Source organism: Salvelinus fontinalis, chromosome 37 (genome assembly GCF_029448725.1).
Source record: "Salvelinus fontinalis isolate EN_2023a chromosome 37, ASM2944872v1, whole genome shotgun sequence".
In the NCBI taxonomy this organism is placed as follows: Eukaryota; Metazoa; Chordata; class Actinopteri; order Salmoniformes; family Salmonidae; genus Salvelinus; species Salvelinus fontinalis.
In genome coordinates, this window is record NC_074701.1 from 7,330,407 (window position 1) to 7,402,495 (window position 72,089).

Sequence of the window (72,089 nt, forward strand, 5' to 3'; positions counted from 1 at the left end):
AATTAAAAAACTGAAAAGTGGTGCATGCATTTGTATTCACCACCTTTGCTATGAAGCCCCTAAATAAGATCTGGTGCAACCAGTTACCTTCAGAACTCACATAATTAGTTAAATAAAGTCCACCTGTGTGCAATCTAAGTGTTACATGATCTGTCACATGATCTCAGTATATATACACCTGTTCTGAAAGGCCTAAGAGTCTGCAACACCACTAAGCAAGGGGCACCACCGAGCAAGCAGCACCATGAAGACCAAGGAGCTCTCCAAACAGGTCAGGGACAAAGTTGTGGAGAAGTACAGATCAGGGTTGGGTTATAAAAAAATATCTGGAACTTTGAACATCCCACGAAGCACCATTAAATCCATTATTTTAAAAAATGTAAAGAATATGGCACCACAACAACCTGCAAAGGGAGGGCTGCCCACCAAAACTCATGGACCAGGCAAGGAGAGCATTAATCAGAGAGGCAACAAAGACACTTAAGATAACCCTGAAGGAGCTGCAAAGCTCCACAGCGGAGATTGGAGAGGACCACTTTAAGCCGTACACTCCACAGAGCTGGGCTTTACGGAAGAGTGGCCAGAAAAAAGACATTGCTGAAAGAAAAAAATAAGTAAACACGTTTGGTGTTCGCCAAAAGGCATGTGGGAGACTCCACAAACATATGGAAGAAGGTACTCTGGTCAGATGAGACTAAAATTGAGCTTTTTGGCCATCAAGGAAAACGCTATGTCGCTGACACCTGTCATCACCCCGAGAAGTCCATCCCCACAGTGAAGCATGGTGGTGGCAGCATCATGCTGTGGGGATCTTTCATCGGCAGGGACTGGGAAACTGGTCAGAATTGAAGGAATGATGGATGTCACTAAATACAGGGAAATTCTTGAGAAAACCTGTGTCAGTCTTCAAGATATTTGAGACTGGGACGGAGGTTCACCTTCCAGCAGGACAATAACCCTAAGCATACTGCTAAAGCAACACTTGAGTGGTTTAAGGGGAAAATGTAAATGTCTTGGAATGGCCTAGTCAAACCCCAGACCTCAATCCAATTGAGAATCTGTGGTATGACTTAAAGATTCCTGCAGTTTTGCCTTGAAGAATGGACAAAACTCCCAGTGGCTAGATGTGCCAAGCTTATAGAGACATACTCCAAGAGACTTGCAGCTGTAATTGCTGCCAAAGGTGGCTCTACAAATAATTGACTTAGGGGGGGTGAATAGTTATGCATGCTCAAGTTCTGTTTTTTTGTCTTATTTCTTGTTTCACAATCAAAAATATTTTGCATCTTCAAAGTGGTAGGCATGTTGTGTAAATCAAATGATACAACCCCCCCAAAATCAATTTTAATTCCAGGTTGTAAGGCAACAAAATAGGAAAATTGCCAAGGGGGGTGAAAACTTACGCAAGCCACTGCGCTATGACCTAATCATGAGATAATTAATTCCATCAAGTCAGTGCCGTCCGGCCACTTATATTCTTACAATCTACTCCGACAATATTACAACAATAATAATGCTAAATTATAATATCTGTCACACATCAACAATCATACAGGGTTGCTGCAATTGTTGATATAATCCACAACACGTTATCAATATCTGCCAATCTATTATTGTCTTATCAGTTTTACTGTAGTTAAATACCAGAAAACAAATCATTCAGTCACCGTTCATTCGGACTTTAGACTACGGTGATATCGTCTATATGAATGCAGCTGCCACTGTATTGAAGCCATTGGACGCCGTTTATCATAGCGCACTGGGCTTTATGACGGGCAATAGGTTCAGTACACATCACTGCATTCTGTACCAAAAAGTACTCTGGCCTTCTCTTAAATCTCATAGATCAATGCACTGCTCTCTTTTTGTTTGTAAAGACCTCTTGTGCAAACTTCGTTAATACCTTACTTCGTTGTTAAATTACCGACATACGAGTCACCATACCCAATCACATGCATGGTTAACTGTAGAGGTCCAGTTGATCTCCACAGAATTAGGTCAATCTGCATTCAGTTTTTTTGCGCCCCGTTTGTGGAATGATCTGCAGAGCTCTCTGCACCTTGATGATCTGGGGCCTCCAGGGCAGTTCAACTTGTTAATGAAGGAGCTCATTGTTGATGAATGTGTTTGCTTGTAGTATTGAATATATGAACATTTTTATAAATTGTGTCCATGCAGGGCTCCCTTGAAAAATAGGCCTTTGTCTCAATGGGACTCCCTGCTGAAATGAAGGTGGGGAAAACCATCTAGATTGACCCGTTTGATCGTTTTGGTCTGTGGGGAGAACAGTGCAGATGGTGACAGTAGTCAATTTCCCCTGTGATCATCACATATTGATATGACCATCACATGATCACATGGATTCTTGTTTAATGTCTCCCTGAAATGGGAGACATGTTGATTTGTTCATAGTGGAAGTCATACCAGACAAATGCTGTAAAATGCTCATCCAAATTATAATGTTTCCACCTGCTTCAGCATGAAAGAAAACGTACCAACACAAATCCACAAAACATTGTCTGATTGAGGCTTTCCTCGACTAATACCCTGCTATCTGTGGTATTGATGTGAATGTCTGGACAGTGGCATATGTCCATAGGTTTCAGCAAAGCTGCATGGTCAGTGGGCTGAATGATGTGTGTGTATGACCCCCACCTCCTCTAATTAGAGAGGAAATGGCTCCTAAATCTATTAGTACTTTGTTTGTCCACCCAATATGGTGACACAACAGAATCTGTTGCATGTTTAGAACACTGAGGAAACACCTAACTGTGACCATCCATGTGATACATCCAAGTGAACGGTTGTGGCCACCAGTCCACTCACTAAGTCGCAGTGCTTTGAATGCGAATGAATGAGCATTGAATGAGAATTGGATTCATTTTGATGCTATGGCAGGGCCCCTCTGTGTGTCTGTGTGTGTCAGTGTTACTGATGGAAAGAGACAGACAAGCAGTGCGCCTCTATTCATCACCACCATAGACATTAGCATATCTCACAGAGGGTCACCAAACAACCCACCTGTAGCTGCTGTAGCCTGCCTGACTCAACCACAGGACCCCCACACACACAGACAGAGCGTGGTGGCAGTGAAAGGTTTGTGCGCTACATTGAGTTGGTGGCACCTTCATCGAGGAAGACGGACACGTGGTAATGGCTGGAGTGGAATGAGTGGTATTGTATCAAATAAATCATTTTTGATACCATTCCATTCGCTCCGTTCCAGCTATTATTATAAACCATCCTCCACTCAGCAGCCTCCTGTTGTGTGTGTGTGTGTGTGTGTGTGTGTGTGTGTGTGTGTGTGTGTGTGTGTGTGTGTGTGTGTGTGTGTGTGTGTGTGTGTGTGTGTGTGTGTGTGTGTGTGTGTGTGTGTGTGTGTGTGTGTGTGTGTGTGTGTGTGTGTGTGTGTGTGTGTGTGTGTGTGTGTGTTAGAGAGAGAGAGTTGTGTGACAAAAAGGAGCAGAGAGGTAGAACAAACAGGGAGAAAACACATTGTGCTTTGCCTTCAATTCAATTTAGGGGCTTTATTGACATGGGAAACATATCTTAACATTGCCAAAGCAAGTGAAGTAGATAATAAACAATACAAATGAACAGTAAACATTACTCTCTCTCTCTCTCTCTCTCTCTCTCTCTCTCTCTCTCTCTCTCTCTCTCTCTCTCTCTCTCTCTCTCTCTCTCTCTCTCTCTCTCTCTCTCTCTCTCTCTCTCTCTCTCTCTCTCTCTCTCTCTCTCTCTCTCTCTCACTCTCTCTCTCTCTCTCTCTCTGGAATGTTGTGACATCCCTTCCTTTTAGAAGGTTGTAGAAGTGAACAGTTGTTTTCTGGATGTTGATAATTAGAGGATATAGTCCTAATTCTGCTCTGCCTTGTTTGGGGTTTTGCATTGTACACAAAAAATATTTTTGCAGAATTTTGCATGCAGAGTCTCAATTGGATGTTTGTCCCATTTTGTGAATTATTGGTTGGTGAGTGGACCCCAGGCCTGACAACCATAGAGGGCAATGGGTTCTATAACTGATTGAATTCTTTGCCAGATCCTAATTAAGATGTCCATTCTTATGTTCCTTTTGATGGCATAGAAGGCCCTTCTTGCCTTGCCTCTTAGATCGTTCACAGCCCAGTGGAAGTTACCTGTGGTGTTGAGGTTTAGGAAGTTACCTGTGGTGTTGAGGTTTAGGAAGTTACCTGTGGTGTTGAGGTTTAGGAAGTTACCTGTGGTGTTGAGGTTTAGGAAGTTACCTGTGGTGTTGAGGTTTAGGAAGTTACCTGTGGTGTTGAGGTTTAGGAAGTTACCTGTGGTGTTGAGGTTTAGGAAGTTACCTGTGGTGTTGAGGTTTAGGAAGTTACCTGTGGTGTTGAGGTTTAGGCTGAAGTAGGTATAACTCTTTGTGTGCTCTAGGGCATTACTTTGGTCTTACTGAGATTTACTGTCAGGGCCCAGGTCTGACAGAATCTGTGCAGAAGATCTAGGTGCTGCTGTAGGCCCTCCTTGGTTGGTGACAGAAGCACCAGATCATCAGCAAACAGTAGACATTTGACTTCAGATTCTAGTAGGGTGAGGCCGGGTGCTCCAGACTGTTCTAGTGCCCTCTCAAATGCATTGATATAAATGTTGAAGAGGGTGGGGCTCAAGCAGCATGTCACTCACTCTGCGGCCCTGAGGAAAGAAATTTGGGTGTTTATTGCCAGTGAAGAAATGTTGGAGTCTGCTATTAATGATACTGCAGAGGAATTTAATTTGTACATTTGATCATTTTGTTTATTATACCATCAATACCACAGGCCTTTTGGGTTTGGAGGATATGTCCCTATCTCTCTCTCTCTCTCTCTCTCCTTCTCAGCCTGCCTCTCTCTGCCTCAGGGAGTGTCTACCAGAGAGGGTGAGGTGGAGGGGGGGATCTCTTCCCCCCTCTCAGGACCTCCCCCTGGTCTTGGATTGGCTGAGGTGGAGCTGTGTGGGGCCAGTGGGAGGCAGTCTACTAGGAGGCCTGACAGCAGACAGGGAAAAACTATCCCTCTAGCTGATATACTGTAGCTGCTCCACACACACTGCTAGACACAGACAGAGAGAGCAGGAGAGAGGTGGAGGTAGAGACAGAGGAAGAGACAGCTGTGGAGTGAGATACACAGAACTGCAAGGAGAGAGCAATAGAGAAATAGAGATAGTTTGACAGAGAGTTAGAGAGACGGAAAAGAGGCACACACAGCATTCCACCTCCACTCACCCCTCGTCTTACCCTCGACCCTTGTCTCCCTTCTTACGACCACCTGAGGCAGAGACACACATCTCTACCAGCGCAGGGGGGAGAGGACTGGACACACACTAACACACACTCATTTTCTCTCTGTTGAAAGAAGACAGGAATACACACTTTCTTTTTGTTTTCTGTCTCCGCTTCTACTCTCGTTGTTGGACAGGAAAAAAGGATTCCAGTTTGTTTCTTCAGCACAAAGAGTTTTCCTCCAGAAGCCCTGAGTCACGTTGGGCCTCCTTTCTCCCTCCGAGAGCTCAGAGCAACATGGCACAGGGACAAGAGAACCACAGCCACAGCAGGCAGCAGCGGAGGGGACCACTACTCACTAAGCCCTTCTCCACCGTGGCATTATCCCTCCTCCTCTTGCTCCTCACCTCCCCCGCCTCGGCCGCTGACGAATACGACTACTACAGCTGGCAGTCGGACAACTTCCACAACGGCCGCTTCTACACCAAGGAGCCGCAGTGTGTGGACATCCCCGCCGATTTACGCCTCTGCCACAACGTGGGCTACAAGAAGATGCGCCTGCCCAACCTGCTGGACCACGAGACCATGCCCGAGGTCAAACAGCAGGCGGGAAGCTGGGTGCCGCTCCTCGCCAAGCGATGCCATGCGGATACACAGGTGTTCCTGTGTTCCCTGTTTGCCCCTGTGTGTCTGGACAGGCCCATCTACCCGTGTCGTTCGTTGTGTGAGGCCGTGAGGGACAGCTGTGCCCCCGTTATGGAGACATACGGGTTCCCCTGGCCGGAGATGTTGACCTGCGATAAGTTTCCTATTGATAATGATCTGTGTATCCCCATACAGTTTGCTGGGAACCAGGCCACCCCGGCGCCAGGTAAGACCACACAAACTTATTCACAACCCTATTCAGAGACCGTATACTAACTGTGAAAGAGAGCCACTATATGACATGATAGCGGTCCCTTCCCTGCAACTAATTTAGTTGAGCGTCAGGTTGAATATGGTCGGTGCCTTCACACCACACTGGTTGTAGACGAGAGAGCCCCAGTCCCAATGCAGGACACTCAGTCTTACTCCTACTTCAGAGCTTGGAACAGAAGATATTCTAGAACAAGATTTCCGTAACATTTTTGTTATAGGTGTGTATAACCTTTGGATAGGAAAGAACAAACCACTCAAACTAATTTTGAGAGTTATAGATACAAATATAAACCATTTAAGTCAATGCAACTGCCATAAGATGTATCTGGAGAAGAAAAGATGGGAACGTTCCAGGTTACATATCAGAATGAATTATATTCCCATAGCACAGATAACGTTCCAGGTTAGATATCAGAATGTATTATATTCCCATAGCACAGATAACGTTCCAGGTTAGATATCAGAATGAATTATATTCCTATAGCACAGATAACGTTCCAGGTTAGATATCAGAATGAATTATATTCCCATAGCACAGATAACGTTCCAGGTTAGATATCAGAATGAATTATATTCCCATAGCACAGATAACGTTCCAGGTTAGATATCAGAATGAATTATATTCCCATAGCACAGATAACGTTCCAGGTTAGATATCAGAATGAATTATATTCCCATAGCACAGATAACGTTCCAGGTTACATATCAGAATGTATTATATTCCCATAGCACAGATAACGTTCCAGGTTAGATATCAGAATGTATTATATTCCCATAGCACAGATAACGTTCCAGGTTAGATATCAGAATGTATTATATTCCCATAGCACAGATAACGTTCCAGGTTAGATATCAGAATGAATTATATTCCCATAGCACAGATAACGTTCCAGGTTACATATCAGAATGAATTATATTCCCATAGCACAGACAACATGCTCTCTCGTCAAGTCAGTGTTTCTCCTAGTGTATGAAAGAGCTGGAAATAATACATAGACCATCACAGCGAAATGTCCATGTGTTCAATGTAACGTCTACTATAAAACAGTGTGACATTAAAGAAAGACCAAGGGGACATTTTGATGTCACATATTGCAATGATTTATTCAAATTGCAGAGATGAAAATTAAAGTTACTGTAGACCAGGAAGACATTCTCAGTTCAACTGTCAGACTGTGGAACTGTTAGTGTGCATTAAATAATAGAAATAACAATGACTGTACGATAAGAGGATCTAAGGAACCTCCGCTTTTCAGATAAACCCGTAGGGCTGGTTTCCCAGACACAACGACTATTCCTGGACTACAAAACACTTTTAGAGATTCGGCATTCAGCATGCTTTTAACTCTAGGAGTAGATGTATTCTAGGTCAGGGAAAACAGACCTTAAACTTCTATCTGCTTCCATACAAATCCTCAGATAGAAATAATACAAAGATATAACAAAATCAGATGTATTTTTTTACAGAGCTATTCTATAAGAAATCGGCTGCATGGAGGGCAGCTAGGTCTCCAGTGCAGGACAGAACAATTACACACTTTTCCCAAATAAACTACTATATGACCCCTGGTGTGTGTGTGTGTGTGTGTGTGTGTGTGTGTGTGTGTGTGTGTGTGTGTGTGTGTGTGTGTGTGTGTGTGTGTGTGTGTGTGTGTGTGTGTGTGTGTGTGTGTGTGTGTGTGTGTGTGTGTGTGAGCGTATGTGCGTGCGTACGTGCGTGCATGTGTGTGCATACGTGCGTGTGTGTGCATACGTGCGTGTGTGTGCATACGTGCGTGCGTGTGTGTGCATGGCAACTACCGAGAGAGAGAGACAGTGTTTGAGAGAGTCAATGTGAGTTTAAAGTCTATAGAGTGTGAAGGGCACACTCTGCTGTGTCTCTGCTGTGTCCAGGCCTGCTCTGTCTTTTGTCTGATCAGCCTGTTAGACAGCCAATTAACTAGCTGACTAATTACTGAGGGGGAATTAGTCTAACGAGAGAAAAGGAGAGAGGGAGGGAGGGAGGGGAAAGAGAGAGGGAGGGGGGATGGGGGTCAGTGAGAGAGAGGGGTAAGATAGAGACTGGGGTGTAAGAGGGAACATTAGGGGGAGAGAAAAAGAGGGGGGAGAGAATGGGGGTGAGAAGGAGAGATCGAGTGGGCTTTAGCGAGAGAATGAAAGAGCTGGGACGAGAGGGAGGAGAGAGAGAGGAAAGAGAGTTTAGGGAGAGAGGGACAGAGAGAGGGACAGAGAGAGGGGCAGAGAGAGGGACAGAGAGAGGGACAGAGAGAGGGACAGAGAGAGGGACAGAGAGAGGGACAGAGATAATATGACATTTGTAATGTCTTTATTGTTTTGAAACTTCTGTATGTGTAATGTTTACTGTTAATTTTTATTGTTTATTTCACTTTTGTATATTATCTACCTCACTTGCTTTGGCAATGTTAACACATGTTTCCCATGCCAATAAAGCTCCTTGAATTGAATTGAATTGAATTGAATTGAGAGGGACAGAGAGAGGGGCAGAGAGAGGGACAGAGAGAGGGGCAGAGAGAGGGACAGAGAGAGGGGCAGAGAGAGGCACAGAGAGAGGGGCAGAGAGAGGGACAGAGAGAGGGACAGAGAGAGGGACAGAGAGAGGGGCAGAGAGAGGGGCAGAGAGAGGGGCAGAGAGAGGGACAGAGAGAGGGACAGAGAGAGGGGCAGAGAGAGGGACAGAGAGAGGGGCAGAGAGCGGGACAGAGAGAGGAACAGACAGAGGGACAGAGAGAGGGACAGAAAGAGGGACAGAGAGAGGGGCAGAGAGAGGGACAGAGAGAGGGACAGAGAGAGGGACAGAGAGAGGGGCAGAGAGAGGGACAGAGAGAAGGGCAGAGAGAGGGACAGAGAGAGGGTCAGAGAGAGGGACAGAGAGAGGGACAGAGAGAGGGGCAGAGAGAGGGACAGAGAGAGGGGCAGAGAGAGGGACAGAGAGAAGGGCAGAGAGAGGGGCAGAGAGAGGGACAGAGAGAGGGGCAGAGAGAGGGACAGAGAGAGGGACAGAGAGAGGGGCAGAGAGAGGGACAGAGAGAGGGACAGAGAGAGGGGCAGAGAGAGGAGCAGAGAGAGGGACAGAGAGAGGGGCAGAGAGAGGGACAGAGAGAGGGGCAGAGAGAGGGACAGAGAGAAGGGCAGAGAGAGGGGCAGAGAGAGGGACAGAGAGAGGGGCAGAGAGAGGGACAGAGAGAGGGACAGAGAGAGGGGCAGAGAGAGGGACAGAGAGAGGGACAGAGAGAGGGGCAGAGAGAGGAGCAGAGAGAGGGACAGAGAGAGGAACAGAGAGAGGGGCAGAGAGAGGGACAGAGAGAGGGGCAGAGAGAGGGACAGAGAGAGAGGCAGAGAGAGGGACAGAGAGAGGGACAGAGAGAGGGGCAGAGAGAGGGGCAGAGAGAGGGACAGAGAGAGGGACAGAGAGAGGGGCAGAAAGAGGGACAGAGAGAGAGGCAGAGAGAGAGGCAGAGAGAGGGGAGGTTGTGAGGAAGTAAAGTGAAATAAAGAAATCAAGACAAGAGACTGGTTCCCTTCCAGTTTCAGTTAGAATGGGAAAGAGAATGTTGAATTAATGAATTCCTTAATTTATGTTTTTAACTCTTTGCTAGCCAGGTTAGTCGATTAAGAACCAGTATTTCATCTACAGTGCACCATCTCAGGCAATATGAATAGAATCTGTCTATGTACTGTAGTTCTAGAATCCTTCTGGTTTTATACTTCAGACTGAACATTCTATTTAAAACAAAGTCTAGAAACTGACTGAAGAGACTCACACAAACTTGTCTGAGAAGGACTGGAAGACAATGTAAAGTGTTAAGAGGGGCAACAAGGAAATGTTAAAAGTGACAAAGAAAGAGCAGAAATGTAGGATCTTCATTTGAGCCACTACAGCAGCCACTAATCCTGCAGCAAATGGAAATTTGGATATTTATAATTTTTGTTACCCAATTGGTATTTACAGTCTTGTCCCATCGCTGCAACTCCTGTACGGACTCGGGAGAGGCGAAGGTCGAGAGCCAAGCGCCCTCCAAAACAAAACCCAACCAAGCCGCACCACTTCTTGACACAATGCCCACTTAACCCGAAAGCCAGCCGCACCAATGTGTCAGAGGAAACACCGTACACCTGGCGACCGTGTCAGGATGCATTGTGCCCGGCCCACTACAGGAGTTGCTAGAGCGCGATGGGACAAGGACATTCCTACTGTCCAAACCCTCCCCTAACCCGGACGATGCTGGGCCAAACCCTCCCCTAACCCGGACGATGCTGGGCCAAACCCTCCCCTAACCCGGACGATGCTGGGCCAAACCCTCCCCTAACCCGGACGATGTTGGCCAAACCCTCCCCTAACCCGGGCGATGCTGGGCCAAACCCTCCCCTAACCCGGACGATGCTGGGCCAAACCCTCCCCTAACCCGGACGATGCTGGGCCAAACCCTCCCCTAACCGGGACGATGCTGGCCAAACCCTCTCCTAACCCGGACGATGCTGGGCCAAACCCTCCCCTAACCCGGACGATGCTGGGCCAAACCCTCCCCTAACCCGGACGATGCTGGGCCAAACCCTCCCCTAACCCGGACGATGCTGGGCCAAACCCTCTCCTAACCCGGACGATGCTGGGCCAAACCCTCCCCTAACCCGGACGATGCTGGCCAAACCCTCCCCTAACCCGGACGATGCTGGGCCAAACCCTCCCCTAACCCGGACAATGCTGGGCCAACTGTGCGCCGTCTCATGGGTCTCCCAGTCGCGGCCGGCTGCGACACATCCTGGGATCAAACCAGGATCTGTAGTGACACAGCAAGCACTGAAAGGAGGGCCTTAGACTGCTGCGCCACTCGGGAGGCCCTGGAAATGTCAATTATCATATGGATTATAATCAATGGCTATTTTTGTATTGGTTGATACATTTTCCATAAAATTTCTAAATGGAAATTATAAACTGCAGAAGCGTTTTAAAACCTCAAATGCACTACAAGTTTTGAAGATCCTACTTCTGTATGTTAACTCTGATGTTGTTTATGGATATCACATCATATCACACAAAAATATATGAAACGATTATGTGAAGAAAAAAGCACACTGAATAAAATCACGTGACTTTGAAAGAAGACTTATGAGCGACTTAATCTGTTTTAATCAGACACTGAACGACAACAGTCTGCAAACGCTTCAAGGAAACTCATCAGCAAGTGTCCACGAACACACACACACACACACACCAGACACACTCAGACATACGCACACACACTCAGCTAGCCCATTCAGAAAGTGTCCACGAACACACACACACACACACCAGACACACTCAGACATACGCACACACACTCAGCTAGCCCATTCAGAAAGTGTGCCGGTGTCTACGCTGATGATATAGGAGGATAGAAGCTGTTACACTGAGCTCATGTAGAGCATTCACGTGTCCAAAATGACACCCTATTCCCTATGTAGTGCACTACTTTTGACCAGAGACATGTGGGCCGATGTAGTGCACTACTTTTGACTAGAGACATGTGGGCCGATGTAGTGGACTACTTTTGACTAGAGACAAATGGGCCGATGTAGTGCACTACTTTTGACTAGAGACATATGGGCCGATGTAGTGCACTACTTTTGACCAGAGACATGTGGGCCGATGTAGTGCACTACTTTTGACCAGAGACATGTGGGCCGATGTAGTGCACTACTTTTGACCAGAGACATATGGGCCGATGTAGTGCACTACTTTTGACTAGAGACATATGGGCCGATGTAGTGCACTACTTTTGACCAGAGACATGTGGGCCGATGTAGTGCACTACTTTTGACCAGAGACATGTGGGCCGATGTAGTGCACTACTTTTGACCAGAGACATATGGGCCGATGTAGTGCACTACTTTTGACTAGAGACATATGGGCCGATGTAGTGCACTACTTTTGACCAGAGACATATGGGCCGATGTAGTGCACTACTTTTGACCAGAGACATATGGGCCGATGTAGTGCACTACTTTTGACCAGAGACATGTGGGCCGATGTAGTGCACTACTTTTGACTAGAGACAAATGACAAAATAAAACAGTCAAATATGTACAATATTTACAGAGCTCTCTGCATAGGCTATCTAATGGTGCCATGGAAACCACGGAATTCTGAAATTCCCAAATTGTGGAATTCATATAATTAAAATGAATGTTTCATTTAATTATTTACTCTGTTATGTTAGGATTCATACATTTATTAAAACACTGGTTCCAAATTCAATTTTTAAGGAAAATGTAATTGATAACTTTTTTTCTGGAAACCCTTTTAAAGCTTTTGATTAAACATTGCACCATCCTGTGTGTCTCCATCCTGCTGGAGCTTTTGTGATTTACACTTCTGATCCGTGTAAACGTGCACGTGTCTGAGCGTGTGAGTGTGAGTGTGAGTGTGAGTGTAAACCCGTATCAGTGTAAGCCAGGCAGGTTAGGGGCTGCTGACATTCTGTTATGAACCAGAGCCTCTCTGATGTCCTGAGAGCCTCTTAGTCTGATATAACCCTAACCCTGTAGTGTTCCAGACAGACCATAATACTAACCCTAACCCTGTAGTGTTCCAGACCATAATACTAACCCTAACCCTGTAGTGTTCCAGACCATAATACTAACCCTAACCCTGTAGTGTTCCAGACCATAATACTAACACTAACCCTGTAGTGTTCCAGACAGACCATAATACTAACCCTAACCCTGTAGTGTTCCAGACAGACCATAATACTAACCCTAACCCTGTAGAGTTCCAGACCATAATACTAACCCTAACCCTGTAGTGTTCCAGACCATAATACTAACCTTAACCCTGTAGTGTTCCAGACCATAATACTAACACTAACCCTGTAGTGTTCCAGACAGACCATAATACTAACCCTAACCCTGTAGTGTTCCAGACCATAATACTAACCCTAACCCTGTAGTGTTCCAGACAGACCATAATACTAACCCTAACCCTGTAGTGTTCCAGACAGACCATAATACTAACCCTAACCCTGTAGTGTTCCAGACAGACCATATTACTAACCCTAACCCTGTAGTGTTCCAGACCATAATACTAACCTTAATTAACCCTGTAGTGTTCCAGACAGACCATATTACTAACCCTAACCCTGTAGTGTTCCAGACAGACCATAATACTAACCTTAATTAACCCTGTAGTGTTCCAGACAGACCATATTACTAACCCTAACCCTGTAGTGTTCCAGACAGACCATAATACTAACCTTAATTAACCCTGTAGTGTTCCAGACCATATTACTAACCCTAACCCTGTAGTGTTCCAGACAGACCATAATACTAACCCTAACCCTGTAGTGTTCCAGACCATAATACTAACCCTAACCCTGTAGTGTTCCAGACCATATTACTAACCCTAACCCTGTAGTGTTCCAGACCATATTACTAACCCTAACCCTATAGTGTTCCAGACCATAATACTAACCCTAACCCTGTAGTGTTCCAGACCATATTACTAACCCTAACCCTATAGTGTTCCAGACCATATTACTAACCCTAACCCTGTAGTGTTCCAAACAGACCATAATACTAACCCTAACCCTGTAGTGTTCCAGACCATATTACTAACCCTAACCCTGTAGTGTTCCAAACAGACCATAATACTAACCCTAACCCTGTAGTGTTCCAGACAAACCAAAATACTAACCCTAACCCTGTAGTGTTCCAAACAGACCATAATACTAACCCTAACCCTGTAGTGTTCCAGACCATAATACTAACCTTAGCCTGTAGTGTTCCAGACAGACCATAATACTAACCCTAACCCTGTAGTGTTCCAGACCATAATACTAACCCTAACCCTGTAGTGTTCCAGACAGACCATAATACTAACCTTAACCCTGCAGTGTTCCAGACCATAATACTAACCTTAATTAACCCTGTAGTGTTCAAGACCATAATACTAACCATAACCCTGTAGTGTTCCAGACAGACCATAATACTAACCCTAACCCTGTAGTGTTCCAGACAGACCATAATACTAACCTTAACCCTGCAGTGTTCCAGACCATAATACTAACCTTAATTAACCCTGTAGTGTTCAAGACCATAATACTAACCATAACCCTGTAGTGTTCCAGACAGACCATAATACTAACCCTAACCCTGTAGTGTTCCAGACAGACCATAATACTAACCCTAACCCTGTAGTGTTCCAGACCATAATACTAACCCTAACCCTGTAGTGTTCCAGACCATAATACTAACCCTAACCCTGTAGTGTTCCAGACCATAATACTAACCCTGTAGTGTTCCAGACCATAATACTAACCCTAACCCTGTAGTGTTACAGTCCATTAATACTAACCCTAACCCTGTAGTGTTCCAAACAGACCATAATACTAACCCTAACCCTGTAGTGTTCCAGACCATAATACTAACCTTAACCCTGTAGTGTTCCAGACAGACCATAATACTAACCCTAACCCTGTAGTGTTCCAGACCATAATACTAACCCTAACCCTGTAGTGTTAGTAATACTAACCCTAACACGGAACCCAAACCGGCTGTGCATCGTGCATAAAGGTATTTTGTCCCCCCACACCAAACGTGATCACGACACGCAGTTTACAATATCAAAACAAACTCTGAGCCAATTACATTAATTTGTGGACAGGTCGAAAAGCATTAAACATTTATGGAAATTCAGCTTGCTGGCTTGCTAGCTTATTTGTCCTTTTTTGCTAGCTTGCTGTTGCTAGCTAATTTGTCCTTGTCACGCTTCTACTAAAGTTGAACCCAGAAGCAGACCAGGACAAGGAGAGTAAGACGAAGGTGAGTATTTATTTACAAGTTTGAATGTAGTGATAGAAAAATCCAAGTGACGGAGCGGGCAGCGGAGGTGAGTTGATGGGATTGAATAGGCAGATCCAATGAAGTAACTGAAGTCACCGACGACCAGGTAGGGATGAGATGAGTGTTCCGGGTGAATGACTGTAGACAGAAAAAACAGAGGTGAGTTCAATGCAAGCAAGACGTACAAAACAACAAAACAAACTCTATCAAACTGGAGGCTGATACACTGGCACAACATACTGTTCATGGCTAACGATCCGGCAGGGAATGGATGTCAGGTCAGAGCTTATGAAGTGGAGGGATGATGATCAGGACCAGGTGTGCAGATAGCTGATGGGATACAGGTGCAGGTACTCAGAGATACAGGGTGCGTTCCAGAACACCGGAAAAAACACTCCAGGACAGAACACAGGCAAAAACAAACTCAGGAAGCGGGATTCGTGACAGTACCCCCCTCCGACGAACGCCACCGGGCGTAGTACCCGGAGCGCCAGGGTGGAGGCGGTAGAAGTCACGAAGCAGGTCAGCATTAAGGATCTGACGCCGAGGAATCCAACTCCTCTCCTCTGGACCATATCCTTCCCAATCCACCAGATACTGGAACCCTCGACCCCGCCGTCTGGAATCCATGATGCGGCGCACCGTGTAGGCACCGTGTAGACTCAGGCAGGAACAACCGACCGGGTGGATCGTTACCGGGGCCGGGCTGCGTCCAAAGGGCCGCCATCACATCCTCCTCAATCCTCCATGTAACGGCTCCCACGAAAAAGTTCTGGGGAAGAATCGTCTCAGTCTTGACCCCACTCTCCTCCGTCTTGGAGAACATCTGGGACAAGGCGTCCGCCTTGCCGTTCTTCGACCCAGGTCGGTGGGGAGGAAGTGACAGAGTCTTCTGCTTACTGAACACTTCACCCAAATCGTGATAGGTTTCTGGAACCAGGGACAAATCAGGGGAAGCAGACTCACTGACCTGACTGAGAACAGCATGAGAACAGGCAGACCTAAGGCAGTTAGCATGACACTCAATGCTCCAACTAGTTACCTTTCCAGTCACCCAATCGAACGAGGGATTGTGTTTTCTTAGCCAGGGGTATCCAAGAACCAGAGGAACATGGGGGGGAAGGCAAAATGAAAAAAGAAATAACCTCTGAATGATTCCCCGACAACAACATCTTAACCGGTTCAGTCCTCGTAGTGATCCGTGCCAAACTACTGCCGTTCAGAGTGGTTGCTTCAATGGCTTCCGGTAATTGTTCCTTGGAAAGCCCCAGCTGTTCCACCAAGTCGGCATCAATAAAGCTGCCATCGGCACCTGAATCGATAAAAGCGTTCATCGCTAAACTCTGATTCTTATTCATGAGGGTCGCAGGAAAATGAGGTCTGACAGGGTTCTTGGAAGGTTGAAACTGGCTCGCTAAAAGTCCTCCCACACTTAGCGAGCCGGGCAGTTTAACGGACGCTGAGGACAAGCGGAGATGTAATGTCCCGAGCTACCACAGTAGAGGCAGCTGTTGGTCTCACGTCTACGTTGGCGCTCATCCTTTGTTAACCGGTACCGCCCCACTTGCATGGGTTCAGGATCAGGCGGCAAGATACCTCCACTAATCCCGTGTGGAGAATAATGATCCACACGTTCCGGTCCCCCTCCTGACCTGAATGGTAACCGAGTAGCTGATTGATTGGACGGACCCCACTACTTCTCCCTCCTTCTCGGACTCTATTATCTACCCGAATAGATAATTTGACCAAACTGTCCAGGTCACTGGGCTCAGGATAGGAGATCAGCTCCTCCTTGAGTTGCTCCGACCCCCTGGTAAAAAGCCGCTTGTAGTGACTCCTCATTCCACCCACTCTCCACAGCCAATGTCCGGAACTCAATCACAAAGTCTGCCACGCGACGAGCTCCTTGGCGAAGAGAGAACAAACCTTTATCTGCGTCTTTACCTCGGACTGGATGGTCAAAAAGCTTTCTCATCTCTGCCGTGAACTCCTGGTATGACGCCATGCAGGTGTCCCGTTGTTCCCAAACAGCTGAAGCCCATTCCAGAGCTCTACCACGCAGCAGTTCAATAACAAAAGCTATCCTAGCCTTATCTGTGGCGTAAGAGTAGGGCTGCAGATCAAAAACTAAACACACTGCATAAGAAATGAACGGCATCCTCCCAAATCCCCTTCGTATTTATCGGGCGTCGGAACATTGGGCTCACGGAAGGAAACAGCTCCAGGGGCGGCAGGTGAGAGGGGTGAAGCAGGTGGTGGATGATCCGCCGGCAAACTGAGCCGAACCTGGATACTCGTCAGACTAGCAGAGAAGTTCTGAACCGACAACGCTAACTCCTGTAGCGCCGTACTGTGTTGTCCCAATATCTTCTCCTGAAGGGTAATGGCATGGCAAACGGAGTCCAGGTCCGCTGGGTTCATGTTCGGGCCGGATCGTTCTGTCACGCTTCTACTAAAGTTGAACCCAGAAGCAGACCAGGACAAGGAGAGTAAGACGAAGGTGAGTATTTATTTACAAGTTTGAATGTAGTGATAGAAAAATCCAAGTGACGGAACGGGCAGCGGAGGTGAGTTGATGGGATTGAATAGGCAGATCCAATGAAGTAACTGAAGTCACCGACGACCAGGTAGGGATGAGATGAGTGTTCCGGGTGAATGACTGTAGACAGAAAAAACGGAGGTGAGTTCAATGCAAGCAAGACGTACAAAACAACAAAACAAACTCTATCAAACTGGAGGCTGATACACTGGCACAACATACTGTTCATGGCTAACGATCCGGCAGGGAATGGATGTCAGGTCAGAGCTTATGAAGTGGAGGGATGATGATCAGGACCAGGTGTGCAGATAGCTGATGGGATACAGGTGCAGGTACTCAGAGATACAGGGTGCGTTCCAGGACACCGGAAAACACACTCCAGGACAGAACACAGGCAAAAACAAACTCAGGAAGCCGGATTCGTGACAGTCCTGGGATATAATCATTGGGTTGTTATTTTACCTGAAATACACAAGATCCTCTACGCCGACATTTAATCCACACATAAAACGGTCAAACGAATCGTTTCTAGTCATCTTTACTCCTTCTAGGCTTTTTCTTCTCTTGACTTTATATTGCGATTGTCAACTTTCATAAATTATGTACATTACCGCCACTGACCTCGTTTGTCTTTCAGTCACCCACGTGGGTATAACCAATGAGGAGATGGCACGTGGGTACCTGCTTCTATAAACCAATGAGGAGATGGGAGAGGCAGGACTTGCAGCGTGATCTCAGTCACAAATAGAACTGACTTCTATTTTAGCCCTTGGCAACGCAGACGCTCGTTGGCGCGCGCAAGCAGTGTGGGTGCAATAATTGAATAATATAGATTTCTACATTTATTTTTCTGACACTACATGAGCGTTCCAAACAGACCATAATACTCCTTCTAACACACAACTGCTGTCAAACTCCTCTAAAAGATGCAATCTGTAATAGTGTAGTCTGGAAGTACCAGTACCAGCCTGGAAGTCTCCCACTCCTACCCTGCTTGGTCTGGTCTATAGACGCCCCCCCCCCCCCCCCCCCCCCCCCCCCCCCCCATAATAGTTGGAGAGTTCAACATCAAAGCGGATGAACACGTGGCCTAAATGGAACAAACCAAAGCACGTGTTTATTTTTAGGTTTTTCTTCATTAAGTGCTCTAAGATCGCATCGAAGTCGATTAAATCGTTGATTTTTTAGAAACTACTAGATCAAAAAATTCCTCTCCCTGCAGTGTCTGTCTGAGGACTGTATCTCCTTTCTGTCTGGAAGAACCAGATACCAGCTATTCTGCTATTACATGATATAGCAAAGCTATCACACACACACACACACACACACACACACACACACACACACACACACACACACACACACACACACACACACACACACACACACACACACACACACACACACACACACACACACACACACACACACACACACACACAAGAGAGAAAGGAGTGAGAGAGAGAGTGCCAAATATGTATTTGCCTGCCATAGCCTGAGGGACACTAAATAATAACATCTGCATAGTAGGCAGTAACTTACTTATTTTGACTGTTATTGTTATTACTGTTATTGTTATTACTATTATTATTGTTGTTTATCATTCCAAATAGTAGTGGTATGGGTGGTAATGGTAATGATAGCAGTTTAGTGATGGTGGTAGTAGTGGTAATGATAGTAGTTGTAGTACCGATGTAATGGTGACCCCTCCTTGGTGGCCTCAACTCACAGTGCAGAGAGAGAGAGAGAGAGAGAGAGAGAGAGAGAGAGAGAGAGAGAGAGAGAGAGAGAGAGAGAGAGAGAGAGAGAGAGAGAGAGAGAGAGAGAGAGAGAGAGAGACAGAGAGAGAGAGAGAAGAGAGACAGAGAGAGAGAGAGAGAGAGAGACAGAGAGAGAGAGAGAGAGAGAGAGAGAGAGAGAGAGAGAGAGAGAGAGAGAGAGAGAGAGAGAGAGAGAGAGAGAGAGAGAGAGAGAGAGAGAGAGAGAGAGAGAGAGAGAGAGAGGCTTTGAATTGAAGTCTGAAAAGATGTATCAGCAGAGTGTAGATGACTGGCTGCTGTCTACTGTCAGATTGAATAATACTGATCCGTACAGTATTACACACACACGACCACACACACACACACACATACACACATGCTTGCACAAATACACGCACACTCCCGAGTATCACAGAGGCTTTTATGTGTAGAATGTCTTGTTGAAACTATGCACAGGTCATAAACTCACGGTTCATTTAGGCCCTTTAATTTACGAGCAGCGACACTTCTGACATAAACCGCTGCTGTGGACGGGGATGAAATACACACACACACAGACATGAAATACAGCGTGTGATTTATGTCAGCGAGGCTAACATCTGTTAAAATGCAGCATGCTCACTGACAGAAGAGCGCTTAAACATCGCCCTGCGTGCCGACCCTCGGGACCACTAAAACACAACACGATTCTCACATCTGTAGGATTTCTATACCCACTTTGTGTGTGTCTACGTGTCTGTGTGTGTGTGTGTGTCTGTCTGTCTGTCTGTGTGTCCTCTACAGAACAGAAATCATATCCTCCAGTCATGGCTCTATCCAGGATGACTACAGGGTACAGATATATCTGCATGCAAGCATGTACTCATAGCGACAGAAATAAAGAGAGAGCGAGAGAGAGAGAGAGAGAGAGAGAGAGAGAGAGAGAGAGAGAGAGAGAGAGAGAGAGAGAGAGAGAGAGAGAGAGAAAGAGAGAAAGAGAGAGAGAGGGGGGGGGGGCTTTGAATTGAAGCCCATTGAGTGGGGTAGAGAGAGCTGGAGAGAGGGTCGGCTCCAAGCCCATTCTCCTCTCAGGGTTAAAAGGTTATCACCTGGTCCTAACTAGCCGTCTGGCCTGATAATGACAGGGGTCAGAGTTCAACATGCCTCAATGCACTGGGTCGCATTGAGGTGAACCCCTTAGTCACACAGAAACCTTCAGTGTGTGTGTGTGTGTGTGTGTGTGTGTGTGTGTGTGTGTGTGTGTGTGTGTGTGTGTGTGTGTGTGTGTGTGTGTGTGTGTGTGTGTGTGTGTGTGTGTGTGTGTGTGTGTGTGTGTGTGTGTGTGTGTCCAGCTCATGCCTTATTGTCAGCACCACACAATTAAAGCCCTGACCCTCTCTGTCTAGCAGGTTTCACTGTGTTAATGCATGGGAACTCTCACAGTGGAAAGACTCAACCGTTAATATCTCTCTCTCTCTCTCTCTCTCTCTCTCTCGATCTCTTACACACACACACACACTCTCTCTCTCTGTCTCCCTCTTCGCTGCCTGTTTTGAATGATTCACTTGAAGGCTGTTATGTCTTATTCAGCCTGTAGGTAATAGTTTCACTGGGTGGTGTTGTACTGTTATGTCTTATTCAGCCTGTAGGTAATAGTTTCACTGGGTGGTGTTGTGCTGTTATGTCTTATTCAGCCTGTAGGTAATAGTTTTACTGGGTGGTGTTGTGCTGTTGTGTCTTATTCAGTGACAGGGGTATGTGTCAAGAAAATGTATTCCTTCTATACAGCACAACCAACACTCTGCTCTGCTCTGTCCTGTTTAGTCATTAACAGGGGAAATCATTAGACTAGGCTGCAGTAAGTGAATACGTCCCCAACGGCACCCTATTCCCTATATAGTGCACTACTGTATGTAGGGAATAGGGTGCCATTTGGGAGTCACAGTATCTATGGGGGATCACAGTATACCATGGCCGGTTTTTACTGTGATGTAAGTGAAGTAAAGTAGTTTACTTTTACTTAGATTTTCCCGTAGCAATCATGAATTTGAAGATTTTATAATTTTGATTTGTGATGCTTTCTTAGAGTTGTATTTAAATGAACAATTAGGTCATACAATATACCAAACTCATAGGTTTATCTTTAAAAATGTAAGACTCTTGTCTAAACTCAACATTACCAAATGAGGGATGTTGTGTGGGGAGAGGATGACAGAGTATTTACCACAACTTTAAGCAAAACTCCAGCAGAGCTAACCATGAGCTAACTATATCTAACCATAAGCTAATTATATCTAACCATGAGCTAACTATATCTAACCATGAGCTAACTATATCTAACCATGAGCTAGCTATATCTAACCATGAGCTAATTATATCTAACCATGAACTAACTATATCTAACCATGAGCTAACTATATCTAACCATGAGCTAACTATATCTAACCATGAGCTAACTATATCTAACCATGAGATAACTATATCTAACCATGAGCTAACTATATCTAACCATGAGCTAACTATATCTAACCATGAGATAACTATATCTAACCATGAGCTAACTATATCTAACCATGAGCTAACTATATCTAACCATGAGATAACTATATCTAACCATGAGCTAACTATATCTAACCATGCGCTAACTATATCTAACCATGAGCTAATTATATCTAACCATGAGCTAACTATATCTAACCATGAGCTAATTATATCTAACCATAAGCTAATTATATCTAACCATGAGCTAACTATATCTAACCATGAGCTAACTATATCTAACCATGAGCTAATTATATCTAACCATGAGCTAACTATATCTAACCATGAGCTAACTATATCTAACCATGAGCTAACTATATCTAACCATGAGCTAACTATATCTAACCATGAGATAACTATATCTAACCATGAGCTAACTATATCTAACCATGCGCTAATTATATCTAACCATGAGCTAACTATATCTAACCATGAGCTAACTATATCTAACCATGAGCTAACTATATCTAACCATGAGCTAATTATATCTAACCATGAGCTAACTATATCTAACCATGAGCTAACTATATCTAACCATGAGCTAACTATATCTAACCATGAGCTAACTATATCTAACAATGAGCTAATTATATCTAACCATGAGCTAACTATATCTAACCATGAGCTAACTATATCTAACCATGAGCTAATTATATCTAACCATGAGCTAACTATATCTAACCATGAGCTAACTATATCTAACCATGAGCTAATTATATCTAACCATGAGCTAACTATATCTAACCATGAGCTAATTATATCTAACCATGAGCTAATTATATCTAACCATAAGCTAATTATATCTAACCATGAGCTAACTATATCTAACCATGAGCTAACTATATCTAACCATGAGCTAACTATATCTAACCATGAGCTAACTATATCTAACCATAAGCTAATTATATCTAACCATGAGCTAACTATATCTAACCATCAGCTAACTATATCTAACCATGAGCTAACTATATCTAACCATGAGCTAACTATATCTAACCATGAGCTAACTATATCTAACCATGAGCTAACTATATCTAACCATGAGCTAATTATATCTAACCATGAGCTAACTATATCTAACCATGAGCTAACTATATCTAACCATGAGCTAACTATATCTAACCATGAGCTAACTATATCTAACCATGAGCTAACTATATCTAACCATGAGCTAACTATATCTAACTATGAGCTAACTATATCTAACCATGAGCTAACTATATCTAACCATGCCAAGCTTACTCCCACTCCCCCATAAGAACATACTATATGTTACACTGGTAGACATACCTACAACCACATCCTTACCCCCTGCTGTCTCCTTTCCTGCTCTCTTTCTCTCTTTCCCAAACCTTTGTTCTGTGGATCAATGAACTGACACACACCCACACATGCATATGCACACAAACATGCTCATAGGCAGAGACACACACTGACACGCACAAACAGACACACCATGCCTCAAAACCAAAATATACAACTTCTCAAATTAAAACATTTTCTCCAGAGTAATTGCAGTGCAAACATTAATCAGGATCATGCACTATATATTCCCTCTACAGCAAATAACTTCTGACAGTCTGCTTCTAAACAAACTCTACAGACTAGACCAGGGTCTAAAACAGCACAGTGCTACAGACTAGACCAGGGTCTAAAACAGCACAGTGCTACGGACTAGACCCGGGTCTAAAACAGCACAGTGCTACAGACTAGACCAGGGTCTAAAACAGCACAGTGCTACGGACTAGACCAGGGTCTAAAACAGCACAGTGCTACGGACTAGACCAGGGTCTAAAACAGCACAGTGCTACAGACTAGACCAGGGTCTAAAACAGCACAGTGCTACGGACTAGACCAGGGTCTAAAACAGCACAGTGCTACAGACTAGACCAGGGTCTAAAACAGCACAGTGCTACGGACTAGACCAGGGTCTAAAACAGCACAGTGCTACGGACTAGACCAGGGTCTAAAACAGCACAGTGCTACGGACTAGACCAGGGTCTAAAACAGCACAGTGCTACAGACTAGACCAGGGTCTAAACAGGCTGTTCTATATACTGAATGAACTGATTCTCTACTCTAGTACCCTACTCTGCTCTGCTCTACCCTACCCTACTACACACCCTACTCTACTCTGGTCTATACTCTACTCTACTACCCTACTCTACTCTATACTCTACTCTACTACCCTACTCTGCTCTATATACTATTCTAATCTACTACCCTACTCTGCTCTATATACTATTCTAATCTACTACCCTACTCTGCTCTATACTATATTCTACTTTGCTACCCTACTCTGCTCAATACTCTACTCTACCACTCTACCCCCGCTCTATACTCTACTATCCTGTTCTGCTCTCTACCCTACTCTACTATATTACCCTTCGCTGCTCTCCACTCTGTGCTATGCTATGCTCTACTCTGGTCCACTCTCCACTCCTCTCCTCTCCTCTCCTCTCCTCTCCTCTCCTCTCCTCTCCTCTCCTCTCCTCTCCTCTCCTCTCCTCTACTCTACTCTACTCTACTCTACTCTGCACTATACTCTGCTCTGCTCTCCTCTACTATAGTCTACTCTACTCTACTCTCCTCTACTCTATTTACTCTACTCTACTCTACTCTCCTCTACTCTCCTCTACTCTACTCTACTCTACTCTACTCTACTCTCCTCTACTCTACTCTACTCTACTCTACTCTGCACTATACTCTGCTCTGCGCTCCTCTACTATAGTCTACTCTACTCTACTCTACTCTGCACTATACTCTGCTCTGCTCTCATCTACTATACTCTACTCTACTACCCTAGATTGATCTATACTGTACTCTACTCTACTGTCCTACTCTGGTCTATACTCTACTGCACTATATTACCCCATTCTGCTCTCCTATACTCTACTCTACGCTGCTCTATATTATACTCTACTCTACTATCCGAATCTGCTCTCTACTCTGTGCTATACTCTACTACCCTAGTTTGCTCTATACTGTTCGCTACTCTACTATCCTACTCTGCTGTATACACTACTCTACTCAACTCTACTCTCACATTCTGCTCTATACTCTGCTCCCCTCTAATATGCTGCTCTGCTCTACCCTACCCTACCCTACCCTACCATACCCTACATCCTACTCTACTCCACTCTGCTCTATGCTCTACTCAACTCTACTCTGCTCTATACTCTATTCTGCTCTGCTCCACTCTACTGTTGTATGCTCTATACTCTGCTCGAATTAGCCCTATACTGTGTTCTACTCTGTTCTATACTCTGTTTTACTCTGCTCTACACTCTGCTCTATTCTGCTCTGTTGTGCTCTACACTCTACTCTACTCTGCTCTATGATCTACTCTGCTCTGCTCCACTCTACCGTTGTCTGCCCTATACTCTGCTCTAGTCTTCTCTATACTCTGCTTTAATCTGCTCTATACTCTGCTATATACTCTGCTCTGCACTTTGCTATACTCCACTCTATACTCTACTCTGCTCTTATCTGCTCTATATTCTACTCTGCTCTGCTCCACGCTCTTCTAGTATGCACTGTACTCCGCTCTCCGCTGCTCTATACTCTGCTTTACTCTGCTTTACTCTGCTCTATACTCCAATATACTCTGCCCTACTCGACTCGACTCTGCTCTATTATCTGCTCTATTATCTGCTCTACTCTAATCTGTTCTCTCTGTTCTACATAATACTCTTCTCTACTCTGCCCTATACTCTGCTCTACTCTACTCTGCTATATACTCTGCGCTACTCTACTCTGCTCTGCTCCACTCTACTGTTGTCTGCACTATACTCTGCCTTAATCTTCAAAATACCCTGCTTTACTCTGCTCCAGACTCTGCTATATACTCTGTTCTGCACTATACTATACTCCGCTCTATACTCTACTATACTATGCTCTGCTCTAATCTGCTTTATACTCTACTCTTCTCTGCTCCACTCTACTCTAATACGCCCTATACTCCGCTTTCCTCAGCTCTATACTCTGCTTTACTCTGATCTATACGATGGTCTATTCTGCTCTGCTCTACACTCTACTATACAGCTCTATGCTCCAATATACTCTGCTCTAATCCACTCTACTCTACTCTATTATCTGCTCTATTATCTGCTCTACTTTACTCTGCTCTACTCTGTTCTGCATAATACTCTTCTCTACTCTGCTCTATATTCTGCTCTACACTACTCTCCTTTACTCTTCTCTGCTCTATAATCTACTCTACACTGCTATTTAATCTACAATATACTCTTATCTGCTCCACTCTACTATATACTCTGCTCTAATCTACCCTGCTCTACTCTACTCTGCTCTAATCTACCCTGCTCTACTCTACTCTGCTCGACTCTACTCTAAACTCTACTCTACTCTGCTCTGCTCTATACTCTGCTCTGCTCTACCTGACTCTACTCTGCTCTATACTATGCTGTACTCTGTTTCTATACTCTGCTCTACTCTACTCTGCTCTGTTCTATACTGTACTTTACTCTGCTCTACTCTACACCCCTCTACTCTACTATAATCTATAATCTGCTCTACTCTGCTCTATACTCTGTAATATATTCTGCTCGTATCTACTCTGATCTATACTCTGCTCTATACTTTGCTCTCCTCTCCTCTGTAATCTGCTCTACTCTGCTCTACTCTGCTTTATACTCTCTAATATTCTGCTCTATACTCCACTCTGTTCTTCTTTGCTCTATACTCTACTCTCTACACTACTCTGTTCTCTACTCTATTCTGCTCTACTCTGCTCTACTCTACTCTATGATTTACTCTACTCTGCTCCATACACTACTCTGCTCTATACTATACTCTATATTCTATACTCTACTCCACTCTATACTCTACTCTATATTCTATACTCTACTCCACTCCATACTCTACTCCGCGCTATACTATACTCTATAATCCACTCTACTCTGCTATATACTATACTCTATATTCCGTACTCTACGCTATGCCGCGCTATACTCTACTCTGATCCATACTATACTCTAGATTCTATACTCTACTCTACTCTGCTCGATACTCTACTATGTTCTATACTCCACTCTATATTCTATACTCTACTCAACTATGCTCTATACTCTACTCCATCCTGCTCTATTCTACTCTATACTCTACTCTACTCCGCTCTATATTCTACTTTGCTCTACTCTGCTTTACACTCTACTCTACTCCATTCTATACTCTACTCTGCTCTATACTATACTCTATATTCTATACTCTACTCTGCCCTATACTCTACTATACGCTGCTCATTGCTCCTCTCTGCTTTGCTATGCTCTATACTCTGATCTGTACTATACTCTACAAACGACACTCTGCTCTGCTCTACTCTGCTCTACTCCACTATACTATACTATATTATATACTCTTGTCTACTCCGCTCTATACTCTGTTCTACTCTGCTCATTACTCTACTCTGCTCATTACTCTTCTCTACTCTGCTCATTACTCTTCTCTACTCTACTCTGCTCTATACTCCACTTTACACTCTACTATACTATGCTCTATACTCTGCTCTTCTCTATACTACACTCTGCTCTGTACTTTACTATACTCGGCTCTATGCTTTACTCTACTCTGCTCTATACGCTGCTCTACTTTGTTCTATGCTCTACTCTGCTCTGCTCTATACCCTACTTTTCTCTGCTCTATACTCGACTATACTCTGCTATATTCTCTGTTCTACTTTGCTGTATACTCTGCTCTACTCCATTCTATGCTCTACTCCGCTATATACACTACAATTCCATGCTCTATAACCTACTCTACTCTGCTCTATACTCTACTCTGCTCTATACTCTACTCCATTCTTGCTGCTGTTTATATGAACCATCTAATTATCCTCTACTGTACCTGTAGTCTAACCTAGCTACAATTATGACATGTATTGTAGGCTCCTAAACCCAACACCTACCATCATTGTCAAGAGCTTTGGATCTGTTGGTGTAACAGCTGAGGTGGTGGGTTGACGGTCCGTAGGTCCAAGGCTCAAACCCCAGGTGGGACTGCACTCTGACTTTTCTACAATATCAATCATTCTCCTCTCTCTCTCTTTTTCTCCCCAGCATCTAAAGTCTGTCCTCCGTGTGATAACCAACTGAAAGCTGACAACATCATGGAGCATTACTGTGCCAGCGACTTTGGTAAGTGCTATAAACACACAAGCACGCATGCACGCACACGCACACGCCCACACACACACACAAACATGTGACAGAGCCAGTCAGTTTCTGGGAGCAGCCTTGTGATGTGTGTAGTTAAATGAGACCATGGTTCTAGTTTGACTCCATACAGTAGATTGTCTTCTCACACACTAACAGACACACACACACACACACACACACACACACACACACACACACACACACACACACACACACACACACACACACACACACACACACACACACACACACACACACACACACACACACACACACACACACACACACACACACACACACACACAAATCTCACTCCAGAGACAATGACAGTAATGAGAAACACAATGTTGAGGGCTCACAGCCACAATACAACAGTACTCCTCACACACACACACACAAACTTTCCATCACACTCTCTCACACACACACACACACAAACTCTCACACGCATGCATGCAAGCATGCACAGGGACACAAACACACACAGATATATAGACTCCCTCACACATAGACAAGCAGAAATTGTTGAGGACTACATCGGCTAACCGCCACATCACCACCACATGTAACTGGTGAGGAGAACCATGATAATGATTCCATTACAATATGGGAAACATACAATAACTCTGATAGAATGACAACAATATGTCCTGTGTCAGGAAGTCCAGTTAGCAGGCTGTGTTCAAGCTCAGTTTAAGTGCATTTTGGAACAATTCAATGTAAGTATTTACTCATTTTGTGCCATGTCGTGTTTTGAATGGTACAGTTCATGTTTTGAATGGTACAGTTCAGGCAATGTCCCGATAATAACGTCCATACAACATTAAGGTAACGTCTCCGTCTCTTGTCTCCTGAATGTAATTATGGTCCCAGCAGGACACATTGAGTTTAATGTCCTCTGTTCGCCAAGTTTTTTAGCTGGTCCCTGTAAGACTATAACTCTGAAAAGCGTCTACATTTAACACTCCCTCGAACGTTGCCAGAGTCTTCAGAGTTTATCATGTTCTGGATTGGCTGTAGTGTGTAGAAATTATGTTGTGTGGGTGTAAGTTTAGAGAAAAGACTCAGCCAGTCTTTGGAGGATTGTGTAAAACTATCCATTGAATTATTATGAAAATCATGGATATTGACCAAGCTGTCCACATCCCTAGTGGCAATCCTTTTTCATAATAGCATAGTGTAGCAACACAATTCTACCAGTCTTTCCTTTTTTTGTACATTTGATCACGTAGAATACTGTTATCTGTTAGAGGTTCAAACACAGTCAAACTTACCCCCAAATGTAAGATATTATACAATATATAACCAATATATATTTGATTACCTTTTGTCACCAGTTAACATGATACCAGCCAGAACTTACATTAAGTTAACATGACACCAACCAGAACTTATAGACGCATAGAATAAAAAAAGTTTTGTCAGATATTATTCATCCTAATCAGACAGGTTTTTTACATGGACGATACATTGGAGATAATATAAGGCAAGTACTGGAAACAATGGAACACTATGAAATATCGGGGACACCAGGCCTGGTTTTCATAGCTGATTTTGAAAAGGCTTTTGATAAAGTACGACTGGAGTTTATATATAAATGCCTAGAATATTTCAATTTTGGGGAATCTCATAAAATGGGTAAAAATTATGTATAGTAACCCTAGGTGTAAAATAGTAAATAATGGCTACATCTCAGAAAGTTTTAAACTATCTAGAGGAGTAAAACAAGGTTGTCCACTATCGGCATATCTATTTATTATTGCCATCGAAATGTTAGCTGTTAAAATTAGATCAAACATTAATATTAAGGGATTAGAAATCCAGGGCCTAAAAACTAAGGTGTCATTGTACGCTGATGATTCATGTTTTCTTTTAAAACCACAACTAGAAACTCTCCACGGCCTCTTAGAGGATCTAGATACATTTGCTATCCTCTCTGGATTAAAACCAAATTATGATAAATGTACCATATTACCTATTGGATCACTAAAAAATACACATTTTACATTGCCATGTAGTTTACCAATTAAATGGTCTGACGGTGATGTGGACATACTCGGTATACAAATCCCAAAAGAAAGAAATGATCTCACTCCAATAAATTTTTATAGAAAGTTAGCAAAAATAGATAAGATCTTGCTACCATGGAAAGGAAAATACCTGTCTATTTGTGGGAAAATCACCCTGATTAACTCTTTAATCATATAACAGTTTACCTATTTGCTTATGGTTTTGCCTACACCTAGTGACCTGCTTTTTAAATGATATGAACAAAAAATATTCCATTTTATTTGGAACGGCAAGCCAGATAAAATTAAAAGGGCCTATTTATATAACGAATATGAATTCGGAGGGCAGAAATTATTAAATATTAAAGCATTAGACCTCTCACTAAAGGCATCAGTCATACAAAAGTTATACTTAAATCCAAACTGGTTCTCTAGTAGATTGGTACGAATGTCTCATCCTATGTTCAAGAAGGGCCTTTTTCCCTTCATTCAGATTACACTTGCTCACTTTCGGTTGCTTGAAAAGGAAATAATTTCCAAAATATCTTTATTTTTTAAACAAGCCTTAGAAAGTTGGTTGCAATTTCAGTTTAATCCACCTGAAAGGACGGAACAAATAGTACAACAAATCTTGTGGTTAAATTCAAATATAGTAATTGATAAAAAAACTGTATTTATCGAAGAAATGTTTAAAAAAGGTATAATTTTTGTGAATGATATCATAAATAGGACTGGTGGAGTAATGTCACACATGCAGCTAACACAGACATATGGAAATGTCTGCTCTACCCAAAATTACAACCAATTAATTGCGGCATTACCACAAAAATGGAAGAGGCAGGTGGAAGGGGATAAAAGTAAGGAACTTGCATGTCGGCCTTATATTAAAGAACATAAATGGTTAAAGAAAAGTGTGATAAATAAAAACATATACCAATTTCATTTAAGGACCAAAAAACTTACAGCTGTGCCATATAAATTGCAAAATAGTTGGGAAGAGATTTTCGATGTACCCATTCCATGGCACATGGTTTATGAATTGATACGCAAAACAACGCCGGATTCAAAACTTCGAATTTTTCAATTTAAATTATTGTACAAAATTCTTGCAACTAATAGAATGTTATATATATGGGGGATACAATCTTCCCAGCTCTGTAGATTCTGCTGTGAGGAGGCAGAGTCATTAGACCATTTATTTTGGTATTGTCCGCATGTAGCTCGTTTTTGGTCACAGGTCCAGGAATGGTTGAAGAATTGCAACATTTGCGTAGAACTAACGCTACAGATAGCAATACTGGGGGATTTGAAAAGCCATAGTCAATCAATCAATAATATAATAATTATTTTAGCAAAAATGTTTATTTTTAATTTACAATCCGTGGAAGCTATGAGAATAGGAAGATTCAAATCTTTTGTGAAGCATCACAGCACAGTTGAAAAATATATGGCAAATAAAAATCCGAAATGGATGATGTTGGAAGATAGATGGGAAAGGTTGAGTGGAGCTGAAGGGTGGATAAACAATGTAGGGCATACGGGATCTGTGAAATGTGTATAGGTGCGGAGCTATTGTGAAATAGCACAGTTACAAGTGGAAATCAAACTGGATGGACAACAGAAATAGAGGAAGGACTAAGAACAAACAAGAGAGAACTATTATAAAGTAGACTGTGTCTGTAAAATGTGTATAAGATGTATAAATTGAAGGTAAAAACAGAAATGTTTATCAGTTTACTCCAATTGGGGGATCGGTGGTAGGGTTTGCGGGGAATAATAATAAAGGTATACTCTTTAAAAAAAGTATGTATGTCTATGTAGGTATGTGTATGTATATATGTGTATATGTATGCATACGTGAATGGATATATATATTTAACCCAAAAAATATGGGGGATTGGAAATGATGCAGACAATTACATTGGAAGCAACATTCTTTCCGCAATACTAAGCTGATCCACCCCCCAAGAAAGAAAAAAAAGAAAAAAAAAGAAAAGAAAAAAAAACATGATACAAGCCAGAACTTACATTAAGTTAACATGATACCAGCCAGAACTTACATTAAGTTAACATGATACCAGCCAGAACTTACATTAAGTTAACATGATACCAGCCAGAACTTACATTACGTTAACATGATACCAGCCAGAACTTACATTAAGTTAACATGATACCAGCCAGAACTTACATTACGTTAACATGATACCAGCCAGAACTTACATTAAGTTAACATGATACCAGCCAGAACTTACATTAAGTTAACATGATACCAGCCATAACGTACATAAAGTAACAGGATACCAGCCAGAACTTACATTACGTTAACATGATACCAGCCAGAACTTACATTAAGTTAACATGATACTAGCCAGAACGTACACTACTGAGAAGGTACTTCTGGTTGAAGAATGGTGGAACTGGCATTATTGAAATCCAAGAGCAATACAATATAAGTCACGTGGCCCAAATGGAACCCTATTCCCTACATAGTGCACTACGTTTGACCAGAGCCTCATGGGTCCTGGTCAAAACGAGTGTATCATATTGTTAATAGGGTGCAATTTGTGACACATCCAGTGTCTTTATTCTCTTTCACACTCAGAGTAGCAGCCAACACTCACAGCCAGCCACACAGTTCTTTGTCATATAGCATGAGGTCACACTCACACACACACACACACACACACACACACACACACACACACACACACACACACACACACACACACACACACACACACACACACACACACACACACACACACACACACACACACACACACACACACACACGCGCGCGCGCACACACACACACGCACGCACGTACACGCACACGCACATGCACACACACACACACGCACGCACACGCACACACACACTCCCTTGTCATCTAGCATGAGGTAAGACAATAGTAATCTAGATAGTTATCCATATGTTTAATTGGGAGATTGAATAATAGTCCGCTGTATAGTCCAAGGAGAATAAAAGAGAAAAGTTGAGTAAAACAGCATGTAATAACATGACACAATAACTATCTCAGAATGCAATTTGATTGCGTATGAAGGCAGATAGCCAATCAAAAACACACACACCGCAAGCATAGGAGAGCATCGTTCACTTCAAAGCATGAACTCTTTTAGCTGAGTGTCTAGTGGTTAGTTGAGTGAAATTCAGAGATGAATACAGAGGTAAAGATTTTAGAGACTTGGATTGTTTGATTGAGCCAAGAATGATGCAAATATTCAGCAGAAATGACAGCATTATTATACAAGATTTTCACACTTGGTGTCAACTTCTGGTAACGCCTCAACATTTCAATTCATTTGTACCTATTTATAAATGACTTGGCTTGAATATATAATCTGAACATCTATGAGATTAATATCCTTATCCTTGCCTGAGACTTGCTTGCAGAGGCCTGGCTGTAAACCTACTGGGTGTAGATCTGTATACCCAACACCTGCATGTTAGTGAGGCTTACAAGCTCTCACCCCAGGAAGGACTGTTTCTGCTCAAAATGACAGGCTCTCTCTCTCTCTCTCTCTCTCTCTCTCTCTCTCTCTCTCTCTCTCTCTCTCTCTCTCTCTCTCTCTCTCTCTCTCTCTCTCTCTCTCTCTCTCTCTCTCTCTCTCTCTCTCTCTATCTCTCTTGCTCTCTCTATCTCTCTCTCTCTCTCTCTCCCTGAGGGTATACTGTATGTCTCTCTCTCTCTCTCTCTCTCTCTCTCTCTCTCTCTCTCTCTCTCTCTCTCTCTCTCTCTCTCTCTCTTTTTATTGGCCTCTGTCTGTCTGTGTGTCCCCCTCTTTTCCTCTCCTTTCATTTCCATTCACTCCCTGAACATTACTTATGACATGTCTCTGCGTGGGCACACAGGGCAAATCATTTTACCTACAGCTGAGACCTTTTAGCTTTGATCAATGTGTGTGTGTGTGTGTGTGTGTGTGTGTGTGTGTGTGTGTGTGTGTGTGTGTGTGTGTGTGTGTGTGTGTGTGTGTGTGTGTGTGTGTGTGTGTGTGTGTGTGTGTGTGTGTGTGTGTGTGTGTGTGTGTGTGTGTGTGTACTAGGTCCACCTAGTCATCCAAACTGCTGTTTCCTTTCTGAAAGCTGTCAGACAACTCTTTCAATTCCAATTTTATTTTCTGTCACTTACATTATTTTGTACAATGTCTCAGGTCAAATCCTGGCTGGTGGGACCCAGACACACACCACACAAATACCCCCCTGAACATATTAAGACCCTGTGTGTGTCTGTGTGTAAGAAACATTAGAAAACAGGAGGAAAGGAGGCCAGAAGTAACATGTCAATAATCCAGGTGGTTGGGAACATAACGACGTTTGATACCAACGTTGGTCCTTCATCCTCAACATGATTCATTTGGTCTGTCAGGGTTACATGGAGAATTCCTCTCTGAAACAAACACACACACACACACACACAGACACAGAGGATGTAGTCTTGTGGCAGTCCCAAGGTAATAGTGATTAGTTGTGTAGGGGTAAATGATGACCCTCTGGGGAGGTGTAAAGTACCCCTGTGCTTGGGGCGGGGTCTACCCGTGTTTGTGTGTATGTGTATGTTTGCGTGTGTCCGTGTGTGCGCGTGTGTGCGTATGTGTGTGTGTGTCCGTGTGTGTGCGTGCGTGTGTACGTATGTGTGTGTGTGTATGTATGTGTGCCCTCCTCTTTCTCTCTCCTTTAATTTCCATTCACTCCCAGAACATGACTTATGTCTCTGCATGGGCACACAGGGCAAGGGTAAATCATTCAACCTACAGCTGAGTCCTTTAGGCCTTGATCAATGTGTGTGTGTGTGTGCGTGGGCGTGGGCTTGGGCGTCTGTGTGTGTGTCTGTGTGTGTGTGGGCCAACTCTTTTCTCTGTATACATCGATAATGCTAGCTGCTGGTGATGCTCTGATCCACCTCTACGCAGACGACACCATGCTGTATACATCTGGCCCTTCTCTGGACACTGCCTGAACAAACCTCCAAACAAGCTTCAGTGCCATACAACACTCCTTCCATGGCATCCAACTGCTCTTAAATGCTAGTAAAGCGAATTGCATGCTCTTCAACTAATCGCTGCCCGCACCCACCTGCCCGACCAGCATCACTACTCTGGACGGGTCTGACTTAGAATATGTGGACAACTTTAAATACCTAGATGTCTGTTTATACTGTAAACCTTCCTTCCAGACTCACATCAAACATCTCCAATCCAAAATCAAATCTAGAATCGGCTTCCTTTTTCGCAACAAAGCCTCCTTCATTCATGCTGCCAAACATACCCTCAGAAAACTGACTATCCTACCGATCCTTGACTTCGGCGATGTCATTTACAAAATAGCCTCCATCACTCTAAGCAAATTGGATGCAATCTATCACAGTGCCATCCGTTTTGTCACCAAAGCCCCATATACTATCCACCACTGCGACCTGTATGCTCTCGTTGGCTGGTCCTCGCTACATATTCGTCGCTAAACCCACTCGCTCCAGGTCATCTATAAGTCTTTGCTAGGTAAAGCTCCGCCTTATCTCAGCTCATTGGTCACCTTAGCAACACCCACCCGTAGCACGCGCTCCAGCAGGTATATTTCACTGGTCATCCCCAAAGCCAACACCTCCTTTGGCCACTTTTCCTTCCAGTTCTCTGCTGCCAATGACTGGAACGAATTGCAAAAATCACTGAAGTTGGAGACTTATATCTCCCTCACTAACTTTAAGCATCGGCTGTCAGAGCAGCTTACCGATCGCTGCAGCTGTACACAGCCCATCTGTAAATAGCCCATCCATCCAACTACCTACCTCATCCCCATATTTGTTTTTGTTTTTCTGCTCTTTTGCACACCAGTATTTCTACTTGCACATCCTCATCTGCACATCTATCACTCCAGTGTTAATTGCTAAATTGTAAATACTTTGCCACTATTGGCCTATTTTTTGCCTTACCTCCTTACTTCCTTTGCACACACTGTATATAGATTTTTCTATTGTGTTATTGACTGTATGTTTCTTTATCCCATGTGTAACTCTGTGTTGTTGTTTTTGTCGCACTGCTTTGCTTTATCTTGGCCAGGTCGCAGTTGTAAATGAGAACTTGTTCTCAACTAGCCTACCTGGTTGAATAAAGGTGAAATAAAAAATAACATAAAAAGTATGTGTGTGCGTTCGTGTGTGTGTGTGTGTGTGTGTGTGTGTGTGTGTGTGTGTGTGTGTGTGTGTGTGTGTGTGTGTGTGTGTGTGTGTGTGTGTGTTTGTGTGTGTGTGTGTGTGTGTGTGTGTGTGTGTGTGTGTGTGTGTGTGTGTGTGTGTGTGTGTGTGTGTGTGTGTGTGTTTGTGTGTGTGTGTGTGTGTGTGTGTGTGTGTGTGTGTGTGTGTGTGTGTGTGTGTGTGTGTGTGTGCGCGTGCGCGTGCGTGTGCGTGTGCGTGCGCGCATGTGCCGTCAAGGCAATGTCCAGGTCCCAACACAAAACACATGAGTAGCTATCATATAGTTTTGAATGATTTAGTCCAATGTTGGGCTGATTCCATTTGCTAAAGGGATGTGTTGCATGTTTTTCTTGTTGTTGTTTAGGGCATGGATTTATGTTGTGTTTGTTTACTCTGCCATAGATTCCATCTTAAAGGCTAAACTACCATCAGGAGGTTTATTTGAAATAAAAATGCAAGTCACTGATCCCAATTTTTATCTAAATCTGTCTCTCCATCTCTCTCTCTCTCTTAATTACTTTCTCCTCCCACTCTCTCCTCTTCTCACTTCTCTCACTCTCTCATTCCTCTCTCTCTCCCTTCTCCCCTAGCTATCAAGATGAAGATCAAAGAAGTGAAGAAAGAGAATGGCGACCGTAAACTCATCGCCGCTCAGAAGAAGAAGAAGGTGCTCAAGATGGGTGTTCTGCGTAAAAAGGACTTGAAGAAGTTGACGCTGTACATAAAGAATGGAGCCAACTGCCCGTGTGCTCAGCTGGACAACCTTGGTAGTAACTTCCTCATCATGGGCCGGAAAGTGGACCAGCAGCTGCTGCTCATGTCCATCCACAAATGGGAGAAGAAGAGTACGGAGTTGAAGTTCGCCATCAAGTACATGAAGAGTCAGCAGTGTCCCACCTATCATACCGTCTTCCAGTGACCTTAATGAACCACCTATCACAACACCAGTTTTCCCCAAATGTCTCCCCTCTATCCCTCCAGTCAGTTGTCTTCCTCTCCCCTCTATCCCTCCAGTCAGTTGTCTTCCTCTCCCCTCTATCCCTCCAGTCAGTTGTCCCCCTCTCCCCTCTATCCCTCCAGTTAGTTGTCCCCCTCTCCCCTCTATCCCTCCAGTCAGTTGTCTCCCCCCTCTCCCCTCTATCCCTCCAGTCAGTTGTCTCCCCCTCTCCCCTCTATCCCTCCAGTCAGTTGTCTCCCCCTCTCCCCTCTATCCCTCCAGTCAGTTGTCCCCCTCTCCCCTCTATCCTTCCAGTCAGTTGTCCCCCTCTCCCCTCTATCCCTCCAGTCAGTTGTCTCCCCCTCTCCCCTCTATCCCTCCAGTCAGTTGTCTCCCCCCTCTCCCCTCTATCCCTCCAGTCAGTTGTCTTCCTCTCCCCTCTATCCCTCCAGTCAGTTGTCTCCCCCTCTCCCCTCTATCCCTCCAGTCAGTTGTCTCCCCCTCTCCCCTCTATCCCTCCAGTCAGTTGTCTTCCTCTCCCCTCTATCCCTCCAGTCAGTTGTCTCCCCCTCTCCCCTCTATCCCTCCAGTCAGTTGTCTCCCCCTCTCCCCTCTATCCCTCCAGTCAGTTGTCTTCCTCTCCCCTCTATCCCTCCAATCAGTTGTCTCCCCTTCTCCCCTCTATCCCTCCAGTCAGTTGTCCCCCTCTCCCCTCTATCCCTCCAGTCAGTTGTCTCCCCTTCTCCCCTCTATCCCTCCAGTCAGTTGTCTCCCTCTCCCCTCTATCCCTCCAGTGAGTTGTCTCCCCCTCTCCCCTCTATCCCTCCAGTCAGTTGTCTTCCTCTCCCCTCTATCCCTCCAGTCAGTTGTCTCCCCTTCTCCCCTCTATCCCTCCAGTCAGTTGTCTTCCTCTCCCCTCTATCCCTCCAGTCAGTTGTCTCCCCTTCTCCCCTCTATCCCTCCAGTCAGTTGTCTCCCTCTCCCCTCTATCCCTCCAGTCAGTTGTCTTCCTCTCCCCTCTATCCCTCCAGTCAGTTGTCCCCCTCTCCCCTCTATCCCTCCAGTTAGTTGTCCCCCTCTCCCCTCTATCCCTCCAGTCAGTTGTCTCCCCCCTCTCCCCTCTATCCCTCCAGTCAGTTGTCTCCCCCTCTCCCCTCTATCCCTCCAGTCAGTTGTCTCCCCCTCTCCCCTCTATCCCTCCAGTCAGTTGTCCCCCTCTCCCCTCTATCCTTCCAGTCAGTTGTCCCCCTCTCCCCTCTATCCCTCCAGTCAGTTGTCTCCCCCTCTCCCCTCTATCCCTCCAGTCAGTTGTCCCCCTCTCCCCTCTATCCCTCCAGTCAGTTGTCTCCCCCCTCTCCCCTCTATCCCTCCAGTCAGTTGTCCCCCTCTCCCCTCTATCCCTCCAGTCAGTTGTCTCCCCTTCTCCCCTCTATCCCTCCAGTCAGTTGTCCCTCCCTCTCCCCTCTATCCCTCCAGTCAGTTGTCTCCCTCTCCCCTCTATCCCTCCAGTCAGTTGTCTCCCCCTCTCCCCTCTATCCCTCCAGTCAGTTGTCTCCCCCTCTCCCCTCTATCCCTCCAGTCAGTTGTCTCCCCTTCTCCCCTCTATCCCTCCAGTCAGTTGTCTCCCTCTCCCCTCTATCCCTCCAGTCAGTTGTCTCCCCCTCTCCCCTCTATCCCTCCAGTCAGTTGTCTCCCCCTCTCCCCTCTATCCCTCCAGTCAGTTGTCTCCCCCTCTCCCCTCTATCCCTCCAGTCAGTTGTCTCCCCCTCTCCCCTCTATCCCTCCAGTCAGTTGTCTCCCCCTCTCCCCTCTATCCCTCCAGTCAGTTGTCTCCCCCTCTCCCCTCTATCCCTCCAGTCAGTTGTCTCCCCCTCTCCCCTCTATCCCTCCAGTCAGTTGTCTCCCCCTCTCCCCTCTATCCCTCCAGTCAGTTGTCTTCCTCTCCCCTCTATCCCTCCAGTCAGTTGTCTCCCCCCTCTCCCCTCTATCCCTCCAGTCAGTTGTCTTCCTCTCCCCTCTATCCCTCCAGTCAGTTGTCTCCCCCTCTCCCCTCTATCCCTCCAGTCAGTTGTCTTCCTCTCCCCTCTATCCCTCCAGTCAGTTGTCTCCCCCTCTCCCCTCTATCCCTCCAGTCAGTTGTCTCCCCCCTCTCCCCTCTATCCCTCCAGTCAGTTGTCTTCCTCTCCCCTCTATCCCTCCAGTCAGTTGTCTCCCCCTCTCCCCTCTATCCCTCCAGTCAGTTGTCTCCCCCTCTCCCCTCTATCCCTCCAGTCAGTTGTCTTCCTCTCCCCTCTATCCCTCCAGTCAGTTGTCTCCCCCTCTCCCCTCTATCCCTCCAGTCAGTTGTCTCCCCCTCTCCCCTCTATCCCTCCAGTCAGTTGTCTTCCTCTCCCCTCTATCCCTCCAATCAGTTGTCTCCCCTTCTCCCCTCTATCCCTCCAGTCAGTTGTCCCCCTCTCCCCTCTATCCCTCCAGTCAGTTGTCTCCCCTTCTCCCCTCTATCCCTCCAGTCAGTTGTCTCCCTCTCCCCTCTATCCCTCCAGTGAGTTGTCTCCCCCTCTCCCCTCTATCCCTCCAGTCAGTTGTCTTCCTCTCCCCTCTATCCCTCCAGTCAGTTGTCTCCCCTTCTCCCCTCTATCCCTCCAGTCAGTTGTCTTCCTCTCCCCTCTATCCCTCCAGTCAGTTGTCTCCCCTTCTCCCCTCTATCCCTCCAGTCAGTTGTCTCCCTCTCCCCTCTATCCCTCCAGTCAGTTGTCTCCCCCTCTCCCCTCTATCCCTCCAGTCAGTTGTCTCCCCCTCTCCCCTCTATCCCTCCAGTCAGTTGTCTCCCCCTCTCCCCTCTATCCCTCCAGTCAGTTGTCTCCCCTTCTCCCCTCTATCCCTCCAGTCAGTTGTCTCCCCCTCTCCCCTCTATCCCTCCAGTCAGTTGTCTCCCCCTCTCCCCTCTATCCCTCCAGTCAGTTGTCTCCCCCTCTCCCCTCTATCCCTCCAGTCAGTTGTCTCCCCCTCTCCCCTCTATCCTTCCAGTCAGTTGTCTCCCCCTCTCCCCTCTATTCTTCAAATCAGTTGTCTCCCCCTCCCCTCTATCCCTCCAGTCAGTTGTCTCCCCCTCTCCCCTCTATCCTTCAAATCAGTTGTCTCTCCCTCTCCCCTCTATCCTTCCCGTCTTCCCCAGATGCTTCCCTCTCTCCCCTATGTCCTTCCAGTTTCCTACCTATCATACTGTTTTCCAGTGACATCGTGGAGATGTATCCTTCATATCTCACAAATGTCACTTGTATCCTATTTGTATCAGATTAGCCTTCCCATATAGCCTGGTCCCAGATATGTTTGTGCTTTTCCCAACTCCATTGCTGTTCAAGCCAAAATGTCAATGAGACACAGGGAGCTGGGCATGATAACACAAACAGCCTGGCAGTCAGGCTACTTCCCACCTGTCTATCTATCCCAGTCTCGCCCAAGTCTCCACAAGTCTATCTCCCAAGTCTCCCCCACTCTCTCTCCCAAGTCTCCCCCAGTCTCTCTCCCAAGTCTCCCCCAGTCTCTCTCCCAAGTCTCCCCTAGTCTCTCTCCCAAGTCTCCCCCAGTCTCTCGCCCAAGTCTCCACTAGTCTATCTCCCAAGTCTCCCCTAGTCTCTCTCCCAAGTCTCCCCCACTCTCTCTCCCAAGTCTCCCCCAGTCTCTCTCCCAAGTCTCCCCTAGTCTCTCTCCCAAGTCTCCCCCAGTCTCTCTCCCAAGTCTCCCCCAGTCTCTCTCCCAAGTCTCCCCTAGTCTCTCTCCCAAGTCTCCCACACTCTCTCTCCCAAGTCTCCCCCAGTCTCTCTCCCAAATCTCCCCCAGTCTTTCTCTCAACTCTCCCCCAGTCTCTCTCCCAAGTCTCCCCCAGTCTCTTTCCCAAGTCTCCCCCAGTCTCTCTCCCAAGTCTCCCCCAGTCTCTCTCCCAAATCTCCCCCAGTCTCTCTCTCAAGTCTCCCCCAGTCTCTCTCCCAAGTCTCCCCCAGTCTCTTTCCCAAGTCTCCCCCAGTCTCTCTCCCAAGTCTCCCCCAGTCTCTCTCCCAAGTCTCCCCTAGTCTCTCTCCCAAGTCTCCCCCACTCTCTCACCCAAGTCTCCCCCAGTCTCTCTCCCAAGTCTCCCCTAGTCTCTCTCCCAAGTCTCCCCCAGTCTCTCTCCCAAGTCTCCCCTAGTCTCTCTCCCAAGTCTCCCCCACTCTCTCTCCCAAGTCTCCCCCAGTCTCTCTCCCAAATCTCCCCCAGTCTTTCTCTCAACTCTCCCCCAGTCTCTCTCCCAAGTCTCCCCCAGTCTCTTTCCCAAGTCTCCCCCAGTCTCTCTCCCAAGTCTCCCCCAGTCTCTCTCCCAAATCTCCCCCAGTCTCTCTCTCAAGTCTCCCCCAGTCTCTCTCCCAAGTCTCCCCCAGTCTCTCTCCCAAGTCTCCCCCAGTCTCTCTCCCAAGTCTCCCCCAGTCTCTCTCCCAAGTCTCCCCTAGTCTCTCTCCCAAGTCTCCCCCAGTCTCTCTCCCAAGTCTCCCCTAGTCTCTCTCCCAAGTCTCCCCCAGTCTCTCTCCCAAGTCCCCCAGTCTCTCTCCCAAGTCTTCCCCAGTCTCTACCAAGTCTCCCCCAGTCTCTCTCCCAAGTCTCCCTCAGTCTCTCCCAAGTCTCCCCCAGTCTCTCTCCCAAGTCTCCCCCTGTCTCTCTCCCAAGTCTCCCCCAGTCTCTCTCCCAAGTCTCCCCCAGTCTCTCTCCCAAGTCTCCCCCAGTCTCTCTCCGAAGTCTCCCCCAGTCTCTCTCCAAAGTCTCCCCTAGTCTCTCTCCCAAGTTTCCCCCAGTCTCTCTCCCAAGTCTCCCCCAGTTTCTCTCCCAAGTCTTTCCCAGTCTCTCTCCCAAATCTTCCCCAGTCTCTACCAAGTCTACCCCAGTCTCTTTCTCAAGTCTCCCTCAGTCTCTCCCAAGTCTCCCCCAGTCTCTCTCCCAAGTCTTCCCCAGTCTCTACCAAGTCTCCCCCAGTCTCTCTCCCAAGTCTTCCCCAGTCTCTCTCCCAAGTCTTCCCCAGTCTCTCTCCCAAGTCTTCCCCAGTCTCTACCAAGTCTCCCCCAGTCTCTCTCCCAAGTCTCCCTCAGTCTCTCCCAAGTCTCCCCCAGTCTCTCTCCCAAGTCTTCCCCAGTCTCTACCAAGTCTCCCCCAGTCTCTCTCCCAAGTCTCCCCCAGTCTCTCTCCCAAGTCTTCCCCAGTCTCTCTCCCAAGTCTTCCCCAGTCTCTACCAAGTCTCCCCCAGTCTCTCTCCCAAGTCTCCCTCAGTCTCTCCCAAGTCTCCCCCTGTCTCTCTCCCAAGTCTCCCCCATTCTCTCTCCCAAGTCTCCCCCAGTCTCTCTCCCAAGTCTCCCCCAGTCTCTCTCCCAAGTCTTCCCCAGTCTCTCTCCAAAGTCTCCCCTAGTCTCTCTCCCAAGTTTCCCCCAGTCTCTCTCCCAAGTCTCCCCCAGTCTCTCTCCCAAGTCTTCCCCAGTCTCTCTCCCAAGTCTTCCCCAGTCTCTACCAAGTCTCCCCCAGTCTCTCTCCCAAGTCTCCCTCAGTCTCTCCCAAGTCTCCCCCAGTCTCTCTCCCAAGTCTTCCCCAGTCTCTACCAAGTCTCCCCCAGTCTCTCTCCCAAGTCTTCCCCAGTCTCTCTCCCAAGTCTTTCCCCAGTTTTCCACATATCACACCATGTTCTAGCAAACACCCTCCAGACCCCTCAGCTTGCTTCCTAGCACAAACATTGAACCTTTCTTTGGCCCAATATCTTTCCTGCTAACCACCCACCCCCCCCCGCCCCCCCCCCCCCCCGTAGCCTATTCTGATAACTCACTAACTCACTAGCTAGCCCTACCCTACAGTAGCACCTTCTCTGTCTGTTATACCTGCCCTGAGAGCCCCAAAGAATCTCCGAATTACTAACAGATAGCTCGCGGATATTTTTCTACTCATTTTCTTTCCTGTTTTTGAGATGGTTACTACAGATTTTTGATACAGGGGTGCTGGTGTTACTGACCTGCCATATTGTGCTCAGCGTTTATCACACACAATGCTACAGGATCCTCCAAGACACTATTCAATTCTTATATCCTATAAATAAAACAATCACATGTATATTTTACAGCAATCAATTTATCATTATGATGATAGCAGAGGAACATAGTAAAAATAATGGCATGACTTCGTACAGATGGCAGTAGTGCTTGCAGTGTGGTGCTTTGAATAGTTTTGTAAATCTTCGAGAGGATGCGGCCATTAGAGAAGAGCAAGCTTCAAGATGTGATGAATGAATGATTGTGAGAAAAAGGGGTAAGAGAACATTTGCCACACAGCATGTGTAAAAAGGTTGTAAGTTCAGGAGTCACTGAAATAGACAACTCCGTCTGTCCAGAGTGTATATAGTACCCAGTTAGCCATTCTGCTCATAATCCTGACTGAGCTAGATCAGGTATTTTCTGAAAACACAGAGGTTGCAAAATTATTTTAGCTTTCCCAATAATCCCAGGTTTTCTAGAAATACTGATCGGAGGATTCACAAATTTCTTCTGATTCCAGGAATTTAGGGAGTTACTGGGAGATTTCACGCCAGGATAGAATATCTTGGGCTTCTCAGACTGTTCTTGCAATTCTTAAATAAAAACTGAATTGGAGGAAGGCTGTTTGACATGCTTTTATCATTTGAATCACTTTTTAGACCTTCATGCCTCCTGTAAGACCCTATGACCTGTGACCTGTGAAACACACACGATACAGACAACACCTTGGTGTCATCATACTCCTCATAGTGTGCTATCTATAGCATATAGAGATTGTCTAGATTCTGAAATACAAGTTGTCACATTCATTTATTCAACATTAAACATTTGAATATCCTTCTAGATTTTGTTTATTTTAAGACATATTGTTTGGAACAATATACTCTACAAGTACATCACATTTCCAGAGTGGGCTCTCTGCAAATGTTTAAGTTCTGATATATTTTATGAGCACCAACAACACAGGGAATGGGAAAATGTATTCTGCTGCTGATTTGCTGAATGTGCAATTCAAAAGGAGGGCTGCGATTGGTTAATGACCTATGATGTCAAATTCTATATATAAAATGGGTCATATCTTCAAAAGTACCAGAGAGCCACTCTGGAAATGTCACGTGTTTGAAAAGTATATTGTTCCAGATATGAACATGTCTTTTTTTATGCTTTAGAGCACACAAGGAGTATAATGACATAAAGACCATGTACGGTTCACAGATTACAGGCATGTATATTTTTTTTAAATGGCCTACAATGGCCCCTTTCATCACTGTTTAAAAATAAATTATGATACAAATGTAAAAAGCATGTGAAACATCCATTCTCCCAATGATGTTTCTATGTGAGAATTGGCAGAAGAATCTGAGATAACAAAAATCTTGGCATGGAATCGCTCTAGTGGAACTTTGCAAGCCTACACAGGAACATTATGGAATATTCAAATAACACCTTACCATGGTCTTTTCATGCTTCTTATTTTGTGTAGATTAAAGGGGAACATTTTAAATAATTGTGGGAAAAAATTGGTTGTTGATATGAAAATATAAAAAAAGAAGACATGGATGGATGAATTCATTGAAAGAAGAAGATGTGTATGGATGGATTGATGCTGCCACTGACTGTCGTACAGCGCAGCCTGCATTGGGACAATAAGCCTTCTGCTCAAAACCAGAAACAGAGAGAGAAGGAAACTACATCTTAGAAAAGCAAGAAGAAAAGGGACTTTGAGGACGCAACAACAGCCAGAGAGAGAGACTCACACTTTGGACTAAACTACCCGTCGGATGGTAAAATCTCTGGTTCTCACTATCACTTAGAAATATGTCTCTTTTTAGTACGGTTCCCTAGTTACCAGGTATTTACTGATGTATTCAAATCTAACATAATTAACAAAATAATGGTGGTAAAATGGCTGTAATGAAGAAAAACATTTTTTTAAAGGAAAATGTTTTATTTGTTATAATTTGCTTCAATTATACTTTATGGTATGATATGGTACACCAGGAATCGTATATACAGAAATAGCACCTGAATTCACTTTTTACTTAAATCAGAAAAATATATTTTTTTTTTACTTCTGCAGTTATGTTTTTAACCAATACAACTATAAGTAGTTCTGTTACTGAAACACTTTTTATTGTTTTGCAAAAAATAAATAAATAAAATATACTAGAAATGTATATAAAGATAACTATCTTATTGGTGCCACTTATTTTCAAACCAAAATATACATGGGATTTTGGCATTCACTATCTAACATTGTTAACTCTATGGAACTCCAAGGCATTTTTGTCTGTTTCTCTTTGTAAAACACTTACTGTCATGATAAGATATTGTACAATATGTATATACAATAATACAAACACAGCTTCTTCACTTTACACATTTATAATACTAACTCAAATCTAAGGGATAAGATAGCAAAACAAGACACACACATACAGACAACCACACACACAAGCATCTGTCTCAGGGGGCTAAGTCACCTTGTGCCATCCCTCCAGGCAGCATTAGTGTTTGTGTGGCTGTCCTCCTTCCTTCTCCGGTAATTGTGTGTGTTTCCTCCCACATTCCAGCCTGTCTCTTCAGCAGCAGGTCTGACTGTATGTCTGGAGGAGTTCCAGACAGTCCAACACAGCACACAGCTCTCCCCAGCCCACACTGCCTCTAATCAGACTACACACAAAGACCAGTCTCCCTGGACTGAAGCTACTACCCAGGGAAAAGGGAGAGAGAGAGGGAGATAAAAAGTGAGAGAGAGAGGGAGAGGAAGTGTGAGAGAGAGAGAGAGAGGGAGAGAGAGAGAGAGAGAGAGAGAGAGAGAGAGAGAGAGAGAGAGAGAGAGAGAGAGAGAGAGAGAGAGAGAGAGAGAGAGAGAGAGAGAGAGAGAGAGAGGAGAGAGAGAGGAGAGAGAGAGAGAGAGAGAGAGAGAGAGAGAGAGAGAGAGAGAGAGTAGTTGAGAGATGATTTAAACAGACAACGTCTGCATATCTGACACACTGAAAGGGACACACACCCATTCAATAACACACACTCTACTGTGGGATCTGGGATTTTTATAACAGGGTTGCCAAAACCCGTTAAAAGGAAGCAAAACACATCGACAGTTCTGATATAGTGCACACACTTTCTCTAAATATATTCTTAGACAATGCTGTACTGTAGTGTATGATATATAAAAACCTGTGGAACAGTATGGGCTCACCCACTGAACCACCCAGGAGGGTGAGAGGGTGATGGAGGAGAGAGAGAGGGAGATATAGATAGATAGAAAGTGATGGAGGAGAGAGAGAAGGGGAGAGAGATAGAGAGAATGACAGGACAGAGAAAAGAGAGAGAGGGAAAAGAGGGAGATGGAGAAGGAGAGTGAGATATGCTTTCTGGCTGTGTCCCATCCCCCATCTATCTTCACCTCCTCAAAGGTCACTTAGCGTGGCTAATGAGGTTCTGAGGAGGGACCCTGGATACAGACAGGAGTCAGCTCTGTCCTCTAGTCCCCTTTACAAACACACACACACACACACACACACACTGTTGAGTCTAGCTTTTGTCCTTCCCCTGTTTCCATGAATCTCCCCCTACTCTCCCCCTAATCTCCCCCTGCTCTCCACCTGCTCTCCCCGTCTCCCCCTGCTCTCCCACTGCTCTCCGCCCATTCTACCTCTGCTCTCCCGCTGTTTCCATTGATCTCCCCCTGCTCTCCATGTGCTCTCCCCCTGCTCTCCCCATGTTCTACCTCTGCTTGCCCCCTCTTTCCATCAATCTCCCCCTGCTCTCCCACTGCAATCCCCCTGTTTCTTTCAATCTTCCCTGTTCTCCCCCTGGTCTCCCCCTGGTCTCCCCCCGGTTCTCCCCCTGCTCTCCCCCTGCTCTCCCCTGTTCTCCGACTGTTCTCCCACTGTTCTCCCCCTGCTCTCCCCCTGTTCTCCCCCTGCTCTCAACCTGTTTCCATTTCCCCCCCCCTGCTCTCCCCCTTTTCTCCCCTGCTCTCCCCCTGTTCTCCCCCTTGTTCTCCCCCTGCTCTCAACCTGTTTCCATTTTCCTCCCCCTGTTCTCCCCCTGTTCTCCCCCTGCTCTCAACCTGTTTCCATTTTCCTCCCCCTGCTCTCCCCTGTTCTCCCCTGTTCTCCCCCTGCTCTCCCCCTGCTCTCCCCTGTTCTCTCCCTGTTCTCCCCTGCTCTCCCCCTGTTCTCCCCCTTGTTCTCCCCCTGCTCTCCCCTGTTCTCCCCTGTTCTCCCCCTGCTCTCCCCCTGTTCTCCCCCTGCTCTCCCCCTGTTCTCCCCTGTACTCCCCCTGTTCTCCCCCTGCTCTCCCCTGTTCTCCCTGTTCTCCCCTGCTCTCCCCTGTTCTCCCCCTGTTCTCCCCTGTTCTCCCCCTGCTCTCCCCCTGTACTCCCCCTGTTCTCCCCCTGGCGTACCTCTGCTCTCCCCCTGTTCTCCCCCTGCTCTCCCCCTTTTCTCCCCTGCTCTCCCCCTGTTCTCCCCCTTGTTCTCCCCTGTTCTCCCCTGTTCTACCCCTGCTCTCCCCCTGTTCTCCCCCTGCTCTCCCCCTGCTCTCCCCCTGTTCTCCCCCTGCTCTCCCCCTGTTCTCCCCCTGCTCTCCCCTGTTCTCCCCTGCTCTCGCACTGTTTCCATTTTTCTCCCCCTGTTCTCCCCTGTTCTCCCCCTGTTCTCCCTGCTCTCCCCTGTTCTCCCCTGTTCTCCCCCTGCTCTCCCCCTGTTCTCCCCCTGTTCTCCCCTGTTCTCCCCCTGCTCTCCCCCTGTACTCCCCCTGTTCTCCCCCTGGCGTACCTCTGCTCTCCCCCTGTTCTCCCCCTGCTCTCCCCCTTTTCTCCCCTGCTCTCCCCCTGTTCTCCCCCTTGTTCTCCCCTGTTCTCCCCTGTTCTACCCCTGCTCTCCCCCTGTTCTCCCCCTGCTCTCCCCATGCGCTCCCCCTGTTCTCCCCCTGCTCTCCCCCTGTTCTCCCCTGTTCTCCCCTGTTCTCCCCCTGCTCTCCCCCTGTACTCCCCCTGTTCTCCCCCTGGCGTACCTCTGCTCTCCCCCTGTTCTCCCCCTGCTCTCCCCCTTTTCTCCCCTGCTCTCCCCCTGTTCTCCCCCTTGTTCTCCCCTGTTCTCCCCTGTTCTACCCCTGCTCTCCCCCTGTTCTCCCCCTGCTCTCCCCCTGCTCTCCCCCTGTTCTCCCCCTGCTCTCCCCCTGTTCTCCCCCTGCTCTCCCCCTTTTCTCCCCTGCTCTCCCCCTGTTCTCCCCCTTGTTCTCCCCTGTTCTCCCCTGTTCTACCCCTGCTCTCCCCCTGTTCTCCCCCTGCTCTCCCCATGCGCTCCCCCTGTTCTCCCCCTGCTCTCCCCCTGTTCTCCCCCTGTTCTCCCCTGTTCTCCCCCTGCTCTCCCCCTGTACTCCCCCTGTTCTCCCCCTGGCGTACCTCTGCTCTCCCCCTGTTCTCCCCCTGCTCTCCCCCTTTTCTCCCCTGCTCTCCCCCTGTTGTCCCCCTTGTTCTCCCCTGTTCTCCCCTGTTCTACCCCTGCTCTCCCCCTGTTCTCCCCCTGCTCTCCCCCTGCTCTCCCCCTGTTCTCCCCCTGCTCTCCCCCTGTTCTCCCCCTGCTCTCCCCCTGTTCTCCCCCTGCTCTCACCCTGTTTCCATTTTTCTCCCCCTGTTCTCCCCTGTTCTCCCCCTGTTCTCCCCCTGCTCTCCCCTGTTCTCCCCTGTTCTCCCCCTGCTCTCCCCCTGTTCTCCCCCTGTTCTCCCCTGTTCTCCCCCTGCTCTCCCCCTGTACTCCCCCTGTTCTCCCCCTGGCGTACCTCTGCTCTCCCCCTGTTCTCCCCCTGCTGTCCCCCTTTTCTCCCCTGCTCTCCCCCTGTTCTCCCCCTTGTTCTCCCCTGTTCTCCCCTGTTCTACCCCTGCTCTCCCCCTGTTCTCCCCCTTGTTCTCCCCCTCTTCTCCCCCTGCTCTCCCCCTGCTCTCCCCCTGTTCTCCCCCTGCTCTCCCCCTGCTCTCCCCCTGCTCTCCCCCTGCTCTCCCCTGCTCTCCCCCTGTTCTCCCCTGCTCTCCCCCTGTTCTCCCCCTGCTCTCCCATTGTTCTCCCCCTTTTCTCCCCCTGCACACACACACTGCAGGAGAATGGGTTCTTTGTGTGCCTTTATTGCAGTGCGGTGATAAGGGGAAGCTTTTTCACAGTTGATTAGAGCCTGTCTGTCTGCTTGTCACCTCTGTCTACAAACACATACACACATAAACTTACACACACACACGCATGCACAAACACACACACGCAAAAACAGACACACGCATGCATGCACAAACACACACACAGAACACGAAGAACACAGTTGTTTAACAACTACAGAGAGATGACACCATTTGTATTTAGTCCTGCAGACCATGTAGAACCAAGAAAATCTAAAGCTGTGCCTTCCAAAATGAGACAGGCTCAGTGTGTATGTCAAAGTGAAGAAGAGCTAAGGTATTGTACGACTAGCGGTGTAAAGTACTTAAATAGTTTTTGGGGTATCTGTACTTTATTATTAACATTTTTGACAACTTGTACTTTTTACCCCATATATTTTTCCTGACACCCAAAAGTACTTGTTACATTTTGCTGCTTGGTTACTGTCTGGTTACTGCTTGGTTGCTGCTGTGATGTTGTTTGGTTACTGCTGTGATGCTGTTTGGTTACTGCTGTGATGCTGTTTGGTTACTGCTTGGTTACTCCTGTGATACTGCTTGGTTACTCCTGTGATAATGTTTGGATACTGCTTGGTTACTCCTGTGATACTGCTTGGTTACTCCTGTGATACTGCTTGGTTACTGCTTGGTTACTCTAGTGATACTGTTTGGCTACTGCTTGGTTACTCATGTGATACTGCTTGGTTACTCCTGTGATACTGCTTGGTTACTCCTGTGATACTGTTTGGTTACTGCTTGCTTACTGCTGTGATACTGTTTGGATACTGCTTGGTTACTCCTGTGATACTGCTTGGTTACTGCTTGGGTACTCTAGTGATACTGTTTGGCTACTGCTTGGTTACTCATGTGATACAGCTTGGTTACTCCTGTGATACTGCTTGGTTACTCCTGTGATACTGTTTGGTTACTGCTTGCTTACTGCTGTGATACTGTTTGGTTACTGCTTGGTTGCTGCTGTGATACTGTTTGGTTACTGCTTGGTTACTCCTGTGATACTGCTTGGTTACTGCTTGGGTACTCTAGTGATACTGTTTGGCTACTGCTTGGTTACTCATGTGATACAGCTTGGTTACTCCTGTGATACTGCTTGGTTACTGCTGTGATACTGTCTGGTTACTGCTTGGTTGCTGCTCCGATGCTGTTTGGTTACTTCTGTGATGCTGTTTGGTTACTGCTGTGATGCTGTTTGGTTACTCCTGTGATACTGTTTGGTTACTGCTGTGATGCTGTTTGGTTACTCCTGTGATACTGTTTGGTTACTGCTGTGATACTGCTTGATTACTGCTGTGATACTGCTTGATTACTGCTCTGATACTGCTTGATTACTGCTGTGATACTGCTTGATTACTGCTGTGATACTACTTGATTACTGCTGTGATACTGCTTGGTTACTGCTGTGATATTGCTTGATTACTGCTGTGATACTACTTGATTACTGCTGTGATACTGCTTGATTACTGCTGTGATACTGCTTGATTACTGCTGTGATACTGCTTGGTTACTGCTGTGATACTGCTTGGTTACTGCTTGGGTGACTGGCTGCCATGTAAAGGTAGGGAGCGAGACAGAAGAGATAGAAAGGGTGAAATCTCTCTCTCTCTCGCTCTCTCTCTCTGTCTCTCTCTCTCTCTCTCTCTCTCTCTACAAAAGTCTGGACACACCTACTCATTCAAGGGTTTTTCTTTGTTTTTACTATTTTCTACATTGTTAAATAATAGTGGAGATATCAAAACTATGAAATAACACATATGGAATTATGAAGTAACCAAAAAAGTGTTAAACAAATCAAAATATATTTGAGATTCTTCAAAGTAGACATCCTTTGCTTTGATGACAGCTTTGCACACTCTTGGCATTCTCCCAACCAGCTTCATCAGGTAGTCACCTGGAATGCATTTCAATTAACAGGTGTGCCTTCTTAAAAAAAAAGTGAAATGTCTTTCCTTCTTAATGAGTTTGAAACAAACAGTTGTGTCATGACACTGTAGGGGTACTATACAGAAGGCAGCCCTATTTGGTAAAATACCAAGTCCGTATTATGTCAAGAACAGCCAAAATAAGCAAAGCAAAACGACAGTCCATCATTACTTTAAGACATGAAGGTTAGTCAATACGGAAAATGTCAAGAACTTTGAACAATTCCTCAAGTGCAGTCGCAAAAACCATCAAGTGCTATGATGAAACTGTCTCTCATGAGGACCGCCACAGGAAAGGAAGACCCAGATTTACCTCTGCTACAGAGGATAAGTTCATTAGAGTTACCAGCCTAAGAAATTGCAGCCCAAAGAAATGCTTCACAGAGTTCAAGTAACAGACACATCTCAACATCAACTGTTCAGAGGAGACTGTGTGAATCAAGCCTTCATGGTTGAATTGCTGCAAAGATACCACTACTAAAGGATACCAATAAGAAGAAGATACTTGCTTGGGCCAAGAAACACGAGCAATGGACATTAAACCGGTGGAAATCTGTCCTTTGGTCTGATGAGTCCAAATTTGAGATTTTTGGTTTAAACCACTGTGTCTTTGTGAGACGAAGAGTAGGTGAACGGATTACCTCCGCATGTGTGGTTCCCATCGTGAAGCATGGACGAGGAGGAGTGATGGTGTGGGGGTGCTTTGCTGGTGACACTGTCTATGATTTATTTAGAATTCAAGGCACAATTCAAGCATTCTACAGCGATACGCCGTCCCATCTAGTTTGAGCTGTGGGACTATTTGTTTTTCAACAGGACAATGACCCGACACACCTCCAGGCTGTGTAAGGGCTATTTGACCAAGAAGGAGAGTGATGAAGTGTTGCATCAGATGACCTGGCCTCCACAATCACCCAAACTCAACCCAATTGAGATGATTTGGGATGAGTTGGACCGCAGCGTGAAAGAAAAGCAGCCAACAAGTGCTCAGCTAATGTGAGAACACCTTCAAGACTGTTGGAAAAGCATTCCAGGTGAAGCTGGTTGAGAGAATGCCAAGAGTGTGCAAAGCTGTTATCAAGGCAAAGGGAGGCTACTTTGAAGAATCTAAAATTGACAAAATGATTTGTTTAACACTTTTTGGGTTACTACATGATTCCATATGTGTTATTTAATTTTGTATTTCTTCACTATTATTGTACAATGTAGAACATATAAAAAAAATATTAAAAAAACCTTGAATGAGTAGGTGTATTCAAACTTTTGACTGGTACTGTATCTCTTTCTCTCTCTCTCTCGCTCGCTCTCTCTCTCTGAGAGATACAAAAAAACACATGAACACACACACATACGTAAAGGTAGGTAGGGAGAGAGAGAGGGAGAGGCGATAAAAAGGTCTCCAGAGACAAAGAGAGATACAAACAGATAGACAGACAGATAGACAGTGGGAGGTCATTAGGAGTGACACCGGTGGTTAAGCCTCCATGTCTGTCGTCAACTTTGACCTTTGAGCCCATGAGAGCAAAAGGGGGGTTGTGTCACTGTGACAACACTAATTGAGGTAATCCCTATACTCTCCCATAGAGACCCTATTAAATTACTAGAGGGATATACTCTGTCCTGTCAGGTCCTTTCAGTCCCTAGTCAATGGAGGGAGAGGGAGAGAGAGAGAGAGAGAGGGAGAGAGGGAGAGAGAGAGAGAGAGAGAGAGAGAGAGAGAGAGAGAGAGAGAGAGAGAGAGAGAGAGAGAGAGAGAGAGAGAGAGAGAGAGAGAGGAGAGAGAGAGAGAGAGAGAGAGAGAGAGAGAGAGAGAGAGAGAGAGAGAGAGAGAGAGAGAGAGAGAGAGAGAGAGAGAGAGAGAGAGAAAGAGAGAGAGAGAGAGAGAGAGAGAGAGAGAGAGAGAGAGAGAGAGAGAGAGAGAGAGAGAGAGAGAGAGAGAGAGAGAAAGAGAGAGAGAGAATAAATAAATAAATAAATAAGTAAATAAGTATTTGTTCTTAACTGACTTGCCTAGTTAAATAAAGGTTTAATAAAATAAAAAAATAAAAAAGCTGGTCTGGGGCTCTATTCACAAACACAAACAGACCCCCCAGAGCACAGGACAACAACAAAATTAGACCCACCAAAATCATGAGAAAACAAAAATATAACTATTTGACTCATTAAAGAAAATCAACCAAAAAACTGAGCAAACTGGAATGTTATTTGGCCCTAAACATAGAGTACACAGTGACAGAACGCCTGACCGCTGTGAATTAACCAAAATTAAGGAAGCTTTGACTATGTACAGACTCAGTGAGCATAGCCTTGCTATTGAGAAAGGCTGCCAAGAGAAGACAGGCTTTGTGCACACTGCCCACAACATTAGGTGGAAACTGAGGTGCACTTCCTAACCTCCTGCCAAATGTATAACCATCTTAGAGACACATATTTCCTCAGATTACACAGACTCACAAAAAATGTGAAACAAATCAAATTTTGATTAACTCCCATATCTATTGTGTTAAATACCACAGTGTACCATCACAGCAGCAAGACTTGTGACCTGTTGCCACAAGAAAAGGGCAACCAGTGAAGAACAAACACCATTGTAAATACAACCCATGTGTCAATGTTCTTGTGTGTAACAAGCTGCAACAATCTCGCACAGTCTCCCTGCATAATTAAACGTTCATCCGCATTGCTCCACCAACCACATGGTGATGCTGGAATCACCATGTGTAGCATCAACAATCATACCACGGTCAAAGTTGCTTAGATTACGCATCTTGCCCGTTCTAATGTTTGGTCAAACAACATCTGAAGCTCTCTACTCTATATACTCTATATATTGAGTTGCAGGCAGCAACATTTCCCAACATCCCCAGGACATGGATAGACATCCAATTTAGAAGTCACTCTTGAGCAATCTGCCTGGTTTGTGTCTGTTTGTGTGCATCTGTCTCCATGTTAGTGTGTGTACAGTATATGTCCTTTTCAGGCCATCTGTGTATGTGTCCGTCTCTGCTTGTGTGTGTGTGTGTGTGTCTGTGTGTGTGTGTGTGTGTGTGTGTGTGTGTGTGTGTGTGTGTGTGTGTGTGTGTGTGTGTGTGTGTGTGTGTGCGTGTGTGTGTGTGTGTGTGTGCGTGTGTGTGTGTGTGTGTGTGTGTGTGTGTGTGTGTGTGTGTGCGCGTGTGTGTGTGCCCGTGTGTGTGTGCGTGTGTGTGTGTGCGTGTGTGCGTGTGTGCGTGTGCGTGTGTGTGTGTGTGTGTGTGTGTGTGTGTGTGTGTGTGTGTGTGTGTGTGTGTGTGTGTGTGTGTGTGTGTGTGTGTGTGTTTGTGTTTGTGTGCATATGTGTGTGTGTGTGTGTGTGCGTGCGTGCGTGTATGTGTGTGTGCGTGAGTCTGTGTTTCCATGCCGGTGTAAATCTCCTGTCTGATGTGTTTGTTCTGTAGAGGACTAGCAGGACTGATTGACTCAACAGATGCTCCCTGGCGTCTGAAGACATCGGGCCTTCCACTCTACACGTTATTTATTAATGTTCCACTGCTGATTACTCTGTGGCCACTGGGGGTGTTCCCCAACGTCCCTGAGGTTTGGTGGTGGTGTGTGTGTCGGTGAGGAGGATTTGTGTGTGTGCTTGTGTGCGTGTGTGTGTGCATGATCAGAAGACATAACCGTCGACTGAAGATTCCCCCAGCTAGCACATATGGTTCATTGGAAGTTGTGGGAATGTATGTTTTTGGATTCACTTTGGTTTTGGGACCCAAACATTTCCTGACCCGTACAACTGAACGTTGTTAAACATTCTGAGAACCGAAGTAAATTTTTCGCCTGTTCTAGTAATGTACATTTTTAGGTTGCAAGGAGATTCTGAGAACGTTTTACTCTGGTTCCTTGAACGTTTTCCTGGGAGGTTTTATTAATGTTCTGAGAACAGAAATTATAGGTCACTTGAAGGTAATTAAATAACATTCTGAGAACATTCTCTAAATGTTGTGAAAGTTTTGTTATGGTTACTATTGAACAATTTCTTAACAATCGAAACAAAATATAAAGGTTATTTGGAGGTTTATGAGTCACTTCCTTGAGACTTTTAATAACACTGCTATCTTATTTGGCGTTAACTTTTTTGATCGCAAAGCACAGATACATGAGGACAAATTAATTTGCTTAGGCATTAAATTTTTTCTATTATTATTGTGACATCAGTGAGATTCTAACCTATGATCTTCTGTTCTCTATCACTAGAATTAGTCCACTGCGCCAGGATGGAGCTAGCATGCCATGTCTTTTTACACATACAAAGCTGTTCATTTCAGTCATACAGACCTAATTTCAAAGGAAACAATTGCTCATTAAGCTCAGGTGTGGCCAATTAGTGGGTGCGGCCAACAACACCTGAACACACTTAACAAGATAGACGGTAGAGAGAGTTTTGATGATGCTGAGAATGGAATGTATATGAAATAACATTCTCACGTTTCTGAAGGTTACTAAAAAGGTCTTGTTATTTTTATGGATATTTTTCTTCATGTTCTGAGAAGGGAATTTAAAGCTAATTTATGTTAATGTGTCTAATTATAATTTTTTGAACATTCCAAAAATATTGCGAAGACCTGACATAAATGAGAACCATGCTTAATTCACACATATGACATGAAATAGAACACATAGGAACTTGTGTGGAATGTTCTGTGGAAGTACTGAAATTAACACAGAAGAACGTTGCTTCTTAATGTTCTCTGAACAATTTGAGAACATTACTTTAAATAGAAGCATGAGGAAACCTTTAGGAAACATTAGCTGAAGTACTGAAGTTGCCACAGAAGAACATTATTTCTTATTAACGTTCTTGGAACTATTTGAGAACATTCCCAATGTCAAACGAGTTGGAGAATATTCCTAGAATATTACCAAAATTGAAATTAAATGTAACCATGTTTGAAATTTTAGTAAACTTTTTGTTAAAGTAATGAAATACCAAGAAAATATATATTTTTTGTAAAGTTTTTTAAATGTCCTGAGAATGTTCCAAAGCCAACGCAGCAAACCTTAATTGGTTCTGTCAATGTTCCCAGAACATGTGTTACGGCAAATGTCCAAATGTCCAACATGTGTTACGGACAAAAACTGTCCAGTCATGCAGATGATTATACAATGTTTGCAGTGGTGTAGTGGAGGGCATACGCAGGTATACACCATATACCCACTTTTTTTGTGTGCATCACGTATACTCACTTCTTAATCCCCACTGATATGTATCAAAGTAGTATAGTAGAGGTATTTGTCATATCAATTAATAAGGCTGACGGAACAGATCAAAATGTTTACCTAAAAATGTTGATCAACTATTATTTCTTCACGTTTTAGGCGCAGCAATGTGCACACGGAGAATGTTCTGTCGTGGAAATTCTGCACCATGTTGTGGAAATTACCACTAAGGACACTCAAAGTCAATCATAAATGAATCATTGTTTATTGTCAGCGTGCTGGCAAGGTTCCAACAAACTTGATGCACCAGAGTGAATGTCTGTTAGGAGCTCTAACGGAGCAGTCCCATTAGTTCCTGTATATTCTGACAAGTCATATTTGCATGATTTAGCTTATTCATAATTGATTAATCATTAACGTTTGCTTCATTCATGTGACCGACCAATACTGGATCACGCATGTGATCAATACCTCACAAGGCTTCGTCTCTCTAAGCTGAGACCTTGAAACTGAGAGATCTTTCATTCTCAAAACAAGGTCTGGGTGTACTGCCAAATTGCAGTTACTGATAAGTGAGGATTCGTTCAATCAGTCACTTGCATGAACACATAAATTGGTTATTCGAAAACCACATGAAATAGAACACATAAATTAGTTCTTAGAAAAGCACAAGTATAACAATTGCATCACATTCCATCCTCTTATCCCTTGTGTGATAATAATAATACAATTTTACTGTAAACATTTAGCTTTTATTAAAGTAAGGGGAAAATAACACATAAAACCAGACATTTCATCATTTCAACCCTTCATTCTGGGTTTTACAATCTAAAACACACATCGACTGTACAAGGGATCTATAGACTCAGAGGTGACTAAATCTCAAAATGTTCCACCATTGAACCTCTTACCATATTTGGGTTGCAGTGACTGTCCCTGAGACTAGTCAAAACACAAAACATGTTAACTTCTCAAACAAACAAAAAACTACCTTAAACGCACGGATCCCTTTAGCGGGATCATTTTCGTAAACAAATTCAAAATAAATACAAAAAATATTTATCTTCATGAAATCACAAGTGAAATACACCAAAACACAGCTTAGCTTGTTGTTAATCCACCTATCGTGTCAGATTTAGAAAATATACTTTACAGCAAAAGCAATCCAAGTATTTGTGAATTTATCGATCACTAGACAAAACAGTAAGAACACCTAGCAGCCATGTAGAATGGTCACGAAAGCCAGAAAAGCAATACAATTAATCACTTACCTTTAATGATCTTCGGATGTTTGAGACTCCCAGTTACACAATAAATGTTCCTTTTGTTCAATAAAGATTTTTTTTTAATGAAAATACCTCCATTTGTTTGGCGCGTTATGTTCAGTATTCCACAGCCTTAGGCAAGTCATCAAGGCTTGACGAAAATTCCATATAGTATCCGTAAAGGTCGTAAAAACATGTCAAACGTTTTTAATAATCAATCCTCAGGTTGTTTTTAACATCAATAATCGATAATATTTCAACCGGACTGTAAACTATTTAACACTGGAGAGAAAGAAAATGTTGAGCAACGAGTGTCTGGCGCAACAACTAATGGAGGGACATCCATTTTTTCAAAATAAAAGCTTGAAACTATGTCTAAAGACTGTTCACGCCCTGAGGAAGCCACAGGAAAATGAATCTGGTTGATATCCCTTTAAATGGACGAAAGGCAAGTAATGGAACAGTGATTTTTCAACATAGAAGTCACTTCCGGGTTGGATTTCCTGAGGTTTTTGCCTGCAAAATCAGTTCTGTTATACTCACAGACAATATGTTGACAGTTTTGGAAACTTTAGAGTGTTTTCTATCCTACTCTGTCAAATATATGCATATTCTAGCATCTGGACCTGAGAAATAGGCAGCTTACAATGGGAATGTTATTTTACCTAACATAAAAATTCTGCCCCCTAGCTTCAAGAGGTTTTAAATTCTCATGTTCCATACCACCTAGAAACCATATTGACTTTCACAGGGAAAAGAGAGAACAAATGTTAGAACAGTTTCACACCAACCTTGATAAGAATGAGATTGGAGCAAGGTTGGCCCAAGCTACATTCTAGTGGCTCTCTTAACAGTGTATCCAACCCACATTTAGAATTACAGACAAACATAGAACATAGAAATTGGTGAATAGAAAAGCACCATAAAAAACATGAGCTGGCTCACACCCAGAAGAAAATGATTTGTGTGAAAGGGCTGACTAACGGCGAATAAAATATAAACTATAAAAAATAAAGAGAAGAAGGCACAGTGACGCCGAAACGTTGGTGATTTACCCAATAAATGACTGGGAGTTTATATATGGAGTGTGCGACATCCTTTATTTTTAGAGTAAATAGAAAAGCACCAACATAGCATTTTCCATCACAGGTTCAAAATGCAATTTATGGGAAAACATTGTTCTAAAGTGTGCAATGTGTAATGCATATGCGACTGGTTTCATGGACAGAGATGGACATATCCAAACTTAGAAAGAGGGGAGATGTACAGATGCAACAACTATCATGGGTTGCTAATATAACTAGGATAATGCCTTTGGCTGCTAGACAATACACAATATACTTTTAAGTAGTTTTTGGGGTATCTGTACATTACTTTACTATTTATATTTTTGACAACCTTTACTTTTACTTCACTACATTACTAAAGAAAATAATGTACTTTTTACTCCATACATTTTCCCTGACACCCAGAAGTACTCGTTACATTTTGAATGCTTAGCAGGACAGGAAAATGGTCCAATTCACGCACTTATCAGGACAGCACATGCTCATCTCTTCTGTCTCTAATCTGGACTCACTAAACACAAATGATTATTTTGTAAATTATTGCTGGATGTTGGAGCCCCAGGATATCTCTACATTTTAAAAACAAGGAAATGATGCCATCTGCTTTGCTTAAAATAAGGTATTTCAAATAATTTCTACTTTTACTTTTGATACTTAAGTATATTTTAGCAGTAACATTTACTTTTGATACATAAGTATATTTAGAACCAAATACTTTTATACTTTTACTCAAGAAGTTTACTGGGTGACTTTTACTTTTACTTGAGTAACTTTCTATTAAGGTATCTACACTTTCACTCAAGTACCAAAATTGTGTACTTTTTCCACCACTGGCGAATGATATTATGATTATTTGAATCAATCCAGTGTCCATTTGTTGAGCAAAATCAATCTCATGTGCTAAAGAAACCATTGCTAACCACACAACAGTGGTTAAAGGATAACTAAAGGATAACTACACAAAAAAATTGACATTTCTTAGATTTTTCCCAGACCTCAAAAGTGGTCTCCTGATGTACCCATCCCGGATCCGGGATCATCCTCATCAGAAAAGCTGACTAGCATAGCCTAGCCTAGCGCCACAGGGATATCATATAATATAATTTCATGAAATCACAAGTCCAATACAGCAAATGAAAGATAAACATCTTGTGAATCCAACCAACATTTCCAATTTTTAAAATGTTTTACAGCGAAAACACAATATATATTTATGTTAGCTCACCACAATAGCCAAACACACAACGCCATTTTTTCACCGCAAAGATAGCTTTCACAAAACCCACAAATAGAGATAAAATTCATCACTAACCTTTGAACAACTTCATCAGATGACAGTCTTATGACATCATGTTATACAATACATTTATGTTTTGTTCGAAAATGTGCATATTTATAGCTACAAATCTGGGTTTTACAACGCAGCCATCGTCACAAATAAAACCAAAATGTCCGGAGAAATTTTAGACAGCGACGTAATCTAACAGAAAAACTCATCACAATCTTTGCTGAAAAATACATGTTGTACAGCAAATGAAAGATACACTGGTTCTTAATGCAGCCGCTGTGTTAGATTTTTTTTAAATAACTTTAGTACAAAGCACAGCATGCAATAATCTGAGACAGCGCTCAGCCATTCTCCGCCATGTTGGAGTCCAAAGAGTCCACAAAAAAACGAAATAACATCATAAATATTCCCTTACCTTTGATGAACTTTTATCAGAATGCAGTGCCAGGAATCCTAGTTCGACAATAAATCGTTGTTTGGTTTTAGAATGTCCATTACGTCTGTCGAATTAGCAACTTTGGCTAGCATGGTGGAGCTCACGTTTCCACGAAAAATTCAAAAAGTCAAAATAAAAGTCGAATAAACTGGTCAAACTCAGTTGAGAATCCATCTTTAGGATGTTTTTAAGAAATACATCCAATAACGTCCCAGACGGAGCATTTCCTCGTGTCTACCAAACGAATTGCAACCAACCATATGACAAATCCTCGTGCGTCACCAAGTACTACCGATATGGCTGACCTCTCACTCCAACGAGTCCCATCCGGTCCCAGAAAAGGCTAGAGACTTCATTCAACGTTCTACTGCCTGTTGACATCTAGTGGAAGGCGTATGAAGTGCATACAGATCCATAAATACAAGGCAATTGAATAGGCAAGGCCTTACACAGAGACCCATTTTCAGAATTTTCACTTCCTGTTTGGAAGTTTGCTGCCAAGTGAGTTCTGTTTTACTCACAGATATAATTCAAACAGTTTTAGAAACTTCAGAGTGTTTTCTATCCAAAGGTAATAATAATATGCATATCATATGATCTAGAACAGAGTACGAGGCCGTTTAATTTGGGCACTATTTTTTCCCAAAGTGAAAACAGCGCCCCCTATTAAGAAGACGTTTTAAGAATTGTTATGGACTTAGAACATCCAATTTAGTTGTCTGACAATGTCTGACATTGAGAGCGAAAACCAAAAACAAATGGAATGTCACGCCCTGACCGTAGATTGCTTTGTATGTTTCTATTTTTTGTTTGGTCAGGTTGCGATGTGGGTGGGTATTGTATGTTGTATGTCTTGGCCACATAAGTGGGCCAAGACTAAGGTAGAGTGGGGTCTATGTCCCGCACCAGAACCGCCACCGCGGAGTAATGCCCACCCAGACCCCCTCACGCCCTTACCGTAGATTGCTTTGTATGTTTCTATTTTTTGTTTGGTCAGGGTGTGATGTGAGTGGGTATTTTATGTTGTATGTCTAGGTGTTGTTTTCTATGTTTAGGCCTGGTATGCTTCCCAATCAGAGGTAGCTGTCAATCGTTGTCTCTGATTGAGAACCATACTTAGGTATCCTGTTTTCCCACTTTTGTTTGTGGGTGGTTGTTTTCTGTGTCTGTGTTTTCAGCATACAGAACTGTTTCGATTTTCAATTCTTTCATTCGAGTTCAAACATGTGCAGTTAATACAGGTAATGAGTGGAGAACAGGAGGGCTGTCACGTTCCTGACCTATTTTCTTTTGTCTTGTATTTACTTAGTTGGTCAGGGCGTGAGTTGGGTGGGTTTGTCTATGTGTGATTTTCTATGTTGGGATGTTTGTGTTCGGCCGGGTATGATTCTCAATCAGAGGCAGCTGTCAATCGTTGTCCCTGTTTGAGAATCATACTTAGGCAGCCTGGGTTTCACGTGTGTTTTGTGGGTGTTTGTTTCCGTGTTTGTATTCGTGCCTCGGTAGTATTCATTTTGTTATTTTGTTTCATGTTAGTGTTCAGTTTCGATTTAATAAATTATCATGAGCACTACCCACTCTGCGTGTTGGTCCGATCCATGCTCCTCCTCGTCTGAGGAGGAGAACGGCTATGACGACCGTTACAAGGGCTTCTTAAAGAAAAACTAACAGGTCTGTGAGAGACAGAATTCTTACTGGTTGGTAGGTGATCAAATACTTATGTCATGCAATAAAATGCAAATTAATTACTTAAAAATCATACAATATGATTTTCTGGATTTTTGTTTTAGATTCTGTCTCACAGTTGAAGTGTACCTATGATACAAATTACAGACCTCTACGTGCTTTGTAAGTAGGAAAACCTGCAAAATCGTTAGTGTGTCAAATACTTGTTCTCCCCATTGTATGTGTGTGTGTGTTTTTGTTTAACTATCCTTGCGGGTACCAGAAGTCCTCACAAGGATAGTAATACAAGGAAAATTCAGACAAGTGGGGACATTTTGCTGGCCCCCACAAGGAAAAATGCTATTTAAGGGTTTAGGGGTTAGGTTTAGGGTTACAATTAGGGTTAGGGTTAGAATTAAGGTTAGGGGTTACAGTTAGGCTTAGGGTTAAGGTTAGGGTTAGGGGTTAGGGAAAATAGGCTTTTGGATGGGAATCAAGGCTTTGGTACCCACAAGGATTGCAATACACAACTGTGTGTGTGTGTGTGTGTGTGTGTGTGTGTGTGTGTGTGTGTGTGTGTGTGTGTGTGTGTGTGTGTGTGTGTGTGTGTGTGTGTGTGTGTGTGTGTGTGTGTGTGTGTGTGTGTGTGTGTGTGTACTGTTACGTAGCTCCTTAATCAGGGTCTTCATGTTTTTTCTCTCTGTCAACGCCTGCACATAAAGTGGGACCATCCATTAGCTGGCAGACACACACACTCACTCACCCACAGACAAAAGCAAACTGTCTATGATAACCTTAGCACTGGTCAGTGCCACACCTTCCATGGGAAGCAAAGGATCCTCCTGACTGTCTCTGTCCATCTCCATCCCTCCATCACTCCATCTATCCATCCCTCCATCACTCCATAACTCCCTCTATCCATCCCTTCATCCCTCTATTCCCCAAAGGATATGATCATGCACGCCCTGACTCACCCAGTTTAGCCCCAGAAGGGGGTCAGTATGCTGGGATCTGACTGTAATGCTGCTCTCTGTTCCTGACTCACCCAGTTTAGTCCCAGAAGGGGGTCAGTATGCTGGGATCTGACTGTAATGCTGCTCTCTGTTCCTGACTCACCCAGTTTAGCCCCAGAAGGGGGTCAGTATGCTGGGATCTGACTGTAATGCTGCTCTCTGTTCCTGGAACTTACAGCATCACCTACACACTCATCCCCCAGCCATGTTAATCCTTATCCACTGCTACCTGACTCCCTCTCTACCCTCTCTACCACTTGCCAGCCCAGCCTCATACTGCTACCTGACTCCCTCTCTACCACTTGCCAGCCCAGCCTCATACTGCTACCTGACTCCCTCTCCACCCCACTTGCCAGCCCAGCCTCATACTGCTACCTGACTCCCTCTCTACCCCACTTGCCAGCCCAGCCTCATACTGCTACCTGACTCCCTCTCCACCCCACTTGCCAGCCCAGCCTCATACTGCTACCTGACTCCCTCTCTACCCCACTTGCCAGCCCAGCCTCATACTGCTACCTGACTCCCTCTCCACCCCACTTGCCAGCCCAGCCTCATACTGCTACCTGACTCCCTCTCTACCCCACTTGCCAGCCCAGCCTCATACTGCTGGGAATGTCTTGTGGTTCGTTGTTATCCCTATTAGAGGACTTCATGGGTTCAAAATGGAACTGGGGATTTCCCATCCGGACCCGATATGCATACTTTTATTTTTTAAATAAAGAGACCTGTTCTGAACAGATCCGAGGACAACTAGACCTCTTCCGCATAGACCTGGTCGAATCCAGAGCCAGTCAGATCCAATCCGAGTGAGGGAAGTACATTTTTAAGCTACTTTATGAACAGGAGCTGATAAAGCGCGAGGAAGAGGAGGTAGAGAGAGGTGACGCTCTAGCAGAGGCCATGCTGTGTGTGTAGGCTACCGTAAGAGTGAGTGAGTGACATGGGAACAGGGAGGAGGGAGGGAGAGACAAGAGACTGCAACCAACCAAGCCGATTCACGCTATAGTAGACTAATAGCTAGCATAACTAGGTTATTTATCAGGCTACAACCAAGCCGATTCACGCTAGAGTAGACTAATAGCTAGCATAACTAGGTTATTTATCAGGCTACAACCAAGCCGATTCACGCTATAGTAGACTAATAGCTAGCATAACTAGGTTATTTATCAGGCTACAACCAAGCCGATTCACGCTATAGTAGACTAATAGCTAGCATAACTAGGTTATTTATCAGGCTACAACCAAGCCGATTCACGCTATAGTAGACTAATAGCTAGCATAACTAGGTTATTTATCAGGCTACAACCAAGCCGATTCACGCTATAGTAGACTAATAGCTAGCATAACTAGGTTATTTATCAGGCTACAACCAAGCCGATTCACGCTATAGTAGACTAATAGCTAGAATAACTAGGTTATTTATCAGGCTACAACCAAGCCGATTCACGCTATAGTAGACTAATAGCTAGCATAACTAGGTTATTTATCAGGCTACAACCAAGCCGATTCACGCTATAGTAGACTAATAGCTAGCATAACTAGGTTATTTATCAGGCTACAACCAAGCCGATTCACGCTATAGTAGACTAATAGCTAGCATAACTAGGTTATTTATCAGGCTACAACCAAGCCGATTCACGCTATAGTAGACTAATAGCTAGCATAACTAGGTTATTTATCAGGCTACAACCAAGCCGATTCACGCTATAGTAGACTAATAGCTAGCATAACTAGGTTATTTATCAGGCTACAACCAAGCCGATTCACGCTATAGTAGACTAATAGCTAGCATAACTAGGTTATTTATCAGGCTACAACCAAGCCGATTCACGCTATAGTAGACTAATAGCTAGCATAACTAGGTTATTTATCAGGCTACAACCAAGCCTTTCTAAATCTGCTCTTCAACATTCTCTCTGCTGTATATTCATTGGAATTTAAAAGTAACAGAGAATATGTGATTGGGCTATAATTTGGCTAGGCAGAGTCCTGATGTGTGAAGTTGGACCTCCTTCAGTTAGTCCTGTGTCCTGGCGCCTCTACGATCTAGACCAACATAACCTCTGAAGCCTTTAGCAGGCTTGTGTGTACAGGGATGTGTCAACAAATCTACCTGCTTCCTTTGACAAACTAATTTCACACCACTCAACACGTACCAGACTGCCTCGCATACAGCCGTCAGGATCAAGCACAGACAGCCACACACTGTCAAACTAACACCTAACTGTCCATCACTTCACAGTCGGCTCCTTCTTGGCGGCTCAATTTAAACATCTAGAAATAGACATTTACAGACTTCTCTCCCCGGCAGATAAATACAAACACATTTACACAACAACGACACGCTCTGAGAGATCAGTCAGCATTCTGAAACCTCATAAACCTCAGAAACTTCAGGACGGTCCGAGTCTGGTGTCTTAGGCCAGCGGTGTCAAAGCCATATCTTTTATAGGCAACATCAAGGTGGCGACACATCGGTGAAGGATCTCAATGAAGATGGTCATTTAAGTTAAAGACACAGATATGTTTTTCAATAAACAGCCGTGTCACTTGGTCTGTTATGAAGCGGAGGAAGGGGGTTTAGTTCAATTCTTCATTTATTTATTATTTTACAGGTGTTTGTTTTGCATTCAAGAGCACTAAGCTTTGACCACATGAATCCCCAGCTCCAGTATGACTCATATATCTGGCAGATATACAGAGCAGGCCCCTGTCAGAACACAGGTTAAGGAGATGCTGTAGTTAACTAACACGTTATCTCTGCTCTCCATCCTCTCGTTCCCCCTGCAGTGTGACCTGTGTGGCTGGTCATGGCACAAATTAAACTACTTTATTCATATTAAGACATGGTAAAGTTTGCCGTACAAAGCTGCTGTTATCCTAATTAACCACTGAAGTCTTCCTTTCCCAGCAGTGCCTTATACGTGACCTGTGTGTCTGGTCACGGCTGATATTAAACTAGTTTAATCAAATGTGACCTGTGTGTCTGGTCACGGCTGATATTGAACTAGTTTAATCAAATGTGACCTGTGTGTCTGGTCACGGCTGATATTGAACTAGTTTAATTGTACGTGACCTGTGTGTCTGGTCACGGCTGATATTAAACTAGTTTAATTGTACGTGACCTGTGTGGCTGGTCACGGCTGATATTAAACTAGTTTAATCAAATGTGACCTGTGTGTCTGGTCACGGCTGATATTAAACTAGTTTAATCAAATGTGACCTGTGTGTCTGGTCACGCCTGATATTAAACTAGTTTAATCAAATGTGACCTGTGTGTCTGGTCACGGCTGATATTGAACTAGTTTAATCAAATGTGACCTGTGTGTCTGGTCACGGCTGATATTGAACTAGTTTAATCGTACGTGACCTGTGTGTCTGGTCACGGCTGATATTAAACTAGTTTAATCAAACGTGACCTGTGTGTCTGGTCACGGCTGATATTAAACTAGTTTAATCAAACTGGAGCTCAGACACATTAAGGGGATTAACATTCCTGCCTCTCTCTCTCTCTTTCTCTCTCTCTCTCTCTCTCTCTCTCTCTCTCTCGCTCTCTCCCTCTCTCTCTCTCTCTCTCTCTCTCTCTCTCGCTCTCTCCCTCTCTCTCTCTCTCTCTCTCTCTCTCTCTCTCCCTCTCTCTCCATCTCGCCATCTTTCACTTTTCCTCTCCTCCTTTACTCAGAAATTCCCCTTCTCCTTCTCCATCTCTTGCCCTGCCTGTGTGCGTGCGTGCGTGCGTGCGTGTGTGTGTGTGTGGCTTTGGAGATCCTGTGCCCTGAGGGAGGGCAACATGGGGATTGTTGGATAGAAAGACTCAGTGGTTCCCCAGGCTACGGGGAGTACACCAGTTCTGTCTAGGACCTGAAGACTTTCTACTGTCTCTGTCTCATTGAGTACTACAATCCTGTCTAGGACCTGAAGACGTTCTACTGTCTGTCTCATTGAGTACTACAGTCTTGTCTAGGACCTGAAGACGTTCTACTGTCTCTGTCTCATTGAGTACTACAGTCCTGTCTAGGACCTGAATACTTTCTACTGGCTCTGTCTCAGGCAGTACTACAGTCCTGTCTAGGAGCTGAAGACTTACTACTGTCTCTATCTCAGGCAGTACTACAGTCCTGTCTAGGAACTGAAGACTTACTACTGTCTCTATCTCAGGCAGTACTACAGTCCTGTCTAGGAACTGAAGACTTACTACTGTCTCTATCTCAAGCAGTACTACTGTCCTGTCTAGGAGCTGAAGACTTACTACTGTCTCTATCTCAGGCAGTACTACAGTCCTGTTTAGGAGCTGAAGACTTACTACTGTCTCTATCTCAGGCAGTACTACAGTCCTGTCTAGGAGCTGAAGACTTACTATAGCCTATTTCTGTAAGCGTATACCGATGGAGATGTTAACTCATAAAGGTGTATATTTTGATGCATGTAAATATGCCTGCCTTACTTGAGCATTTCCTGCCTACCACGTCATTGAAAGAGAAGTTCGGGTGACTTTCGCTATTATGTCTTACAATAAGCCATCAGTAATATGTGTTGTGTTTCTACAGTATATATGATGTACTGTATATGTCTTAGTGTGTGTGTGTGTGTGTGTGTGTGTGTGTGTGTGTGTGTGTGTGTGTGTGTGTGTGTGTGTGTGTGTGTGTGTGTGTGTGTGTGTGTGTGTGTGTGTGTGTGTGTGTGTGTGTGTGTGTGTGTGTGTGTGTGTGTGTGTTACAATCCTCCCTCTATGTGTGTAGTGGTGTATTTCAGGAGCTCATGAGTTTGCAGAGGGATCACTTTGATTACAGGCCCCGCTAGCTGTCTCCAGCATTACTCCCTGTCTCCTCCACCTGATAACACACACATACAAGCTAGGAAGGTAACCATACACACACACCAACACACACATACACACCAACTGTAGTCCTAGGCGTAGCCCCCACTCCCCTCACATAACTATGCTGGCCAGAGGTGACTGGACTCAGTTTGAAAGATATCGAGCTGTAAAGACATTTTTCATTGCCCCTTGATCAATGCACAAATACTGTGTTAGTTACAAACAGATCCAGGTTCAAATACTGTTCGAAATCTTTCAAATACTGTGAGCGTATGCATTAGCCTGCCTGTAGTGCCAGATGAGCGGGGTTGCCGTTTTAGAGCTATTCTATTGGTCCATTAAGTGAGGAAATTTCAATCAAGCACAGATCAAGTATTGATCTGATATCAAATAGTATTTGATTCAGGTGTGGTTACAGGGAACTTTGATGTATTTGTGTTCATGACATGCAACTATACATGAACTACAGTGAGTATATCCTGGTTATCGAAGAAGTTATCCAGTGGTTCAATGTCAAAATGGTGACTTAATGTAAAGTTGGCCGTTCAAAACGATATTGAACACGGATTGATGAGGTAGACCTGAGGGTGAGAGAGAAGACTTTGAAATGAATATACTAGCGAGCTGGATCGACCATTCATCAGTCACACACTCACACAGAAAAACCAACACACACACACATTCATCCCTCATATGCCCGTTTTTCCTCACCTCATAATCAGCTGCAGTCATTAATCACCTTAGACTCCCCTGAAGGCCATCAGTGACTCAGAGGTGGTAGTGTATCAAATGCACACACACACACACACACACACACACACACACACACACACACACACACACACACACACACACAGACACACACACACACACCTCTCAGTGGGCCCCTGGTTTCAGTGAGAGGTAAGTGTCAAGGTAAGAAACCGTCTATCTTTCCCTGTTAAGCAAACACACCTACAGTACCTGCAACACACACCTCCATCTCTCACACTCATTAACCCTTTCACAGGAAACCTGAGGGTCATACCGCTGTAAATCACTCAACGAGGTATGAACACACACATGGAAAGACACACACACACACACATACGCAAACAACTCTGGCTTTGTGTGAGGAATCTCTGTGATACTGTATCTTCATCACCATCAGGGGCCAGGGGACAGACTGAGGAAGATCACAGGCAGGGTTTGGTGACAGAAACATAACAAAGTACTCATTTCTCTTTGTGAGTTTGAGTGTGTGTGTGTGTGTGTGTGAGAGAGAGAGAGAGACACATATGTTTCCCATTCCAATAAAGCCCTTTGAATTTAATTTAATTGAGAGGGAGAGAGAGGGGGTGGGGGGAGGGGCGTGGAGAGGATCAGACAAAAGTTTAAACATGACTTACAGGTATTCAAATGCATTTCATGATAATATGTAAATTATTTGCCTTCTGTTCTGTGTCGAGTGGGACTCAAACTCATAACCTTCTGCCAACAACCCACAAATTACAAGGCCAACGTGTAAGCTGACGGATCAAGACACCAGTCTGTCCCTTCATGAATTCATGATTTAAGCCAACATGACATTTACAGTAGCAGTTAAAAGTTTGGACACACCTACTCATTCCAAGGTTTTTCTTTCATTTTACTATTTTCTACATTGCAGAATAATAGTGAAGACATCAAAACTATGAAATAACACATATGGAATCATCTAGTAGCCAAAAAAGTGTTAAACATATCCAAATATATTTTATTTTTGAGATTCTTCAAAGTAGACACCCTTTGCCTTGATGACAGCTTTGCACACTCTTGGCATTCTCTCAACCAGCTTTATGAGGTAGTCGCCTGAAATATATTTCAATTAACAGTTGTGCCTTGTTAAAAATTAATTGTGGAATTTCTTTCCTTCGTAATGTGTTTGAACCAATCAGTTGTGTTGTGACAAGGTAGGAGTGGTATACAGAAGTCAGCCCTATTTGGTAAAAGACCAAGTCCATATATGGCAAGAAAAGCTCAAATAAGCAAAGAGAAATGACAGTCCATCATTGAAGGTCAGTCAATCTGGAAAATTTCAAGACTTTGAAAGTGTTACACCCTGATCTATTTCACCTGTCTTTGTGCGTGTCTCCACACCCCTCCAGGTGTCGTCCATCTTCCCCATTATCCCCAGTGCATTTATACCTGTGTTCTCTGTTTGTCTGTTATCTTGTCTAGTCAGGTCTTACCAGTATGTTTTCCTGTCTCCCTGCTTTCTCAAATTCTGGTTCCTAGTTTCCCCGGTTCTGACCATTCTGCCTGCCTTGACCCCGAGTCTGCCTGCCGTTCTGTACTTGCCTGACTCTGACCCGTTTACGAACCTCTGCCTGTCCTGACCCTGAGTCTGCCTGCTGTTCTGTACCTTATTTACTCTGCCCTGGATTACGGACCTCTGCCTGCCTTTAACCTGTCTTTTACCTGCTCCCTGTTTGGGTCAATAAACATCTGTGACTCTAGCTGTCTGCATCTGGGTCTTATCCTGAGTTCTGATATCAACTGCAGTCTCAAAAACCATCAAGCTCTATAATGAAACTGGCTCTCATGAGAACCGCCACAGGAAAGGAAGACCCAGAGTTACATGCTGTAGAGTATAAGTTCATTAGAGTTACCAGCCTCAGAAATTGCAGCCCAAATAAATGCTTCACAGAGTTCAAGTGACAGACACATCTCAACATCAACCGTTCAGAGGAGACTGTGTGAATCAGGCCTTCATGGTCGAATTGCTGCAAAGAAACCACTACTAATGGACACCAATGAGAGGAAGAGACTTGCCTGGGCCAAGAAACACAATCAATGGACATTAGACCAGTGGAAATTTGAGATTTTTGGTTCCAAATGCTATGTCTTTGTGAGACGCAGAGAAGGTGAACAGACGTTCTCCGCATGTGTGGTTCCCACCATGAAGCATGGAGGATGAGGTGTGATGGTGTGCTGCTGCTTTGCTTGTGACACTGTCAGTGATTTATTTAGAATTCAAGGCACACTTAACCAGCATGGCTACCACAGCATTCTGCAGTGATAAGCCATCCCATCTGGTTTACGCTTAGTGGGACTATCATTTGTTTTCATCAGTACAATGACCCAACACACTTCCAGGCTGTATAAGGGCTATTTTACCAAGAAGGAGAGTGATGGAGTGGTGCATCAGATGACCTGGCCTGCACAATCACCCGACCTCAACCCAATTGAGATGGTTTGGGATGAGTTGGACTGCGGCCAATAGGTGCTCAGCATATGTGGGAACCCCTTCAAGACCGTTGGAAAAGCATTCCAGGTGAAGCGGGTTGAGAGAATTCAAAGAGTGTGCAAAGCTGTCATCAAGGCAAAAGGTGGCAATTTGAAGAAACTCAAATAAAACATATATTTGTTATAACACTTTTTCAGTTATTACATGATTCCATGTGTTTTATTTCATAGTTTTGATGTCTTCACTATTACTCCACAATGTAGAAATTAGTACAAATAAAGACAAACCCTTGAATGAGTAGGTGTTTTAAAACTTTTGACTGGTACTTTATGTCCACACACACACACACACACACACGCACGCACGCACGCACGCACGCACGCAGGCACGCGCGCGCGCACACACACACACACACACACACACACACACACACACACACACACACACACACACACACACACACACACACACACACACACACACACACCTTTATCCTGTGCGTTTTCTCCTAAACTACATTGGCACAGCTATTTGACTCACCTTTCCCTCACACACACACACACACCCATTGATCCATCTGTATTAGGGTCATGTTCAAGAGGCATGAAACAGACTCAAACTTTTAATAACTGAGAATCTATTTGAACATGTACAATAACCTGACAACATACAAACATATTGCAGTTCAAAGTCATAGCAAATTTTTTTACAAATGTTTTCAATAAAAACGAAAGAAATTGGTGTTCATATTGGGTTCAGGTAGTACCTTCCAGTTTTCTCCCTACTGAAGTCAATCCTGCACTGTGAGAAGAAACCTTCATTCCTTCTGTTCAGTCCCATGCTCAGTCAATCAGTCAGTCCGTGGAATGATGATGTC

General features: G+C 44.6%; 1 protein-coding gene across 1 annotated transcript; it reads left to right on the plus strand.

The window, feature by feature from the left end:
• The first annotated feature begins 5,037 nt into the window (after positions 1-5,037).
• LOC129836033 (secreted frizzled-related protein 5-like) lies at positions 5,038-37,934 on the plus strand. Its single transcript, XM_055901780.1, has 3 exons — positions 5,038-6,098; positions 27,874-27,951; positions 36,780-37,934. Exons 1-3 carry the CDS (start codon positions 5,525-5,527, stop codon positions 37,106-37,108), a joined length of 981 nt encoding a protein of 326 aa, XP_055757755.1. The 5' UTR covers positions 5,038-5,524; the 3' UTR covers positions 37,109-37,934.
• Positions 37,935-72,089: the final 34,155 nt, after the last annotated feature.

Excerpts from the sequence above, each read along its gene's own strand:
- LOC129836033 (XM_055901780.1), top strand. The coding sequence starts at position 5,525 with ATGGCACAGGGACAAGAGAACCACAGCCACAGCAGGCAGCAGCGGAGG. Across the intron at positions 6,099-27,873 it reads CCAGGCCACCCCGGCGCCAG|CATCTAAAGTCTGTCCTCCG; the intron begins GTAAGACCACAC and ends TTTTCTCCCCAG. Across the intron at positions 27,952-36,779 it reads TTACTGTGCCAGCGACTTTG|CTATCAAGATGAAGATCAAA; the intron begins GTAAGTGCTATA and ends CTTCTCCCCTAG.